The following is a 72089-nucleotide window of genomic DNA, read 5'->3' on the forward strand; positions in this document are numbered from 1 at the left end:
ATTTGTTGGTGACCTGTTTACCAGTTCTTGCACTGCTACAATTTCTTCAACATCCATTCTGTAACCCTCAGCAGAAATATGTTTCCTAAATAACGGACCTCATTCATGAATAAGTCACATGTATCATCCCTGAGATTAATACCCCATTTATTTTGCTGCCTGAGTACCTGACGGACATCTTCCACATGTTGTTCAAATGACTGACTAAAAATAAGCACATCATCCAAATATTGTATACAGAATCTATATCTTATGCCCTCTAAACTTTCCTCCATGCTTTGTTGGAAGGCAGAGCGACTGTTAGATAAGCCAAAGGGAATTCTGTTCCATTCACATAAGGCCCAAGGAGTGCTGAAGGCAGTGTACTTTCTGGACTCCTCTCCCACAAAGCCTTGGTGGTCTGTCTTTCCTTGATCTAAAACTGTAAACCAGAAGTTTCCTCCCAAACCATCAAGTGTTTCCTGTATACGGGGTACGGGAGGCCTGTCCAGAACAGTCTTCTTGTGCAATCCCCTGTAATCAACACAAAGTCTTAAACTGCTATCCTTTTTCCGTATGCAGACCAGAGGTGATGCGTATGATGACTTTTACTGAACCTCTTTGGGACATGTGGGATGCTATCGTCCCACCCTCGGGACACACTTTTCAACAGCCAGTGAAATAGCAGGGCGGCAAATTCAAAACAACAAAAATATCATTATTCAAATTTCTCAAACATACAACTATTATATCCCATTTTAAAGATACACTTCTCGTTAATCCAACCACATTGTCCGATTTCAGAAAGGCTTTACGGCGAAAGCATAACATTAGATTATGTTAGGACAGCGCCAAGACAAGAAAAACCACACAGCCATTTTCCAAGCAAGGAGAGGCATCACAAAAACCAGAAATACATCTATAATTAATCACTAACCTTTGACGATCTTCATCAGATCACACTCCCAGGACTCAATGTTACACAATACATGTATGTTTTGTTCGATAAAGTTCATATTTATATCCAAAAACCCCATTTTACATTGGCGTGTCATGTTCAGAAACGTTTTGCCTCCAAAACTTCCGGTGAATGAGCACATCAATTTACAGAAATACTCATAAAATTTGATAAAAGATACAAGTGTTATGCACAGAATTATAGATACACTTCTCCTTAATGCAACCACTGTGTCAGATTTCAAAATAGCTTTATGGCGAAAGCACATTGTTCAACATTCTGAGTACAGAGCTCAGCCATCAAAGCAAGCCATACAGTTACCCGCCAAGTTCTGGAGTCAACAAAACTCAGAAATAGTATTATAAATCTTCACTTACCTTTGCTGATCTTCGTCGGAATGCACTCCCAGGACTCCCACTTCCACAAGAAATGTTTGTTTTGTTCGATAAACTCCATATTTATGTCCAAATACCTCCGTTTTGTTCGCGTGTTCAGATCACTATTCCAAAGGCATAATGCGCGAGCGCAAAACCCGAGACAAAAAGTAAAAAAGTTCCATTACCGTTCGTAGAAACATGTCAAACGATGTTTATAATCATTTTTTTTCATAAATCTTCGATAATATTCCAACCGGACAATAGTGTATTCATTACAGAGGAAAAAGAAGAAACGGCGCACCTGCGTGACTGCGCAGTAAACAACTCATTGGCCTCAGGCAGACCACTTGTTGAGTCAGCTCTTATTCTCTCCCCAGGAACAGTAGAAGCATGAAACATGTTCTAAAGACTGTTGACATCTAGGGGAAGCCTTAGGAAGTGCAAAATGACCACACAGACACTGTAGTTTGGACAGGCAATCACTTGAAAAACTACAAACCACTTCCTGGTTGGAATTCTTCTCAGGTTTTTGCCTGCCATATGAGTTCTGTTATACTGCCAGACATCATTCAAACAGTTTTAGAAACTTCAGAGTGTGTTCTATCCAAATCTACTGATAATATGCATATCCTACCTTCTGGGCCCGAGTAGCAGGCAGTTTAATGTGGGCACATTATTCATCTGAATTTCCGAATACTGCCCCCTGTCACCAAGAAGTTACGTTTTTGTTCAGGAGCCCCTGGAGGTGGCTTTTGACCTCAGCATACAAGGGATGTGTCACACAATTGTATAGCTTTGCCACTGGTATGTTATCAGTACATTTTTCTTCTATTTGGAGATTTTCAATGCACCCTATATGATCTTTGGCAAAAATGGCTGATTCCCCTTGAGCATGTGTTTGACTAATTATTGTTGTTCTTGATTCAAGTGCTGTACATCTACAGGTAGGTCTGACCACTCTATGTGACCGGTGTCCGGGTCAGGCTCCGGTGGGGATCTGTCCTGAACCTGTGCTACAGTAACCCTTTCTCCACTTGGCACAGGAACCGGGTAACACGCTACCACTCTCTGTAAAGTCCCTATCACTGTTTGTCTTGGTAAGGTAATGTCATGTTATGTAGTATTCACTATTGCAATGTCAACTTTTCGAGATGGGCGTTTAAATGTTTTCATGACTTAACTTTGTAGATCCAGGCCCCAGATCACGCTCACGCGCCGGTTCAAATAACAAAATGTCATAATTGAAGGGGGCCTGGATCTTCATTTTGTTTGTCCACTTGGAATGACAATGTTACATATGCCTGCTGTAAGCAAGCATTCCTCCGTGTACTCCGAGTGCTGAAGCAGAAGCAGATTGAGTGGAGTCTTTGCCTTACCCTGTCCTAGCTTAAGTGCATTTCTTAGCATCTTTACATCAGCTCTGAGTGCTCATTGTTACTTTTTGTTTTTACTATTTCTTCAATAACATCAAACCCAATGATTGATTTCTCCAGTCTTTCATTTGTGACTAATATAGGAACCCTCAATTTTTTCCTGCAATGATATCAGCTTTGGGATCAAGTAAACCAAAACAAAATGTCCATCCAACCCAGAAAGGGAATTTCGGTACCATTGGCCGTCTTCTCCATTCCTAAGTTATGATGGATCCTTGATTCCCTGTGTCCCATAGTGCTTGTCTTCTCCATTCCTCAGTTATGATGGATACCTGAGCCCCTGTGTCCCATAGTGCGTGTCTTCTCCATTACTAAGTTATGATGGATACCTGAGCCCCTATGTCCCATAGTGCTTGTCTTCTCCATTCCTCAGTTATGATGGATACCTGAGCCCCTGTGTCCCATAGTGCTTGCCTTTTCCTTTCCTCAGTTATGATGGATACCTGAGCCCCTGTAACCCATAGTGCTTGTCTTCTCCTCTCCTCAGTTATGATGGAAACCTGAGCCCCTGTAACCCATAGTGCTTGCGTCTTTACGCCCTCCATATAACACCACACTTTACCTTTTTTGTGCTACGTTACAATGTCCTGGGGTAGCTGGAGTAGTTGCCCCCACTCTCTCTATGTCATGGGACAAGGTGAGTTGTGTTCTTTCATTTTGCGGGCAAGGTGAGTCTTACATGTATGTTGGGGCTGTTTCCAATGATCCTGTTGGCACACTTTGGAACAATAGGCATCGTTATGACACAATGAACACAACTTCAAACCTGAGGTTCTCTCTCCCTTTGCACTGCAGCCGCTGCAACACTGGATGGAACTAGATGTATCTGAGATCACTCCCCGTTCCATGGTTGTGACCCCCAGGCGTTTCCCGATGGCTGTGCGTTGCCCCTGATTCTACATCCTACTACCCAATTTTATTTAACCTTTATTTATTTAGGCTATGGCTATCACTGCCACATTTGTAGCAATGCTGGCAAGTCTGATGACCAGTCTGATGACCAGTCTGATGACCAGTCTGATGGCCAGTCTCAAAACAACTTTTTCTTTTCTCTCTATTGGCTGTACTTGGTTTTCTCTTGGTTGATTCCTAACTGAACTGTCACTCTGGCCCTGCACTGACTGTAAACAAGCTCCCTCACGACGCCAGGACAGCGGAGTCAATCACCACCTTCCGGAGACACCTGAAACCCCACCTCTTCAAGGAATACCTAGGATAGCATAAAGTAATCCTTCTAACCCCCCCCCCCTAAAAGATTTAGATGCACTATTGTAAAGTGGTTGTTCCACTGGATATCATAAGGTGAATGCACCAATTTGTAAGTCGCTCTGGATAAGAGCGTCTGCTAAATGACTTAAATGTAAAATGTAAATGTCTGTACAAATGATGCTACAGTACCTGACAGGTCACTTCTTTGATTGCTTCATTGCTCGCATCAGTTTTACTCAGGAAGGGATTGTATTTATTTAGTTTTTAGACTGTGGTCTGTGGGGGCTCTGCCTGTGCACATTCCTCTCCTCCATCCCAGTTTTCCTCACTGTACTGCATTCACTCGTGTGGGTGTGAATTTACATGAAACCCTGGCCTTTTGCATTTTCTCAATCAACAGTTCATCACTGGTGTCAATATTCTGGAGATGCACTCTCATCTCCGCCCTGACTTTATCATTTGTTAAGACTTCTTATGGAACAGTGGGACGCTAGCGTCCCACCTCGACAACAGCCGGTGAAATTGTAGAGCGCCAAATTCAAATTCAATTATTATAAATATTTAACTTTCATAAAATCACAAGTGCAATACATAAAAAAAGCTTATCTTGTTGTTAATCCAGCAGTCGTGTCAGATTTCAAAAAGACTTTACTGCGAAAGCATACCATGTGATTATCTGAGGACAGCGCTCAGCACACAAAACATTACAAACAGTAACCAGCCAAGTAGAGGAGCAACAAAAGTCAGAAATAGCACAAAAATTAATCACTTACCTTTGATGATCTTCATATGGTTGCACTCACAAGACTCCCAGTTACCCAATAAATGTTTGTTTTGTTCGATAAAGTCCCTCTTTATTTCCAAAAACCTCCGTTTTGTTAGCGCGTTTTGTTCTGTAATCCACTGTCTCAAACAACATCCGGTGAAATTGCAGAGCGTGAAACTCAACAAAACAGAAGTTCTCATAATAAACATACATAAAAGATACAAGTGTTATACATCAGTTTAAAGATAAACTTCTTGTTAATCCAACCGCTGTGTCAGATTTCAAAAAGGCTTTACGGCGAAAGCAAACCATGCAATTATCTGAGAACAGCGCACAGCAGACAAATCATTGCAAACAGTAACCAGCCAAGTAGAGAAGTAACAAAAGTCAGAAATAGCGATAAAATGTATCACTTACCTGTAACGGCCGTCGCGTTAATGAGACCAAGGTGCAGCGGCGGATGTGTGTTCATCTTAGAAATTTAATAGAAAAAGAGGACACTTTACAAAAATAAACCAAAGACGACAGCAAAACAGTCCTGTCAGGAAAAACTCTCAACAGAAAACAATCACCCACAAACCCCAAAGGAAAAACAGGCTGCCTATGTATGACTCCCAATCAGCAACAACGAACTACAGCTGATCCTGATTGGGAGCCACACACAGCCAACCAAAGAAACAAACGAACATAGAAAAATAAACAGAACGCCCACCCATGTCACACCCTGGCCTAACCAAAATAGAGAACAAAAACCCCTCTCTATGGCCAGGGTGTTACAGTACCCCCCCCCCCCAAAGGTGCGGACTCCGGCCGCAAAACCTGACTCTGAAGGGGAGGGTCTGGGTGGGCCCTCCTACGGCGGCGGCTCTGGTTCAGGACGTGGACCCCGCTCCACCTTTGGCTTAGCCCACTTAGGTGGCGCCCCTAGCTGCGCCGGAGGACTGGCAGGCGACCCTGGCTGCAACCGGCTGGCGGGCGACCCTGGCTGCGCCCGGCTGGTGGGCGACCCTGGCTGCACCTGGCTGGCGGGCGACGCTGGCTGCGCCTGGCTGGTGGGCGTCTCTGGCTGCGCCCGGCTGGCGGGCGACTCTGGCTGCGCCCTGCTGGCGGGCGACTCTGGCTGCGCCCTGCTGGCGGGCGACGCTGGCGGCTCCGGACAGGCGGGCGGCTCTGGCGGCTCCGGACAGGCGGGCTGCTCTGGCGGCTCCGGACTGGCGGGCGGCTCTGGCGGCTCCGGACTGGCGGCGGCTCTGGCGGCTCCGGACTGGCGGGCGGCTCTGGCGGCTCCGGATTGGCTGGCGGCTCTGGCGGCTCCGGATTGGCTGGCGGCTCTCGCGGCTCCGGACCTACGGGCGGCTCTGGCGGCTCTGGCCCAGGATTCACCAGGCTGGGGAGACATGCAGGAGGCCTGGCTCTGGGCGCAGGCACAGGACTCACCAGGCTGGGGAGACCCACAGGACAGGGCGTTACATTACCTTTGATGATCTTCATATGGTTGCACTCCCAAGACTCCATGTTTCACAATAAATGTTTGTTTTGTTCGATAAAGTCCCTCTTTATGTCCAAAAACCTCAGTTTTGTTGGTGCGTTTTGTTCAGTAATCCATTGGAACAAAACGCGGTCACAGCAGAGAAGACAAAAAATAAAAAAAGTACCATAAAAGTTTGTAGAAACATGTCAAACGATGTTTATAATCAATCCTCAGGTTGTTTTTGTCATAAATAATCGCTCATATTTCAACCGGACAATAGCTTTGTCAATAGAAAAGGGAAAAACAAGAAAGGCGCGTTCCCGGTGACGCGTAGGACTCATGCCTGGAAATTTCCACTGTCCTCTCATTGAAAGTGGTGTTTCTCCCTCATTTCTCAGAGTAAAAGCCTGAAACAATGCCTAAAGACTGGCCACATGTAGTGGAAGCCATAAGGATCGTGAACTGGGTCATAAGTCTTTGTATGGTGGATAGGCTTTCAATGGAATAACAGCCATTTCAAAATAATAGCATTTCCTGGATAGATTTTCCCTAGGTTTTTGCCTGCCATATCAGTTCTGTTATATTCACAGACATTATTTTAACAGTTTTGGAAACCTTAGAGTGTTTTCTATCCAAATCTACGAATTATATGCATATCCTAGCTTCTGGGCCTGAGTAGCAGGCAGTTTACTTTGGGCACGCTTTTCATCCAAAATTCCAAATGCTATCATCCAAAATTTCAAATCCTATCCCAAAAAAGTGAATCCAGTAACAATGGCCTGCAGGCATTGGCTCTTAACTAACTCTGTGCCATATTTCAGTCCTGATTGGGCATGAGCAGAGGTTGATAACACTTTCTGTCTCAGGTCGAAGACTCGGACTAGGAAGTCCAAGGCAGACTCTCCCGGGTCTTGTGTTGCCTTAGTCAACTTGTGTTACAGTTCAGTGGCGTCCTTCTCTGCATAATGTGTCCTCAAGATTTGCCTTAGTGTGTGAGACTGCATTCACAGTAAACACTGCATATGCCAGCGAGTGTGTGTGTGTGTGTGAGAGAGAGAGCGAGAGCGGGAGAGAGAGAGAGAAAATGGGTGAGGAAGAGGGGAGAAAGAAAAGACAGAGAGAGAGAGAGAGCAAAATAACATGCAGAGAGAGAGAGAGAGAGAGCAAAATAACACGCAGAGAGAGAGAGAGAGCAAAATAACACGCAGAGAGAGAGAGAGAGCAATATAACACGCAGAGAGAGAGAGAAAATGGGTGAGGAAGAGGGGAGAAAGATAAGACAGAGAGAGAGAGAGAGAGAGAGAGAGAGAGAGCAAAATAACCCGCAGAGAGATAGAGAGAGAAAGCATAATAACACACACAGAGAGAGAGAGAGCAAAATAACCCGCAGAGAGAGAGAGAGAAAGCATAATAACACGCAGAGAGAGAGAGAGAGAGAGAGAGAGAGAGAGAGAGAGAGAGAGCAAAATAACACGCAGAGAGAGAGAGAGAAAGCAAAATAACACACAGAGAGAGAGAGAGAGAGAGCGCAAAATAACACGCAGAGAGAGAGAGAGCGAGAGAGAGAGAAAGCAAAATAACACGCAGAGAGAGAGAGAGAGAGAGAGAGAGAGCAAAATAACCCGCAGAGAGATAGAGAGAGAAAGCATAATAACACACACAGAGAGAGAGAGAGCAAAATAACCCGCAGAGAGAGAGAGAGAAAGCATAATAACACGCAGAGAGAGAGAGAGAGAGAGAGAGAGAGAGAGAGCAAAATAACACGCAGAGAGAGAGAGAGAAAGCAAAATAACACACAGAGAGAGAGAGAGAGAGAGCGCAAAATAACACGCAGAGAGAGAGAGAGAGCGAGAGAGAGAGAAAGCAAAATAACACGCAGAGAGAGAGAGAGAGAGAGAGAGAGAGAGAGAGAGAGAAAGCAAAATAACACGCAGAGAGAGAGAGAGAGAGAGAGAGAGAGAGAGAGAAAGCAAAATAACACGCAGAGAGAGAGAGAGAGAGAGAGAGAAAGCAAAATAACACGCAGAGAGAGAGAGAGAGAGAGAGAGAGAGAGCGAGAGAGAGAGAGAGAGAGAGAAAGCAAAATAACATGCAGAGAGAGAGAGAGAGAGAGAGAGAAAGCAAAATAACACGCAGAGAGAGAGAAAGAGAGAGAGAAAGCAAAATAAAACGCAGAGAGAGAGAAAGAGAGCAAGAGAGAGAAAGCAAAATAACACGCAGAGAGAGAGAAAGAGAGCGAGAGATGAAAGATGGCAGTCGCTGGTTTCCTCGGCCCAGCCCTGCCTGAGTAATGTGTAATGCTCAGCCGTGTGCAGCAACAGCTATCACGTTATTTGCAGCCAAGGACTTATTGTGTACGTCCCAAATAGCACCCTATTCCCTTTGTAGTGCACTACTTTTGACCAGGGCTCATAGGGCTCTTGTCAAAGGTAGTGCACTATATAGGGAATATATTGCCTTTTGGAACACACAGAATGTATCAGCCAGTAATGAGCAGGGAGCCAATGGCCTGTACTCTGAAGCCCACTCATTCACTCACTGCATTAAACAACAGGCAGCACAGCAAGGCCAGTCTGTCGTTTCAGAAACAAAGCAATCACTTTCTACTTTCTCTGTATTTTCAACGCTCTGACCGGTTCTGATAATCATGTGTGTGTGGGGGAGGGGTGTGTGTGTGTGTGTGTGTGTGTGTGTGTGTGTGTGTGTGTGTGTGTGTCTCAGAGCGAGAAGTAAAGCCCTTATTAATGTGAATGTAGTTTCTGACTCCAAACACAAACACGTAGATATATAACTGTCATGACTCACCGCGCTCCTCTCCTCCATTCAGCAATACATTTGCCTGTCTCTATAAGAAGCATGTAGCACAAACACCAGACATTAACAGCGCAGGAAACACTGCCCCCTTGTGGTTAAAAACTATAAGGGCAGAGCAGGTAATAAAAGAGTGTGCAGTACTTGCTGTAATAGAGAAAATGAGATGGAGAAAGGGGCAACCATAAGGAACCTTACAGTAAGAGAAAGTATACATTGTGAACACATGAAATGCCATCATATGGATTTATTGACACATGGCCCTTTATTCAACCTGATCTTCAGCCAACTCCGGTCCAGGTCTTTAGTAGGCCACCGTAGTCTAAAAGAAAAGTTAGAGGGAGTTCTTTACAACAAAACTTTGGGGAAAAAAAGTACAACTAACTGGTCCTGCAGGAGTGGCACATGTTGTGTATGTACAAGCATGTGTGTATGTTTTCTCTACCAGACTGTGCCTGCTGACCTCCTCTGACACTATAGAGAAGGTCCTGGCACGTCTCAGATTGCTCCAACTGCACTTCCTGGACCAGTTCTCCCAGCATGCTTAGGGACCGAGAGCCACAGTCTGCCATAGACATCTCCAGGACAGGGAACTGGACAGAACAGAATGCTCTGAACACATACTACTGGACATCTACCAAAGAGAGAGACGAAGGCCATATAAATGATTAATTATAGTGAACCTCTGAGTAAACAAAAACAGTAAATGTTTATGAATGAAATGCCTTGATATTTATATTGTTAAAGATTTACATGCACATACATGAGATGTGTTTGGAAAATGGACATACAGCAATACAGTACCAAAACATTGGCATGTTTGTTTTACTTCTCATGTTCAATTCATGAATGGAATCGATTGATTGATGAGTCAGGGTATTGATACTGAAGATGTAGGATCTTAATTTGATCACTATTTTATAGATGAGAATTGGAAGGAAATGCAAACGTGTAGTGTATTCAAGGTTTTAAAGGCTTTTAAAGTTTGTAATTACCACTTTAAAATGTCAAACTTGATTTGCCCTAACGAAAAATGTATCAACCCCTACAAAAAATGTCCTGATGCTGCAGTATTATTTTCCTACATATATATATATATATATATATATATATATATATGTGTATATATATATATATATATATATATATATATATATATATCTATGCGTTAATACTAGTAGTGTTGAATATTGAATTATCTAAACCACCTGTGTGACAGTGTGGTGATCTGTCTTTGGGCTACAGACACTAAGCTTTATAAGGTTGTGGCTGCTGTTGACAGGTGGGGCACTGTGCGTGGATTCCCAGGTTAGAGGGGCTGTCGCAAAGGGAGTGGACATGTGTGGACATATCATAGGGGTATAGGGCAGACTTGGGTTCAAATACTTTAGCTGTACTTGATTGAGCTTGCCTGTCCCCAAAAGTGCAAAGCCTGCCCACTTGACACTACTGGGAGGCCAAAGCAAACACTCAGAGTATTTGAAATATTTCTTATAGTATTTGAGCACAGGTCTGGTGTGTGGACAAGGTTAGTTGAGGGTATAAAACCCCAGGGCCAGACCCGACTCCCCACTCTGGAAGGAAGATGATGAAACTGAGTCTAGTCCTTCTGCTGGCTGCCTACGGTGAGTAAACTACCTACTACCTTCAACCCCTCACATATCCATACTACGGTCCTATGTAGCTACATTTGAAATGTTGTTTTTTACATTGGATAAAATGAGAGACTTAGAGCTAGAAAACGGTATATCATATACTGCAGATGAGAAGCAATGGGAAAGTAATTCTGCTTTGAAAGTTGATCAACTTGTATCCCCACTTTTGCAAAAATGCCCCGAAAATGTTTTGGTACAGCAACTGGAGTGCTCTTCTTTGCCTACACCCATTCAATATTGTTCACACCCTCTTAAGCCTCAACCATCCCTTTAAGGATTCACATGTGAGGCCATGTGCTAAACAGAGTAAATAAGGTAGTGTAATTACAACCAAATGTTTCAAGACTAAAAGTGGTGAAAGTAGTAGCAAAAAGTAGCAGTAAAAATCCACTTTATTTAGTCCTAGGCCTATATCCTAATCTGACTTTGGTGGAGATCATGTTGTTCTTCATATTACCGTCTCTAGTAAACACACGCTATATCAAATAAAATCGATGTTTATTTGTCACATGCACAGGATACAGAAGGTGTAAACGATACAGTGAAATGGTTACTTGGATAGTTGAGTCTTTTCTTCAGACATGTAGCTAGCTAGCTACCTAGCTAGCTATCTAAATAATGAACCATAAACCCAACTCTAATGCTGCGTTCAAAACAACGGGGAACTCGTATATCTCCGACTTCCGACTTCATTGTGTTCAAAACAACTGGGAACTTGAGCTCCTACTGGGAAAAATCGTTTTGAGTTGTCATCCAACTCAGAATTCCAACTCAGTAACTCTGTCCTCATATTAAAGCTCTGACTTTCTGACCGGATGCACACTGATTTCATGATATGACCTAGTATTTTTCAGAGTTTCCAGTTGTTTTGAACTTGGCAATACTACCATGCATGAATCTTCTGGTAGCTAAAGCTAACCAACTAGGTTCATTGTTATTAACTACCTTCAGCCCCTCACATATCCACACTACGGTGAGTAACCTACTTACTACCTTCAGCCCCTCAAATACATCCATCCTTACATCTGATAGCATAAGCCCAACAGCTTGATAGGAATGATTGAGCCCCTTATCATTCAAAGGGCATATTGTGACATTTCTCATAAACCTGATCAGTTCAGTTTTGAACATATGGAGAAAGAAGAATATTAGTGATCTGATTGTATAGGGTAACTCAGGTCAAACTTGATTGCTTTTCAGGAAGCGCCCTCTGAGCTGTGTGTTGTTAACCCTGTGTTGTCTGTGTGGCCCATACAGCCTACGGATGTGGCATGCCCACATACGAGCCCGTTGTCGGCCGTGTGGTGAAGGGAGAGGACTACAGCTGGCCATGGTAGCTCAGATTCCCATAGTAGTCTATCCTAGTGGTTTTATATATCCTAGTGGTTGTATATATTGTTATTTTTTACTGCTGCTCTTTAATTACTTGTTACTTTTATCTCTTAAATTCTTATCCGTATTTTTTTAATCTGCACTGTCGGTTAGGGGCTCGTAAGTAAGCATTTCACTGTAAGGTCTACACCTGTTGTATTCGGCGCATGTGACTAATAAAATGTGATTTGATTTGATTTGCTACACTGACCATCCACATATTGCTCAGATCTAACCATAGCTGAGGAACCTGGGAGATATACAAACATAAACATATACATTTACAAACAAACTATTCAGTTCTAAAACTTTACCCTTCACAGTGCATTTTGAATTTTAATGAAGAAAGAACAACTGAATCGAACTGTAGATACATGTGAAATGTGGTGTGTGTGTGTGTGTGTGTTTACAGATCTCTCTGCAGTACCGTAGTGGCTCTAACTACTACCACACCTGAAGAGGCACCCTGATTGCTAACAACTGGGTCCGGACTGCTGGACACGGCATCTCATGAGTCAACCAACCTATCAGACTATCATCATTATCATCTCCCTAACAGTGTTACGTTGGGCTGACTGGATCTTTGATGTATGTGTGTATGTGTGTCAGGGATCATCGTACCTACTGTGTGGTGCTGGGAAAGTATGACCTGACCCAGACGGAGAACAACGAACAGATCAGAGGTAGAGACAATCGTTGTGCATCCCGGCTGGAACGACAACTGTGTGTCCTGCAGGTGAGGGTTACACACACACACAAACACCGTCCTGATGGCTTCCACTACTGTCTCCCTGCTCAGTGATGACGTTGCCCTGATCAAGCTGACCTCCCCTGCAACTCTGAATGATAAGGTCCACACCTGCTGTCTGCCTCCCAGTTGAGAGATCTTGACCCACAACTACCCCTGCTACATCAGCAGCTGGGGCAGAATCTACAGTAACGCTGTGTGTGTGTGTGTGTGTGTGTGTGTGTGTGTGTGTGTGTGTGTGTGTGTGTGTGTGTGTGTGTGTGTGTGTGTGTGTGTGCGTGCTCCTGTAAGTCGCTCTGGATAACAGTGTCTGCTAAATGACTCAAATCAAATCACATTTTATTTGTCACATACACATGGTTAGCAGATGTTTATGCGAGTGTAGCGAAATGCTTGTGCTTTTAGTTCCGACCGTGCAGTAATATCTAACAAGTAATCTAACAATTTCAGAACAACTACTTTATACACACAAGTGTAAAGGAATGAATAAGAATATGTACATATAAATATATGGTTGAGCGATGGCTGTGCGGCATAGGCAGTAGATGGTATTGAGTACAGTATATACATATGAGATGAGTAATGTAGCGTATGTAAACATTATATAAAGTGGCATTGTTTAAAGTGACTTGTGATACATTTATTACATCCAAATTTGTTTTATTAAAGTGGCTAGAGATTTGTGTCAGTATGTTGGCAGCAGCCACTCAATGTTAGTGATGGCTGTTCAACAGTCTTATGGCCTTGAGATAGAAGCTGTTTTTCAGTCTCTCAGTCCCAGCTTTGATGTACCTGTACTGACCTGGATGATAGAGGGGTGAACAGGCAGTGGCTCGGGTGGTTGTTGTCCTTGATGATCTTTTTGGCCTTCCTGTGACATCGGGTGGTATAGGTGTCCTGGAGGGCAGGTAGTTTGCCCCTGGTGATGCGTTGTGCAGACCTCACTACCCTCTGGAGAGCCATACAGTTGTGGGCGGAGCAGTTGCCGTATCAGGCGGTGATACAGCCCGACAGAATGCTCTCGATTGTGCATCTGTAAAAGTTTGTGAGTGTTTTTAATGACAAGCCGAATTTCTTCAGCTTCCTGAGGTTGAAGAGGAGCTGTTTCGCCTTCTTCACCACGCTGTCTGTGTGGGAGGACCATTTCAGTTTGTCATTGATGTGTTAGTCAAGGAACTTAAAACTTTCCACCTTCTCCACTACTGTCCCATCGATGTGGATAGGGTGGTGCTCCCTCTGCTGTTTCCTGAAGTCCTCGATCATCTCCTTTGTTTTGCTGACGTTGAGTGTGAGGTTATTTTCCTTCCCTGGATGGTTTGTCCTCAGGGTTTTGCCTGCCATATCAGTTCCGTTATACTCACAGACATTTTAACAGTTTTAGAAACTTTAGAGTGTTTTCTATCCGAATCTACCAATTATATGCATATCCTAGCTTCTGGGCCTGAGTAACAGGCAGTTTACTTTGGGCATGCTTTTCATCTGGAGGTGAAAATACTGCCCCCTACCCAAGAGAGGATAAGAAATGGCTGAGAATTAAATGACGTGCCACAGAATGCTGCAGCAGCACGCAGGGTGTGCCACAGTAGGACGCAACTTTTAATGGAAGAACCACCATACATGCTCCAGGTGTATGTACTGTATATGGGTCAGTCAACTTATTTGTTTCATATGATTTAATATATGATTTTACCAGTGACACGTACACCATGTGAAGAATAAATGGAAAAATAGCCTACACTTTGTTAACTTGTTATGGATAGGGGGCAGTATTTTCACGGCCGGATAAAAAACGTACCCGATTTAATCTGATTATTACTCCTGCCCAGAAACTAGAATATGCATATAATTATTAGCTTTGGATAGAAAACACTCCAAAGTTTCTAAAACTGTTTGAATGGTGTCTGTGAGTATAACAGAACTCAACTATTTTACACCATTTTAAAGACAAGACTCTCGTTAATCTAACCACACTGTCCGATTTCAAATAGGCTTTACAACGAAAGCAAAACATTAGATTATGTCAGCAGAGTACCCAGCCAGAAATAATCAGACACCCATTTTTCAAGCTAGCATATAATGTCACAAAAACCAAAACCACAGCTAAATGCAGCACTAACCTTTGATGATCTTCATCAGATGACAGTCCTAGGACATTATGTTATACAATACATGCATGTTTTGTTCAATCAAGTTCATATTTATATCAAAAACCAGCTTTTTACATTAGCATGTGACTAGCATGTGACTAGCATTCCCACCGAACACTTCCGGTGAATTTACTAAATTACTCACGATAAACATTCACAAAAAACATAACAATTATTTTAAGAATTATAGATACAGAACTCCTTTATGCAATCGCTATGTCCGATTTTAAAATAGCTTTTCGGTGAAAGCACATTTTGCAATATTCTGAGTAGATAGCTCGCCATCACGGGCTAGCCTATTTAGACACCCACCAAGTTTAGCCCTCACCAAAGTCAGATTTACTATAAGAAAAATTGGATTACCTTTGCTGTTCTTCGTCAGAATGCACTCCCAGGACTTCTACTTCAATAACAAATGTTGGTTTGGTTCCAAATAATCCATAGTTATATCCAAACAGCGGCGTTTTGTTCGTGCGTTCAAGACACTATCCGAAGGGTAAAGAAGGGTGACGCGCCCGACGCGTTTCGTGACAAAACATTTCAAAATATTTCATTACCGTACTTCGAAGCATGTCAAACGCTGTTTAAAATCAATTTTTATGCGATTTTTCTCGTAAAAAAGCGATAATATTCCGACCGGGAGTCGTTCTTTTCGTTCAAAGAGAGAGAAAGTAAACATGGTGTCGGCTCGTGCACGCGCCTCCAGTCTCATTGTCCTCAGATCGACCACTATCCAAATGCGCTACTGTTTCTCAGCCGTGGCCGGCAAAGTCACCATTCATCGTTCTGGCGCCTTCTGAGAGCCTATGGGAGCGTTAGAAAATGTCACGTTATGCCAGAGATCCCCTGTTTTGGTTAGAGATGATCAAGAAGGCCAAGAAATGGTCAGAGAGAGCGCTTCCTGTTTGGAATCTTCTCAGGTTTTGGCCTGCCAAATGAGTTCTGTTATACTCACAGACACCATTCAAACAGTTTTAGAAACTTTAGGGTGTTTTCTATCCAAATCAAACACAATTATATGCATATTCTAGTTACTTGGCAGGAGTAATAACCAGATTAAATCGGGTACGTTTTTTATCCGGCCGTGCAAATACTGCCCCCTATCCCCAACAGGTTAATGACTAGGCCTACAGGAAATATTTTGACTGCTATGTTAAAAACCGTGGAACCACAGGAATCTATAAGTGTTAGACCGAAGCTTATGAGCTATTTCAGAGCTTCTCAGTGCACTGCCATTTTGCAAATGCAGGTCGTGGGGGCACCTGAGACACTTTTTTCGGCTTTCAGAGGCTGTGCATCTGACAATTTGTGTCAGTCATTACTGTTTCTTGCTGGTACAACTTCTTTGTCAGCCTGTGAAAGATGTTAAACTTTATATCCACCAACCAATGGCATTTCTTAAAATAAGTCAACCCTGGCCACTAGAGGGATACTTTAAACCTACAAATCCAAGGTGTTCTTCACATGTCAAACTCCATGGAGGGTCGAGTGTCTGTGGGTTTTCGCTCCTCCCTTGTACTTGATCGATGAATTAAGGTCACTAATTTGTTAAGAACTCCGCTCACTCCCCTCACCTGGTTGTCTATGACTTAATTGAAAAGAAAAATCAAAAACCCACAGACACTAGGCCATGGAATGAGTTTGACACCCCTGTTTTACTTGATCCTTTCGTCTGCAACAATATGTTTTGTGCCAATATTGCACTGATGCATCCTTGACCCTGCCACGTCTATTTGGGGGTATTTGTTTTATGCGGTTCGGGGTTTAATGGGATATGTATTTATGTAAAAGGGGTGTTTGATTTATGTGTTCCGGGGTTTTTGGGAAATGTTCTTGTTTTGTATTTCTATGATTTTCTATGTTGTGTATTTCTTTGTGTTGGCTTGGTATGGCTCTCAATCAGGAACAGCTGTACATCGTTGTTGCTGATTGAGAGTCATACTTAGGTAGCCCTGTTTCACCTGTCCCTTTGTGGGAAGTTGTTGTTGTACTGCTGTGTGTTAGCCTGCAACACTGTTCGTTCGATCGTTTTGTTGTTTGTTACGTGTTCAAATAAAGTTAAGATGAGCACTCAACCCGCTGCGCCTTGGTCCATTACGTACGACAACCATTACAGAACTTCCCACCCCCAATGGACCAAGCAGCGGGCCCAGGAAGAGGGAGGATCCTGGGCCAGGGAGAGAGGGGAGTGGAGGACATTTTGGACATGGGAGGAGGTAATGGCAGGGGACAAGACCCTGCCATGGAAACAGGTGGAGACAGCGAGGGAGGAACGGCGAAAGTGGAGCGAAGAGCGGGCCCAACGTAGGATGCATGAGAGGCAGCCCCAATATTTTTTGGGGGGGGGCACACGGGTAGTTTGGCTGGGCCAACAAGCCAACTCCCCGTGCTTATTGGAGGCAGCTTGTTACTGGTCAGGCCCCGTGCTATGAGGTGATGCGCACGGCGTCGAGGCCGAGCATTCACAGGCCGGTGTGTGCGGTGCCAGCGCCCCGCATTTGCCAGGGGGAAGCGGGCATCCAGCCAGTAAGGGTGGTGCCAGTACTGCGCTCAAGACCGCCAGTGCGCCTTCACGGGCCAGTGTATCCTGTTCCCACTCCTCGCACTAGCCCTGAGGTGCGTGTGTCCAGTCTCGCACATCCAAAGCCAGCACCACGCACCAGGCCTCCAGTGCGTCAGCTCAGTCCAACTCGTCCTGTTCCTGCTCCTCGCACTAGCCCTGAGGTGCGTGTATCCAGTCTCGCACATCCTAAGCCAGCACCACGCACTAGGCCTCCAGTGCGTCAGCCCAGTCCAACTCGTCCTGTTCCTGCTCCTCGCACTAGCCCTGAGGTGCGTGTTTCCAGTCTGGCACATCCAAAGCCAGCACCACGCACCAGGCCTCCAGTGCGTCCACCCAGTCCAACTCGTCCTGTTCCTGCTCCCCGCACTAGCCTTGGGGTGCGTGTATCCAGTCTGGCATCTCCAGTACCAGCCCCACGCACCAGGACTCCAGTGCGTCCGCCCAGTCCAACTCATCCTGTTCCTGCTCCTCGCACTAGCCTTGGGGTGCGTGTCTCCAGTCTGGTACCTCCACTACCAGCCCCACGCATCAGGCTTTCAGTGTGCAGTCCCCGTCCAGAGCTTCCGACGACAGTACCCCGTCCAGAGCTTCCGACGACAGTACCCCGTCCAGAGCTTCTGATGACAGTACCCCGTCCAGAGCTTCCGGAAACAGTGCCCCGTCCAGAGCTTCCGGAAACAGTGCCCCGTCCAGAGTGTCCAGCGACAGTGCCCCGTCTAGAGATGGCCCACAGTCCAGAACCAAGAGAGGCGGCCCACAGTCCGGAACCGAGTAAGACGGCCTACAGTCCGGAACCGAGTGAGACGGCCTACAGTCCGGAACCGAGTGAGACGGCCTACAGTCCGGAACCGAGTGAGACGGCCTACAGTCCAGAACCAAGTGAGACGGCCTACAGTCCGGAACCGAGGTAGTCGGCCTACAGTCCGGAACCGAGTGAGTCAGCCTACAGTCCGGAACCAAGTGAGTCGGCCTACAGTCCGAAACCAAGTGAGTCGGCCTACAGTCCGGAACCGAGTGAGTCGGCCTACAGTCCGGAGCTCCCAGAGTCGTCCTACAGTCCGGAGCTCCCAGAGTCGCCCTACAGTCCGGAGCACCCAGAATCGTCCTTCTGCCTGAGGTCTACAGCGACGTGCCTCAGCCAGAGGTATTCAGCGGGGGTGGACAGGTTAGGTGGTGGACTAAGGCCAGAGCCTGAGGGGGGGGGGTACTGTCCTGACCAGTATAAGGGGTTATTGGTTATTGTAGTTTGGTCAGGACGTGGCAGGGGGTATTTGTTTTATGTGGTTCGGGGTTTAATGGGATATGTATTTATGTAAGAGGGGTGTTTGATTTATGTGTTCCGGGGTTTTTGGGAAATGTTCTTGTTTTGTATTTCTATGGTTTTCTATGTTGTGTATTTCTTTGTGTTGGCCTGGTATGGCTCTCAATCAGGAACAGCTGTACATCGTTGTTGCTGATTGAGAGTCATACTTAGGTAGCCCTGTTTTATCTGTCCCTTTGTGGGAAACAGGAAAACGATCGAACGAACAGTGTTGCAGGACCGAGTTTGGGAAATCCTGGACAAGGCTACTAGCTACTACTAATGTCAGACAACATTTTCACATTTTGTCATAAATTTTTGTTCATCAGTTTCACACACATCCATGTGCTTTTATGGGAAAAATATAAATTAAGTCCTTTCAACATGTAAGTTTATCGTACATCCTAAATTTAAAAAAAATGTATGGGTTTGTCAAATAGCAGTTATGTAGGCTGTCACTGTCTTCATTGCTTCTCGGTGGCACACACTGCCAAAGTGATTGACTTGCAATTTTTAGTGCACTTTTACTGTAGGTTCGAGCCCCCCTCGCAGCAAATTGTTTTTGTTGAGGAAAGAACAGGTAATTGCCGGTCCTTGATGCTCAATTCAAAACATGTGAAGAAGTGGATGATTATAATAATGCATAGCTTATAAAAAGTTGTAGCCCTACATTTAGGTGTACACGTCCATGTAATATAGCCTATGCAATATGATTATTAGGCAATAGCAGTGTGTTTGTGTGCAAGGCTGAAGAGGTAGTTCCTTATTAAATTAAATACATTTTCACGGTGTTGGCTGTAGGCCTTTTAAACACAATTACAGTGCTTTACTTGAGCAGGAGCTCACCAGAACTGAGTACCGGCACATCAAATGTTCTACTGCTTGAATTCCTGCACCTTTAAAAAAATATTTTATATCAAAAGTATTGTACAGTTCCTGTACCCAAACATAAACAATACCGGCACCAAAAATGAGTGCCAGCATCTATTTTCGTCCCAAGTCAAGACTGCATACTAACACAATACATGTACACTGAACAAATATAAACACAATGTGTAAAGTGATGGTCCCTTGTTTCATGAGCTGAAATAAAAGATCCAAGAAATGTTCTATATATACAAAAAACATGTTTCTCTCAAATTGCATGCACACATTTGTTTACATCACTCTTAGTAAGCATTTCTCCTTTGCCAAATTAATGCATCCACCTAACATGTGTGGCATATCAAGAATCTGATTAAACAGCATGATCATTACACAGGTGCACCTTGTGTTGGGGACAACAAAAAGGCCACTCTAAAATGTGCAGTTTTGTCACACAACACAATGCCACAGATGTCTCAAGTTTTGAGGGAGCGTGCAATAGGCATGCTGATTGCAGGAATGTCCACCAGACTGTTGCCAGAGAATTGAGTGTCATTTGCCTACCCTTATTTTAAAGAATTTGGCAGTACGTCCAACCGGCCTCACAACCGCAGCCCACATGTATGGCATTGTGCGGGTGAGTGGTTTGCTGATGTCAATGTTATTAAACAGAGTGCCCCTTGGTGGTGGTGGGGTTATGCTATGGGCAGGCATAAGCTACGGACAATCAAAACAATAGCATTTTATCAATGACAATTTGAATGCACAGAGATACCGTGACGAGATTCTGAGGCCCATTGTCGTGCCATTCATCCGCCGCCATCCCCTCATATTTCAGTATGATCATGCATGGCCCCATGTCACAAGGATCTGTACACAATTCCCAGAAGCTGAAAATGTCCCAGTTCTTCCATGGCCTGCATAATCACCAGACATGTCAGCCATTGAGCATGTTTGGGATGCTCTGGATGAACGTGTACGACAGCATGTTCCAGTTCCCGCCAATATCCAGCAACTTCAAACAGCCATTGAAGAGGAGTGGGACAACATTCCACAGGCCCCAATCAACAGCCAGATCAACTCTATACGAAGGAGATGTGTCACGCTGCATGAGACAAATGGTGGTTACACCAGATACTATCTGGTTTTCTGATCCACATCTATCATTTTTTTAAGGTGTCTGTGACCAACAGTTGCATATCTGTATTCCCAGTCATATGAAATCCATAGATTAGGGCCTTATGAATTTATTTCAAATGACTGATTTCCTTACATGAACTGTAACTCAGTAAAATCTTGAAATTGTTGCAAGTTGCATTTATATTGTTGTTCCGTATAAATCAACATTTCAAAGCGGGGGGAAAATTCATGCGATTTTCAAACCCTAGCAAAAAGTCTACGTCAAATAATTTCACCAGTCACTCAAATACACGTGATAGTTGCTTTGATCGTCAGAACAAGTTGTTGGACTTATGTATGTTAAGGACACTTCCATGCATAAAAAAGTGTTGGAACACGTCCAACTACCTCAATGATTTTAATTGGCTAATGCACTTATGCCAGGATTTAATCAGTGCCACTTCTACCATGTTATCTGATGGCACCAGCAATAATTTAGTGTTCTGTCACATGCAAGTAAATCAACTAACTCTTTCAAATCAAATCTAATTGTATTGCTCACATGCGCCGAATACAACCTTACAGTGAAAGGCTTACTTACAAGTCCTAACCAACAATGCAGTTCAAAATAATAAGGATAAAAAAATAAGAATAAGAAATAAAAGTAACAATTAATTAAAGAGCAGCAGCAAAATAACAATAGCGAGGCTATATACAGTGGGGTACCGGTACAGAGTCAATGTGCGGGGGCACCGGTTAGTCAAGGTAATTTAGGTAATATGTACATGTCGGTAGAGTTATTAAAGTGACTATGCATAGACAATAACAGAGAGTAGCAGCAGTGTAAAATAGGGAGGAAGGGGGGGGGCAATGCAAATAGTCTGGGTAAAAATGTAATAAGATGTTCAGGAGTCTTATGGCTTGGGGGTAGAAGCTGTTTAGAAGACTCTTGGACCTAGACTTGGCACTCCAGTACCGCTTGCCATGCGGTAGCAGAGAGAACAGTCTATGACCAGGGTGGCTGAGTCTTTGACAATTTTTAGGGTCTTCTACTGACACCACCTGGCCCTGGATGGCAGGAAGCTTGGCCCCAGTGATGTACTGGGCAGTACGCACTACCCTCTGTAGTGCCTTGCGGTCAGAAGCTGAGCAGTTGCCATACCAGGCAGTGATGCAACCAGTCAGGATGCTCTCGATGGTGTAGCTGTAAAACCTTTTGAGGATCTGAGGACCCATGTCAAATCTTTTCAGTATCCTGGGGGGGAATAGGTTTTGTCTTGCTCTCTTCACGACTGAGAGAGAGAGAGCTACAGAGAGAAACAGAGGGAGAGCGAGAGAGCTACAGAGAGAAACAGAGGGAGAGAGCAAAATACAGAGAGAAAAAGAGGAAGAGCGAGAGACAGAGATAAACAGAGGGAGAGAGAGAGAGAGAGAGAGAGAGGTGTAGACCTTTCAGTGAAATGCTTACTTACAGGCTCTAACCAATAGTGCAAAAAAGGTATTAGGTGAACAATAGGTAAGTAAAGAAATAAAACAACAGTAAATAGACAGGCTATATACAGTAGCAAAGTTATAAAAGTAACGAGGCTAAATACAGAGATCGGTTAGTCAGGCTGATTGAGGTAGTATGTACATGTAGATATGGTTAAAGTGACTATGCATATATGATGAACAGAGAGTAGCGTAAAAGAGGGGTTGGCGGGTGGTGGGTGGTGGGACACAATGCAGATTGCCCGGTTTGCCAATGTGCGGGAGCACTGGTTGGTCGGGCCAATTGAGGTACATGAATGTATAGTTAAAGTGACTGTGCATATATGATAAACAGAGAATAGCAGCAGCGTAAAAGAGGGGTTGGGGGGGGCACACAATGCAAATAGTCCGGGTAGCCATTTGATTACCTGTTCAGGAGTCTTATGGCTTGGTGGTAAAAACTGCTGAGAAGCCTTTTTGTCCTAGACTTGGCACTCCGGTACCGCTTGCCATGCGGTAGTAGAGAGAACAGTCTATGACTTGGGTGGCTGGGGTCTTTAACAATTTTTATGGCCTTCCTCTGACATCGCCTGGTGTAGAGGTCCTGGATGGCAGACAGCTTAGCCCCAGTGATGTACTGGGCCGTACACACTACCCTCTGTAGTGGCTTGCGGTCAGAGGCTGAGCAATTGCCATACCAGGCAGTGATACAACCAGTCAGGATGCTCTCGATGTTGCAGCTGTAGAACCTTTTGAGGATCTCAGGACCCATGCCAAATCTTTTTCGTTTCTTCAGGGGGAATAGGCTTTGTCGTGCCCTCTTCACGACTGTCTTGGTGTGCTTGGACCATTCTAGTTTGTTGGTGATGTGGACACCAAGGAACTTGAAGCTCTCCAACTGCTCCACTACAGCCCCGTCGATGAGAATGGGGGCGTACTCTGTCCTCCTTTTCCTGTAGTCCACAATCATCTCCTTAGTCTTGGTTACGTTGAGTGATAGGTTGTTATTCTGGCACCACCCAGCCAAGTCTCTGACCTCCTCCCTATAGGCTGTCTCGTTGTTGTCGATGATCAGGCCTACCACTGTTGGTCGTCTGCAAACGTAATGATGGTGTTGGAGTCGTGCCTGGTCATGCAGTTGTGGGTGAACAGGGAGTACAGGAGGGGACTGAGCACGCACCCCTGGGGAGCTCCAGTATTGAGGATCAGCGTGGCAGATCTGTTGCTACCTACCCTCACCACCTGGGGGCAGCCCGTCAGGAAGTCCAGGATCCAGTTGCAGAGGGAGGTGTTTAGTCCCAGGATCCTTAGCTTATTTATGAGCTTTGAGGGTACTATGGTGTTAAATGCTGAGCTGTAGTCAATGAACAGCATTCTCACATAAGTGCTCCGTTTGTCCAGGTGGGAAAGGGTGGTGTGGAGTGCAATAGAGATTGCATCATCTGTGGATCTGTTTGAGCGGTATGCAAATTGGAGTTGGTCTAGGGTTTCTGGGATAATGGTGATGTGAGCCATTACCAACCCTTCAAAGCACTTCATGGCTACAGACGTGAGTGCTACGGGTCTGTAGTCATTTAGGCAGGTTGCATTTGTGTTGTTGGGCACAGGGACTATGGTGGTCTGCTTGAAACATGTTGGTATTACAGACTCATTCAGTGACATGTTGAAAATGTCAGTGAAGACACCTGCCAGTTGTTCAGCACATGCCCGGAGCACACGTCCTGGTAATCCGTCTGGCCCCGCAGCCTTGTGTATGTTGACCTGTTTAAAGGTCTTTCTCACGTCGGCTACGGAGAGCATGCCTCAGTGTTGCTTGCCTCGAAGCGAGCATAGAAGTGATTTAGCTTGTCTGGTAGGCTCGTGGCTCGCGTCTGTGCTTCCCTTTGTAGTCTGTAATAGTTTGCAAGCCCTGCCACATAAGACGTATTGCCGCTTTGCCTGTATGATGTTCGTCGCAAGGGCATAGCAGGATTTCTTGTAAGCTTCCGGGTTAGAGTCCCGCACCTTGAAAGCGGCAGCTCTGCCCTTTAGCTCAGTGCGAATGTTGCCTGTAATCCACGGCTTCTGGTTGGGGTATGTACATACAGTCACTGTGGGGACGACATCCTCGATGCACTTATTGATAAAGCCAGTGACTGATGTGGTGTACTCCTCAATGCCATCGGAAGAATGCCGGAACATGTTCCAGCCTGTGATAGCAAAACAGTCCTGTAGTTTAGCATCTGCTTCATCTGACCACTTTTTTATAGACTGAGTCACTGGTGCTTCCTGCTTTAATTTTTGCTTGTAAGCAGGAATCAGCAGGATAGAGTTGTGGTCGGATTTACCAAATGGAGGGCGAGGGAAAACTTTTGTACGTGTCTCTGTGTGTGGAGTATAGGTGGACTAGAATTTTTTTCCCTCTGGTTGCACATTTAACATGTTGATAGAAATTTGGTAGAACTGATTTAAGTTTCCCTGCATTAAAGTCCCCGGCAACTAGGAGCGCCGCCTCTGGGTAAGTGGTTTCCTGTTTGCTTATTTCCTAATACAGCTGACTGAGTGCTGTATTAGTGCTAGCATCTGTCTGTGGTGGTAAATAACCTCTTACATCTAGATGTTCCGCTAGCGGAACGCCTCGCCAATATCCAATGATAGAGCGTGGCGCGAATTACAAACTCCTCAAAAATCCCAAAACTTCAATTTTTCAAACATATGACTATTTTATACCATTTTAAAGACAAGACTCTCCTTTATCTAACCACATTGTTGTAACGGCTGTCGAAGAGATGAGACCAAGGCGCAGCGGGTACCTGAATACTCATACTTTAATATTATTATTTAAAGTGAGTAACGGGAAAAAACAAGAAACAGAACGACAGCTAACAGATTTGCAGGCTAAACAAGCAGCAGTGCAAATACAACTACCCACAAAAACCCAAACCAAACACATACCTATATATAGGACTCTCAATCAGAGGCAACTAGAAACACCTGCCTCCAATTGAGAGTCCAACACCCAAACCTAAACATAGAAAAACTAAACTAGACAGAACGTAGAAATACATACAAAACACAAATCCTCTGCCACGTCCTGACCAAAACTAATACAATTACTCCCTCTGCTGATCAGGATGTGACAGTACCCCCCCCCCGAAAGGTGCAGACCCCGAATGCACCTAAAAGAAAAGACAAAAACCCCCAAACAACAAAAATATCCCCCTAAACTAAAGGGAGGGAAGGGAGGGTGGCTGCCGTCAACGACGGCACTGTGTTACACCCCCCCTCCCAACCCACCTATATCGGAGGCGGCTCAGGTGCGGGACGTGGACCCCGCTCCACCCTCGGCGTCGCCCACTTAGGTGGCGCCCCTGGCCGCGTCGGAGACTGGTGGGCGACCCTGACTGCGCCCGGCTGGCGGGCGATTCCTGCTGCGCCCGGCTGGCGGGCGACCCTGGCTGCGCCGACTGGCGGGCGACTCTGGCTGCGCTCGCCTGGCTGATGACCCTGGTGGCTCCGGCCTGGCTGGCGGCTCTGGCGGCTCCAGACTGGCTGGCGGCTCTGACGGCTCCAGACTGGCTGGCGGCTCTGGCGGCTCCAGACTGGCGGTCGGCTCTTTCTCTCACTCTCTGTTTCTCTCTGTATCTCCCTCTCTCCCTCTGTTTCTCTCTGTATCTCCCTCTGAATCTGTCTCTCTATCTCTCTCTCTCTCTCTCCCTCTGTATCTGTCTGTCGCCCGCCAGCCCTCCCTTCCCTCCCTTTACAGAGAGAGCGAGAGATACAGAGAGAGTCAGAGATGCAGAGAGAGCAAGAGATGCAGAGAGAGCGAGAGATCCAGAGAGAGCGAGAGATGCAGAGAGAGAGAGAGAGAGAACTAGAGAGAAAAAGAGGGAGATAGCTACAGAGAGAAACAGAGGGGGAGAGAGAGAGAGCTACAGAGAGAAACAGAGGGGGAGAGAGAGAGCTACAGAGAGAAACAGAAGGACAGATAGAGAGCTACAGAAAGAAACAGAGGGAGGGAGAGAGATACACGGAGAAACATTGGGAGAGAGAGAGAGAGCTACAGAGAAACAGAGGGAGAGAGAGACACAGAGAGAAACAGAGGGAGAGGGAGATACAGAGAGAGACAGAGGGAGAGAGAGACAGCTACAGAGAGAAACAAAGGGAGAGAGAGAGCTACAGAGAGAAACAGAGAGAGAGAGAGATACACGGAGAAACAGAGCGAGAGAGAGAGAGCTACAGAGAAACAGAGGAAGAGAGATAGAGCTACAGAGATACAGAAAGAGAGAGATACAGAGAGCGAGAGATACGGAGAGAAACAGAGGAAGAGAGAGATACAGAGGGAGAGAGAGAGACACAGAGAGAAACAAAGGGAGAGGGAGATATAGAGATACACAGAGAAACAGAGAGGGAGAGAGCTACAGAGAGAAACAGAGGGAGAGAGAGAGCTACAGAGAGAAACAGAGGGAGAGAGCGAGAGCTATAGAGAGAAACCGAGTGAGGGAGAGAGATCTACAGAGAGAAACAGATGAAGACAGATACAGATAGAAACAGAGGGAGAGAGAGATACAGAAAGAGAGAGAAACAGAGAGAGAGAGGTACAGAGAGAAACAGAGGGAGAGAGAGAGATACAGAGAGAGACAGATACAGAGGAAGAGAGAGAGAGATACAGACAGATACAGAGGGAGAGAGAGAGAGATACAGAGAGAGATACAGAGAGAGATACAGAGCGAGAGTGATACAGAGGGAGAGATTGAGAGATACAGAGAGAAATAGAGGAAGAGAGAGAGAGGGAGAAACAGAGAGAGAGAGAGATATAGAGAGAAACAGAGGAAGACAGAGATAAAGATAGAAACAGAGGGAGAGAGAGATACAGAAAGAGAGAGATATAGAGAGAGCGAGAGATACAGAGAGAAAAAGAGGGAGAGAGAGATACAGAGAGAGACAGATACAGAGGAAGAGAGAGAGAGAGATACAGACAGATACAGAGGGAGAGAGAGATACAGACAGACACAGAGGAAGAGAGAGAGAGAGATACAGACAGATACAGAGGGAAATACAGAGAGAAACAGAGAGTGAGAGAAAGACAGAGAGAAACAGAGAGAGCGAGATACAGAGGAAGATCAAGAGATAGAGAGAAACAGATGGAGAGAGAGAAACGGAGGGAGAGAGAGATCGAGATAGAGACATAGGGAGAGTGATACAGAGGGAGAGAGAGATACAGAGTGAAACAGAGGGATAGAGAGAAAGCTATGTAGAGAAACAGAGGGAGAGAGAGCTACAGAGAGAAGCAGAGGGAGAGAGAGAGAGAGAGAGAGAGAGAGAGAGAGAGAGAGAGAGAGAGAGAGAGAGATACAGAGAGAGAGATACAGAGAGAGAGATACAGAGAGAGAGATACAGAGAGAAACAGAGGGAGAGAGAGATACAGAGAGAGACAGACACAGAGGAAGAGAGAGAGAGAGATACAGAGAGAGACAGACACAGAGGAAGAGAGAGAGAGAGATACAGACAGACACAGAGGAAGAGAGAGAGAGAGATACAGACAGATACAGAGGGAGAGAGAGAGATAGAGAGACATATTCAGAGGGAGAGAGAGAGATAGAGAGACAGATTCAGAGGGAAATACAGAGAGAAACAGAGAGTGAGAGAAAGACAGAGAGAAACAGAGAGAGCGAGATACAGAGGAAGATCAAGAGATAGAGAGAAACAGATGGAGAGAGAGAAACGGAGGGAGAGAGAGATCGAGATAGAGACATAGGGAGAGTGATACAGAGGGAGAGAGAGATACAGAGTGAAACAGAGGGATTGAGAGAAAGCTATGTAGAGAAACAGAGGGAGAGAGAGCTACAGAGAGAGAGAGAGAGAGAGAGAGAGAGAGAGAGAGAGAGAGAGAGAGAGAGAGAGAGAGAGAGAGAAACACGGAGAAATAGAGGGAGAGAGAGAGAGAAACACGGAGAAATAGAGGGAGAGAGAGAGAGAAACACGGAGAAATAGAGGGAGGGAGAGAGAGAGAGAGAAACACGGAGAAATAGAGGGAGGGAGAGAGAGAGAGAGAAACACGGAGAAATAGAGGGAGGGAGAGAGAGAGAGAGAAACACGGAGAAATAGAGGGAGGGAGAGAGAGAGAGAGAAACACGGAGAAATAGAGGGAGAGAGAGAGCTAGAGAGAAACACGGAGAAATAGAGGGAGAGAGAGAGCTAGAGAGAAACACGGAGAAATAGAGGGAGAGAGAGAGCTAGAGAGAAACACGGAGAAATAGAGGGAGAGAGAGAGCTAGAGAGAAACACGGAGAAATAGAGGGAGAGAGAGAGCTAGAGAGAAACAGATGGAAAGAGAGAGAGAGAGCTACAGAGAGAAACAGAGGGAGAGAGAGAGAGAGCTACAGAGAGAAACAGAGGGAGAGGGAGGGTGAGACAGAGCTACAGAGAGAAACAGAGGGAGAGAGAGAGAGCTACAGAGAGAAACAGGGAGAAAGAGAGAGAGCTACCAAGAGATACAGAGGGAGAGAGAGAGAGCTACAGAGAGAGAGAGAGATAGAGAGAGAGCTACAGAGAGAAACAGAGCGAGGGAGAGAGCTACGGAGAGAAACAGAGGGAGAGAGAGCTACAGAGAGAACAGATGGAGAGAGAGCGCTACAGAGAGATACAGAGGGAGAGAGAGAGAGCTACAGAGAGATACAAAGGGAGAGAGAAACAGAGCGAGGGAGAGAGCTACGGAGAGAAACAGAGGGAGAGAGAGCTACAGAGAGAACAGATGGAGAGAGAGAAACAGAGGGAGAGAGAGAGAGATAAACATAGGGAGAGTGATACAGAGGGAGAGAGAGAGATACAGAGAGAAACAGAGGGATAGAGAAAAGCTATGTAGAGAAACAGAGGGAGAGAAAGAGAGCTACAGAGAGAAACAGAGGTAGAGAGAGAGCTACAGAGAGAAACAGAGAGAGAGAGAGATACACAGAGAAACAGAGAGAGAGAGAGAGCTAGAGAGAAACTTATGGAAAGAGAGAGAGCTACAGAGAGAAACGGGGAGAGAGAGAGAGCTACAGAGAGAAACAGAGGGAGAGAGAGACAGAGAGAAACAGAGGGAGAGAGAGATACAGAGAGAGAGATACAGAGAGAAACAGAGGGAGAGAGGGAGATACAGAGCGAAAATTAGAGAGCGAGAGAAAGACAGAGAGAAACAGAGGAAGAGTGAGATACAGAGAGAAACAGAGGGAGACAGAGGGAGAGAAAGAAACAGAGGGAGAGAGGGATAGAGAGAGAAACAAAGGGAGAGTGATACAGAGGGAGAGAGAGAGAGATACAGAGAGAAACAGAGGGATAGAGAGAAAGCTATGCAGAGAAACAGAGGGATAGAGAGAGAGATACATGGAGAAACAGAGGGAGAGAGAGAGCTACATAGAGAAACAGAGGGAGAGAGAGAGCGCGCTACAGAGAGAAACAGAGGGATAGAGAGAGAGCTACGGGGAGATACAGAGGGAGCGAGAGAGAGAGAGAGAGAGCTACAGAGAGAAACAGGGAGAGAGAGAGCTACAGAGAGAAACAGAGGGAGAGAAAGAGCACTACAGAGAGAAACAGAGGGATAGAGAGAGAGCTACAGAGAGAGAGAGGGAGAGAGGGAGAAAGGAAGAAACAGAGGGATAGAGAGAGAGAGCTACAGAGAGAAACAGAGGGAGAGAGAGAGAGCTACAGAGAGAAACAGAGGGATAGAGAGAGAGCTACAGAGAGAAACAGAGGGAGAGAGAGAGAGCTACAGAGAGAACAGAGGGAGAGAGAGAGAGCTACAGAGAGAAACAGAGGAAGAGAAAGATAGGGAGAAACAGAGGGAGCGAGAGATACAGAGGGAGAGAGAGAGATAGAAAGAGAGAGAGATACAGAGAGAGAGAGATACAGAGAGAAACAGAGGGAGAGAGATACAGAGAGAGAGAGATACAGAGAGAGACAGATACAGAGGAAGAGCGAGAAATACAGAGAGAAACAGAGAGAGTGATACAGAGGGATACAGGGGAGAGAGAGAAAGCTAGAGAGAGAAACAGAGGGAGAGAGAGAGATACAGATAGAGACAGATACAGAGGAAGAGCGAGAGATACAGAGAGACAGATGCAGAGGAAGAGCGAGAAATACAGAGAGAAACAGAGAGAGTGATACAGAGAGATACAGGGGAGAGAGAGAAAGCTAGAGAGAGAAACAGAGGGAGAGAGAGAGATACAGATAGAGACAGATACAGAGAGAGAGATACAGATAGAGACAGATACAGAGGAAGAGCGAGAGATACAGAGAGACAGATGCAGAGGAAGAGCGAGAAATACAGAGAGAAACAGAGAGAGTGATAGAGAGCTACAGGGGGCAGAGAGAGAGATACAGAGAGAGAGTTACAGAGAGAGAGATACAGAGAGAAACATAGAGAGCGAGAGATACAGAGAGAAACAGAGGAAGAGCGAGAGATACAGAGAGAAACATAGGGAGAGAGATACAGAGGGAGATAGAGAGATACAGAGAGAAACAGAGGGTGAGAGGGAGATACAGAGAGAAACAGAGAGTGAGAGAGATACAGAGAGAGCGAGAGATACAAAAAGATACAGAGAGAGCGAGAGATACAAATAGAAACAGAGAGCGAGAGAGATACAGAGAGAGCGAGAGATACAGAGAGATACAGATAGAGTGAGAGATTCAGAGATATACAGAGAGAGCGAGAGATACAGAGAGAAACAGAGAAAGTGAGAGATACAGAAAAAGTGAGCGAGGGAGATACAGAGAGAGAGAGATACAGAGAGAAACAGAGGGAGAGGGAGAGAGAGTAAAAGAGGGAGAGAGAGAGAAAAGACAATAACAGAGTTCTTTAACCAGGGGCGGGGCCTTCGCCAGGGTTGCAATCTGAGCCCTGCACTCTTCAATATTTATATCAACAATTTGGCCACTGTTCTAGAAAAATCCTCAGCCCATGGTGTTAGTCTCCACAATTCAGAGGTTAACCTGTTGGGGCTAGGGGGCAGTATTTGCACGGCCGGATAAAAAACGTACCCGATTTAATCTGGTTACTACTCCTGCCCAGTAACTAGAATATGCATATTATTGTTTGATTCGGATAGAAAACACCCTAAAGTTTCTAAAACTGTTTGAATGGTGTCTGTGAGTATAACAGAACTCATTTGGCAGGCCAAAACCTGAGAAGATTCCAAACAGGAAGTGCTCTCTCTGACCATTTCATGGCCTTCTTGATCATCTCTAACCAAAACAGGGGATCTCTGGCATGACGTGACATTTTCTAACGCTCCCATAGGCTCTCAGAAGGCGCCAGAACGTTGAATGGTGACTTTGCAGGCCATGGCTGAAAAACATTAGCGCATTTTGATAGTGGTCGATCTGAGGACAATGAGACTGGAGCGCGCGTGCTCGAGCTGACACCATGTTTACTTTCTCTCTCTTTGAATGAAAACAACCACTCCCGGTCGGAATATTATCGCTTTTTTACGAGAAAAATCGCATAAAAATTGATTTTAAACAGCGTTTGACATGCTTCGAAGTACGGTAATGGAATATTTAGAATTTTCTTTTGTCACGAAACGCGTCGGGCGCGTCACCCTTATTTACCCTTCGGATAGTGTCTTGAACGCACGAACAAAACGCCGCTATTTGGATATAACTATGGATTATAACTATGGGACCAAACCAACATTTGTTATTGAAGTAGAAGTCCTGGGAGTGCATTCTGACGAAGAACAGCAAAGGTGATTAACATTTTTCTTATAGTAAATCTGACTTTGGTGAGGGCTAAACTTGGTGGGTGTCTAAATAGCTAGCCCTGTGATGCCGGGCTATCTACTTAGAATATTGCAAAATATGCTTTCACCGAAAAGCTATTTTAAAATCGGACATAGCGAGTGCATATAGGAGTTCTGTATCTATAATTCTTAAAATAATTGTTGTGTTTTTTGTGAACGTTTATCGTGAGTAATTTAGTAAATTCACCGGAAGTGTTCGGTGGGAATGCTAGTCACATGCTAGTCACATGCTAATGTAAAAAGCTGGTTTTTGATATAAATATGAACTTGATTGAACAAAACATGCATGTATTGTATAACATAATGTCCTAGGTGTGTCATCTGATGAAGATCATCAAAGGTTAGTGCTGCATTTAGCTGTGGTTTGGGTTTATGTGACATTATATGCTAGCTTGAAAAATGGGTGTCTGATTATTTCTGGCTGGGTACTTTGCTGACATAATCTAATGTTTTGCTTTCGTTGTAAAGCATTTTTAAAATCGGACAGTGTGGTTAGATTAACGAGAGTCTTGTCTTTAAAATGGTGTAAAATAGTCATATGTTTGAGAAATTGAAGTAATAGCATTTCTAAGGTATTTGAATATCGCGCCACAGGATTACACTGGCTGTTGAGTAGAGAGATACCGAGAGAAACAGAGAGAGATACTGAGAGAGAGAGCGAGAGAGAGATACTGAGAAACAGAGAGAGAGAAACAGAGAGAAACAGAGAGAGAGATACAGAGGGATATAGGGAGATAGAGAGAAAAACAGAGGGAGCGAGAGATACAGAGGGAGAGATGGAGAAATGGTGAGATGGTGGGAAAAAAAGAGGAAGTACTGGTTATTACCAAGCTCCTTACTATATGACAACATATTACCTTATAATGTTGCGATATGTAGTAGAAATCTACAGTAAGGGAGGAAACTCACATTGCAGACAGCCTTTCTGTCTCCACCACCACAGATCATGAAGGGCTTGACGGAGCCTCTCCACCAATCACTCTGGCTGCAGGTCTCATGGGCCACCACGGGCAGCAGGGCCTGCTGCAGCTATTTGGCAATGGGACCGCCAGCTACAGGGGAGAAGACATGGTCAAAACACACAGTCATAAGACGGGCATAGTATAACACAGTCGTAACACGGTGACGTTATAAACACACACACACATGTGGTAAGATGGCAGACAGGGAAAAAAAGAAGAAAGTGGAACCAATTCTGAATAGATTTCTATTGGGCATTGCACCAGCCTTCTGGGAGATCTGGTGAAGGACAAGATGGAGGACAAGGAAAAAAGGAGAAAAGTGGAATATGTTTTGAGTGAATATGGAATGGAGGATCTCACAGAACTTTTGGAAGAGCTTGAGGAGGAAATTGAATGTGATGAGTGAGGATGAATTAACTGTGGTGGCAGGTTCAGTGATGACTGCTGAGAAGAAGTTGAGTGTAGAGCGAGATAGTGAGGTGAAGAATGTGGGCGTCAAGTGCAAAAAGAGGGATACGTGCTCCAATAGTTCAGAGACGGAACCTGGTGAGAGTGAGGATGAAGTACCTGCACTGAGGACCGCTGAGATCAGGCCTTGTACAGAGGATGATAAGGGTGATTCTGGCCCAGTGGGATTTGTAGAGAGAATGGATCCTTGAATTTTGGGTGATCCATATATGATGTCAGGCTGACTGGAGGAGAGGCTGGGATGGGTGGAGGATAGGATGACTGGAGGAGAGGCTGGGATGGGTGGAGGATAGGATGACTGGAGGAGAGGCTGGGATGGGTGGAGGATAGGATGACTGGAGGAGAGGCTGGGATGGGTGGAGGATAGGATGACTGGAGGAGAGGCTGGGGACTGTTGAATTGGTGAAGATAACTCGGAGTGGACTCGTGATGATTTATTGTGTTTCCTCCACCCAGAGGGAACGGGAGCTCCGGATTACACGATTAGGGATAAGATTTGTGACTTGCTCTGCTCTCCGGAGCAGGGCCCCGATGAAAGGAATGATAAGTGATTAAGTGTTGAGGAGGAGCAGTTGAAATGGAAGACTCCTGGTGTATGTGATGCTCGCCGTTTGGTGAGACGTAGATCTGGTGGAGGGCATAGGGAAACAGAGAAGACTGTCTGTCATGCTGAGTTTTGATGCAGTCTTTGCCAGATAAGGTCAAGGTAGGAAGTGTCAGTTATCCCGTGAGAGCTTTTGTTCTGAAAATACTATGGCGTTTTAGATGACAAGTTTATGGGTATGTTGCAGCAGAGTTTAGGAGGGAGATGCCTAGATGTGAGAAGTGTGCAGGAGGGCATGAGATGAGGGAATGTGTGGTATCAGTGGAGAAAGTTGTGTGTGCTAGTTATGGGGGTGCCCAGCGGGCTGGAGATTGGAGGGGTCCATTGAGAGAAAGGCAGATTGAGGTTGCCAGGGTTAGATTAGAAGAGAGAGTGTCATATGCCAAAGCAGTAAAGAGAGTGGTAGAGGAAGATGGGTACAGGGTGAGGGATCCTGAGAGGATTCCTGTGAGTAGGCAGAGACCAACAGAGAGTGATGGGAAGAATGTGTTTCAGTAAAGTGGGCTTTTTAGCATTTATAGCCATGGTTGTTCATTGTACTGCAGAAATGGATGGAAAGTCACAGAAAATAAAAGGCTGTGGTGGCAGCGGCAGACAAGTACTTGGGATTGTGAGGATTTACTGCAGAACAGCTGAGGGGGTGTTGAGTGGTAGTGTTATGTTGGTCTGGAGTAGGGTTAGATAGGGTTAAATAGTGGAATTGGGTGGTGTTTTTAAAAAATATATATTTTAGAGAGGGCTAATAGTTGACAGTACAATTTTCCTTTGTCCCAATTTTGTATTACCGTAATACAATTTTGTATTCCCATATTTTATGTAGGTAGGCCGTGAATGGCCTCACACACCAGTACACCAGTACAGTAGATGGCGGTGTATGCACCAAAAGTTTCATGCGCTCTGCCAACCAAATCCCCAAGAAGAAGAAGAAGAATTCTCATCAGCAGCCTATACTTTAGCCTAATGCACCAAATGAACATAGGCATTAATATTTAACAGACAATGAATAAGTTAAACTATATATGAGAATAGAAATTTCATTTAAGAAAATGTAGCCTATTTCAGAACAATGTAGCTGTCACGTTCTGACCTGTAAAGGTGTGATTTGTTAGTGTTTAGTTTGGTCAGGACGTGGCAGGGGGTATTTGTTTTATGTGGTTCAGGGTGGTTGTGTGTATGTGTCCATGTAGAGAGGGGTATTTGATTTATTAGTCCAGGGTTTTGGTTAGTGTTCTGTTAGTTTATTTCTATGTTCTGTCTAGTCATTTGTATTTCTATGTTTAGTTAATTGGTGTTGGGGCCTTCAGTTGGAGGCAGCTGTCTATCGTTGCCTCTGATTGAAGGTCCTATAATTAGGGGTGTGTTTGTATTGTGGTTTGTGGGTAGTTGTATTCTGTTTTGTGCTTGTCACATGACAAAACTGTTAGTGTCGTTTCTGTTAATTGTATACGTGTTAATTTTGTTTCTCCTTCTTATATTTTAAAAAGAGAAGATGAGTATAAACTTCCCTGTTGTGTCATGGTCCTCGACACTCGTTACAGTAGCCATTTTAATTCGCTCTAGAAATACATGGGAAAATGTAAACACCGAGGATATGGCTTTTGCAGCGCCAACATCCTTCTCGAAAAAGTTGACATTCCCAAAATGTGCACATTCATTAATAACACATGTAAAAACGAAGGTGCAGTCTGATCAAAAAAACGAAAGCGTCGGAAGAATGCACTGACACATAAGACCAATATATTCTTCATGTTTTGTAGAAGAGCTGGCTGAAGACATTAAAGTTGTTCTGGCTGATACACTGTAGTTACAGGCAGTGAACTATTCAAGTGTCAGAATATCATTCAGAGTACCTGCACTTTTACGCTTGCTTTGTGGAGTCAGAGAAGTGTATCCCTCCAGTATCTCTCCAAATACTGCGCCTTAACCAAGTTGGAGAAGTTGTTGGGTTGTAATTTCTACAGTGAATAAAAATATGCTAGCCATTTATGTTCTGAAAATAGTCAATATTTCCCCCTCTACATTTTCTGATATAAAATGGCAATCATACTCATATGTTCACAACTATGTGTTGGTTGATGTGGTCTTGTTATTATACCTACACACTGAAGATGGCTGTGAAGTAAGCTTTAAGCAACACATTTTTGAGTGAGGACCCATTCCACATTTTTGTTTGTCTGAATTTGCAGATTTTACGCACCAGCAAGCTTCTGGGAGAGCGCACTGGTTCTCTTCTGATTAGCATTCTTCTGAGACAGAATTTTTTTTTTTTTATTTCCAATGGCTGTCTATCCTGTCCTTGTGTTCATAATCTAATGTTTAATTTAAGGTTTTGATGAATTCTTGTCTGAAAAGAGCATCCCAGTGCCGTGTTCGGGGCTCTTTTTTCAAGCGATATTTTGATTTGAATTTTTTTCAGGGTTGGATTCATAGCCTCTCCCCTTTAACTGTCCTAATTGCCCCATTGTTATAACCTTTGATGGCCAGGGATTGAGTCTGTTGGAGAGGATCAGCTTGAGCAAAGTGAGGTGTAGAATCACTGACCTACAAATACAGTAGTATTCCCTTCCAAATATTAGGTTTTGTGCAATTAAGATTTGTATGCTACGCCTCCTCAGTATTAGGCAACCGCCCCCCACACACACACAACTCTTTAAATAAGTTCCTCATTGCTTTAAGCCACACCCAAACAAGAAAATACGTACGGTACAGTACCTCAAAGTCCGTACAAGAACGTACAACAACATTTTTGGTAAATGTGTTGTTCAGTACAAACCGTTCCACAACGTAGCAAACCAAGCGAACTGAACACACCACAGACATTGAATGATTGATTGGAGACAGCTTGTTAATTAAAGAACATTTCTGCCTGCAGTAAACCCAGTGGATAATGCTGGAAATACCGGTCAAAGAAAATACCCCCCAAAAACGACCAAAACTCCTGGCACTAGTCATGTAGTAGCCTCAACCTATCGATGTTACATTGAGCTGGGTGAATGGAATATGTATGACAGTCATCCAATATGATCATAATTTTTTTTAAATGTCGTCGCTAATCTTGAACTGCACTGACCACCACCGTATCATATGCATGTACTGTATGTGAGGGGCTGAAGGTAGTAGGTAGGCTACTTACCATAGTGTGGATATGTGAGGGGCTGAAGGTAGTAGGTAGGCTACTCACCATAGTGTGGATATGTTAGGGGCTGAAGGTAGTAGGTAGGCTACTCACTGTAGCAGTGGTGTAAAGTACTTAAGTAAAAATACTTTAAAGAACTACTTAAGTCATTTTTTGGGGAGTATCTGTACTTTACTATTTGTATTTTTAGACAGCTTTTACACCATTACAATTCTAGAAAATCTGTACTTTACTCCCATACATTTTCCCTGACACCAAAAAGTACTAGTTCCATTTGTAATGCTCAGGCAGGACAGCATGGTCCAATTCACACACCTAGGAACCTTACGCCTCGTCATCCCTACTTCCTCTGATCTGGTGGACTCACTAAACGCAAATACTGCATTTGTAAATGATTTGACTGTTGGAATGTGACCCCGTCTGGCCGTATATAAAATAAATACAAAAATGGTGCCGTCTGGTTTGCCCTTATATAATGAATTTGATGTATAGCATTTAAATTGTACTTTTACTCAAGTATGACAATTGTTTTGCTTTTTCCACCACTGTACTTAAGTACATTTAAAACCAGATACTTTTGCTCAAGTGGGCTCCCGAGTGGTGCAGTGGTCTAAGATACTGCATCTCTATACAAGAGGTGTCACTGCAGTACCTGGTTCAAATCCAGGATGCATCACATCTGGCTGCGATTGGGAGTCCCATAGGGCTGTGCACAACTGCCCCAGTATCATCTGGGTAGGCTGTCATCGTAAATAAGAATTTGTCCTTAACTGACTTAGTATTGACTAGTAAAAAAGTTGTATTTTAACGCTCCCGTCAACTCATACGCCCTGCCTCCACACACAGCCCTTTGGGGCAGCCCTTCTAACCTGGGAATTGACGCCCACTGCCCCACCTGCTTCTACACCAGCGACTGACCTTATGAGCTAATTGTCTGTAGCTCAGTGTCAGACTAACGCTGTCAAACCAGGAGAGTCGGAATTTAATATTCAACACTGTTAATTTGAACACTATCATCACTTTTGTTTTGGAAGTTAATTGTTGTGTTTCCATTTTCCAAACATGCATATCATGCATGTGAACCTCAAACACAAAATGTCAAGGAATTTAGTTCTTACACAGTTACTGTTTTGTTAGCAGGTTAATATTTATTGTCATGAATTTTGCTCTGTAGTCAGCTCTGCGGAGTGGTCACTAGCTGGCACAGCAGTCACTAGCTGGCACAGCAGTCACTAGCTGGCACAGCAGTCACTAGCTGGCACAGCAGTCACTAGCTGGCACAGCAGTCACTAGCTGGCACAGCAGTCACTAGCTGGCACAGCAGTCACTAGCTGGCACAGCCACAAAGTCCTAAAATCAGATGTTAAATCTAACCTTAACCACACTGCTAACTAATGCCTAACCCTATCCTTAAATTAAGATTAAAAATATCATTTTGTGATAGACAATTTTGACTTTGCAGCTGGCCCATCTAGCGGAAACCGCTCAGTTCTACCTTCAGGGGAAGACTCATGACAATAATCGCCAACCTGCATTTTGCTACTCAGAGGCACCTACCAACAAACTGAAGGCTGTAAAGCAGAAACGTCTGTATATGATATCCCTGATGCAGTGAAAATAATATAACAAATCAAAAAATGAACTAAGCTGTGTGACATTTTTTTTACTTTATGCGAAATAGAGTCCAGACATTTGTTTACTCAGAGGTTCACTATAATTAATCATTTATATGGCCTTCGTCTCTCTCTTTGGTAGATGTCCAGTAGTATGTGTTCAGAACATTCTGTTCAGTCCAGTTCCCTGTCCTGGAGATGTCTGTTGCAGACTGTGACTTTCGGTCCCTAAGCATGCTGGGAGAACTGGTCCAGGAAGTGCAGGTGGAACGAGCCGAGGCGTGCCAGGACCTTCTCTAGAGTGGCAGAGGGGATCAGCACGCACAGTCTGGAAGGGATGGCGCACAAACAAACATTTTAATTTACACACACTCAGGGGTGTCATGCACCACAAAAATCTGAGAGGGCAAATCGTAGGCCCCCATGTCCATAACTTTTTTTTGCATTTTTCAAACAAACACCTGAATCTTTTTTTTTTTTCAATCTAGAGCCATAATCATTATGCTTAATTATATGTAAAAAATAATATATTTATTTTTCTGTATGTCTAAGCATAGCTCTTGAGCTCTCTATATCGTCCTGACTGGTGGTTATTTTGTTAAAGAAACTAAAAATCTGGGTAAAGAATGAAAGGACTGAGTCTTATTCAGTACATTTAGAAATTGCTTGCTTTTCTAAAGTCTACCAACCTTGCCAGCAGGAATGCCAATTAAAATAGATATACAAGCTGTCTAACTTTATTGATAGCCTCAAGTGTCTTCTTTGTAGCTAGTTATGAGGTTGGGAACCTATCTGGGCTAGCTAAAGACAACTTCATACAATTACTAGGTGGCAAGTAGTATTACAGAGAGAAATATACAGTACCAGTCAAAAGTTTGGACAAACCTACTCATTCAAGGGTTTCTTTATTTTTGCTATTTTCTACACTGATTGTGTAACATCTCCTAACTGATTCCCCAACACTGAACGCAGCTCACTCTCCAGATTCCAATCAATTGAATTCTAATCACCTGTTCACACACCTGTATGTCATTATCACACACTATTTAGTTAAGTTTTTTTGCACTGCATCCCTGTGAGGTATTGTTTGTTTTGTGACACTTTTTGGAGTGCTGTTTCTCCTGTGTTTACTCCTCCCGTGTATGATAGTGAGGCAGGCAGGCAAAAACTAACGGTGCCTTTTGCCTATACTTTATTGGATTTCCCGTTATCTACCTATTGCCTGATCTCTCGGACTACGTTACTAGCCTTTTCTCTGCCTGTACTGTTGCCCTTTTGGATCCCCTGTGTATAACCTTCTGCCTGCCCCTGGACCCAGCTACCTGCCTCCTCCTGTGGTCCTTTGCAATAAACACCTGCTGCGCCCTGAGCTTGACACCAGCTCCGTCTCCCCTCGTGTTCATTACAGATTGAGCCAATCAGTTGTGTTGTGACAAGGTAGGGGTGGTATACAGAAGCTAGCCCTATTTGGTGAAAATACCAAGTCCATATTATGGCAAGAACTGCTCAAATAAGCAAAGAGAAACGACAGTCAATCATTACTTTAAGACATGAAGGTCAGTCAATCCGGACATTTAAGAACTTTGAAAGTTTCTTCAAGTGCAGTCGCAAAAACAACCAAGCGTTATTATGAAACTGGCTCTCATGAGGACCGCCACAGGAAAGGAAGACCCAGAGTTACCTCTGCTGCAGAGGATAAGTTCATTAGTGTTAACTGCACCTCAAAATTGCAGCCCAAATAAATGCTACAGAGTTCAGAGGACACTGCTTGAATCAGGCCTTCATGGTTGAATTGCTGCAAAGAAACCACTACTAAAGGACACCAATAAGACGCCTGGAGGTATGTTGGGTCATTGTCCTGTTGAAAACAAATGATACTCCCACTAAGTTCAAACCAGATGGGATGGCGTATCACTACAGAATGCTATGGTAGGCATGCTGCTTATGCTGAGCACTATTGTTTAACAAAACAAATCTGAGGGGCACACACTCACAATTACCTGATGTGGTATTTGTCCTCTCTCTGCCCATGCTCACACCCTGCTCCCACACACACACCCTCCTCATCGAGTAGGGTCTGACTGTATAGCACATCTGCCTCCAGTCCGTCAGACTACAAAGAGAGGGAGCGGAGAAAAAATGTCATTAAAAAAAGAGGTAGATGAAGACTACTACCTGTAACCAATAACTGTAAGACGAATGTGACACTTGATAAAAGGCAGCTAATGTCACGTCCTGACCAGTAATAGGGGTTATTTGTTATTATAGTTGGGTCAGGACGTGGCAGGGGGTGTTTGTTTCATGTGGTTTGGGCTATGTATTTAGGTAGAGGGGTATTTGTTTTATATGGTTCGGGGTGTGTGTGTATGTAGAGGGGTGTTGGATTTATGTGTTCTGGGGTTTTTGGTTTATTTTCTTGTTTTGTATTCTAGGGTTTCTATGTTGTGTATTTCTTTGTTGGCCTGGTGTGGCTCTCAATCAGGAACAGCTGTACATCGTTGCTTTTGATTGAGAGTCATACTTAAGGAGCCTGTTTTCCACCTGTCCCTTTGTGGGAGATTGTTTTTGCACTGCTGTTAGCATAGCCTGCGAAACTGTCGTACTGTCGTTCTTTGTTTATTGTTTTTTCGTGTTCTCATATAAATAAAATAATGATGAGCATGCAACCCGCTGCGCCTTGGTCTAATCCCTTCGACTATCGTGACAGCTAACCTTACATAATTTGACAACCTGCAGGTTAATACTGCAATATTAGTTTTACTGTTGTCATGTGTAGGTTGGCAGTGTATTGGTGCTACAGAGGGGTATAGTGGAAGTCTATGTGCCCACCTTGGCCTGTTCCACTGCCTCAGGGGGAAGGCTCAGACAGGGGTAGATAAAAATACCTCCCGTCACTGGCTGACAGCTCACCCCCGGAAGACCAATCAGAAACTCCCAAGCCCGCTGAGCATTCTGGGCCAGGGTGATCCGATTGGTCAGAATCTCCTTTAGTGGAGACAGAGAGAGCAGTAACTAACACATCACACCTTAACACAGCTAATATATAATACTGAACCTGTGTAATGATTACCTCCTAACATTCGAGTGAATATGAGACTAAGAATTATAGGAGACTAATGTGACTAATGCAGGAATTCCTTACTCATAAGTACCTGTGTATACTTGTTATGGGAGGGGTCTCCAGGTCTGGGAGGGTTAACCATTATTTCTAGGGCGATCTGTCCTGTGACGGGGGTACTGATGTCAGTACACAGGAGGGTCTCAGCAAACACCATCACTGCTGGGTCCACATTCACCAGCTCCATGTACCCTGCACGCAGCCCACACCTATACACAGCCAGGGGGAACAGGAGGCAAAGGGCATGGGGCACATAGGGGACACAGAAGTTTAACAGGGCAAAACAGCTACAATGATTATAAATCATCAGAAGGGTTAGGGCTAAGCATTTGCCTTTTACTTTAATTTGTAAACATTTTGGTTTTTCATTTAATAAATCATCTCCAGACATTGATCACTTTTTGACATGGCCAACTATAGTATGTGGATGAAGTGGATCTACTGCAAGACTCACTCTCCCATGATGCCATTGGATATGGAGTGAAAGGAGGCCAGCTCTACCATCTCAGAGTACTGCTGACCCATTTCAAACAGGACCCTCTTATAGGACACAAACTCCCTGCCCTCCCCATACACACAGTCCTGATACACCTAGACAGAGCAGGAAGGACAAGTAAAGAGATGAAGGCTGGAAAAGTGAGAAACAGTGAAATAGTGAAAAAAGCCATCAAGCCAATTCTCTCCCTCTGCTCTTCCTAATGTGTTACAGGTGTTCAGGCAACTGTAAAGTAGACCTACCAGTTGTTAATTTCATGCACTACCAAACCAAAAGTGTAGTTCTGATATTTGGACATCCTGTGTAACCTGCACCCACAGCCTAACCCCCAGGACCTAATTTATAAACTATGTAAATACAAAAAAGACCCCAAAACATGTTTGTGCCAGTTCACACAAAAGCTGGCATTTATAAAACTTGATGTGACAATGTGCTCACCTTCCCGCAAACTTAGACCATGCATACGCACAGTTTCTAGTGGTTGAGGTAACGCATTGAAAGCAGGCAAGTAGGTATTTTGTGAAAATGGGGGATAGCCTATGATGGATACACTTACTCATAACAATATACAGGTTAATAACAAGATGCAATCATTTGCCGTTAGTGAGAAGAGAGAAAATCCATTTTGTTTATATTTGCATTTTTAAAATAATTAGAAAGGCATCTAGTGTATTTCCCAGGCTATTATTTATTTCCATGATCATTGCATAATAAATTCATCACCTTTTCTGTGATGGTTTCAAATTCACGAGGTAGCACAGGCCTGCAACAAAGATAATATTCGTCCCATCTCTCGTTTAATTGGACCCCCTTCACAGTAGCAAATAGATAAGCCATTTCAAGTACTTTTCTCTATGCCATCTGATCCGAGTGCAGCTTATTAAAGGTAGATCGTCTGAATACTGTAATTTCAAATTTCACCAGGAAACAATATTGCATTTAAACACATAATACATATTTTCATAACCATTGCAGAATAAATTATTCACCTTTTCTGGCAATGATGGTTTCATATTCCCGAAGTAGCCTTAGCCTACAACAAATTACCATGTCATCTCTGATTTAATTGGGCCTATTAGATACGCTATTATTTCAAGTATGTTGCTCTACGCATCAGAAAGGAAGCGTGGTTTATAACATACAGTAGAATTTAACAGGTGAACAGACAGTGGATTTGTGTGTAGGCTGCCACTATAAGTAGACAATATTTTAGGATTCGCCCACTGCAGCATAAGTTGGATAAAAAGTAAACTCATAACATTAGGCCCTATTAAATTCAAATGGTCTGTTTACAGTTCCACAGCAATTTGCAAATGTGGTTGTCTTTCATAAACTTTTTGTCTGTTAGATAACCTAGGCCTACAGCAAACGTCACTGCAAAAGTTGAACATTCTTCCATCACCTCCAAATAAATGTAGGCTATTTGATCAAGTTTGCTATTGCCTTTAGAAAACTACATCGGCCTAATTCGAATACTTCCAAAGTATACAAAAGATAATGGCATTATTGTTACCATGAAAGGTGAATGATCAGCATTTTAGTGCTCGTTAACGAGCCACAGTTTCAGGACAGGTCTGATTTATAACAGGGAAAAAATGTATGGCCTGCACCAAGATAATAATTCTCAATATTTTTGTACTTGTGCAGTGCATTCAGAAATGGCGCATGCAGATACTTAGTGTGCAATTTACGCAACGGTTATAAATGACCCCCTGATCTCCAATAATTATCAATATCACCTCATTGACCAATAGGATGAGCCTCTCTTCTGCAGCAAACTGAATCACCCATTCTATAGATTTCCTGCTCTGTACATGACCTGTTAGGAGGGAAAATGACAGTATGGTGAGATAGTGATAATATCATCTTAAAGATAAAATGTCACAGGAAACTTTCAAGGGTATGTTGCCAAAGAAAACACCTAGCTCTCACACAATACCAGGGCTGGCTCGAGGAATAAGTGGCATAAGTGGTTGCTTAGGGACCCTGGCCGCTTACTGTTGAGAGTTAGAATAGTTGGGGCCCTGACCTCCTGGGGGCCCCCCCATTTATTTTGTTAGGCACTCACTCAGATATCATGGTTTAAGTCATGTCAAAACGTGTAGAATTGCAGGAAATTTGCTTTAGAACGACAAAATATGTATTTCTGCCCCATTGCAAAATGAGTAGAATTGCATGAAATTAGTTATAAAATTGCAAAAACCTATCCCCGCCTCATGGCAAAATTTGTAGAACTGCATAAAACATGCTTTAAACCTGCAAAAATGTCTAAGCCGCATGGCAAAATGTGTGAACTACAGGAAATGAACTTACATTTTTCCCTCCAATGTCAACCGAATCTCGCTTAAGGCCCCCAAAAGGCTAGAGCCCTGCATGCTACGATTAAAATGTGATCTATAGAAAGACCTATGGGCTCAAGACTTTGTTAAACTTCAAACTATTTGGCTAAGTCAATTTAATAAAATCTATTTCAAAGCATTACACACAATGACATCCAAACTTGACTACAGACCAGTGGGGTTACCAGGGTTGCTGATGTAGAGCGCTCTGGGCCTGCAGTGTCCTCTAGAGGCGGTGAGGGCTCGGTGCAGCTCCTCCAGCTCCAGGGCCCAGCCCTGCTCCTCTCTCAGCTGGTAGGGCACCAGGATAGCCCCTACCTCCTCCAACAGCATGGGCAGGGTGTGGGGGCAGGGCTGGGGGGTCAACACACCCGTTTGGGACACACCCTCCCCTCTCACCAACAGCTTTACCATCACCTGTAGAAGGGTCGTGGGGAGGAGGGGGAATTATAAGGGCATCATAAATGCTCATCACAAACCTTACTATGCATTATAACTGCATCATAGTGCATTATACCTGCAGGCTGTACAATCTTACCAATATATCTATTGAAAATAGAAGTCTACAGTAGACATCTGGTTGGTATGGTCGTACAGTTTAGAGTGAAGATCTGGGGTTGTTATATTCTTACTTTCAGAGCTGTCTGTGAGCCAGCAGAGATGAAGATGTTGCGGGGATAGGAAGGCACTCCTCCGTCTCGACCAGTGATGAACTCTGCAACGCTGCGCTGAACATGAGGCAGCCCACAGGAGTCTGTGTATGAACCTTTTACAAAACAGCCAATTAATGAATCAACCAACCAGATCGATCACTAAAACAAATAAAACCTTTAACAGAATTTAAACCAAATATACCATAAGTAGGCCTACTGCTGTATTCACTGCCTAAGTGATGAGATGAGAGTATGACGCATAAACAACCAACTTACCCACACTGCCCCCATCACACTCTCCCAGCAGCCTCTGGGCTCTCTGCCTGACGTCCCCAGGAAGTGTGTCATCATGCAGGAGCTCAGGGTACAGACAGACCGACAGGACCTGACAGACAGCACACAGACACAGAGCTGAAGACAGAGACTGCAAGATACTTGGTCATAGACAGATATCCACAGCGAGAGCAGAAAAGAGTGAGCGTGAGTGAGCAAAAGAAAGGGCAGAAGAGCAAGTGTGCGTGAGAGGGAGTGAGACAGAGAGAAAGATAGAGACCACACCTGTCGCACAAAGGAGATTGGTTTTATCCCGGTCTTGTGTGAATCACCTGAGCTAATGTCAATAACTTCCTTGAATGGTTTCTGCTCTCCCTGTAGAGAAGACAGAAAGGGGACTACATGGAACAAAAATATAAATGCAACATGTAATGGGTTGGTCCCATGTTTCATGGGTTGAAATGTCCATACACACAAAAAGCTTCTCTCAAATTGGGCACAAATTTCTTTACATCCCTGTTTGTGAGCATTTTTCCTTTGCCAAGATAATCCATCCATTTGACACGTGTGGCATGTCAAGAAGTGGACTAAACAGCATGATCATTACATTGGTGTATCAGTATACAACAGTATGCCATGACTAAATCTATCCTTCAACACGTTATATGCAGTTTAATCATTTTGGAGAAAGCTAATATTTAACAGAAATTGAAACCCACATCCTGGTTTGGTAACCTGAATATAAAAAAAATATTTATGGTGTGTGTGCAGGCCCGGCCCCAGGCATAAGCAACATAGGCAATCGCCTAGGGCCCCTAACTCCAACAAAACTCAGTTGGGGTCTCAACTTACTGTTGAGAGTTTGACTTACTATTCTCTCTCAAACAGATGTCATTAATATGACATAAGTCATTTCAAAATGGTTAGAAAACTGCAAGTTGGTTCTCTTCCCTATGGCAAAATTAATAGAATTGCATGATGTGTTATACAGTAAAATAGCAACATTCTCTCCTCACCATTGCAAAATGTGAAGAATTGCAGAAAACATGCCTAAACAAATATTTCTCAAAAAAATCAATAAGTATGTGCGTGATGACAGTGCACAAAAATTACTTGTGGTTAAATTACCATGTAATGATTTTTTTTTAAAATGGGTTTCAATCACATTTTCAACTCTGATGGTTGTCACAAAAACTGTTGCATTAAAACCTTTTAGGGCTAGTTGTCCCGCTAGCGGAACTGGAGCGCGCCCTCCAGTGGATCCCACGTGGGTGACTGAAAGCTGAACGAGGTCAGTGGCGGCAATGCACCTAATTTATGAAAGTTGCCAATTGCATTATAATGTCAAGAGAAGAAAAAGCCTGAAAGGAGGAGAGATGACCAGAAACGATTTGTTTGACCGTTTTATGTGTGGATTAATTGTCGGAGTAGAGGACTTTGTGCATTTCACGTAAAATAACAACAATGTTTATATCCCAGGACAAATTAGCTAGCAACAGCAAGCTAGCTAGCTAAATTGCTATAAATGTTTAATGCTTTTCGACCTGTCCCCAAATTAATGTAATTGGTTCAGAGTTTGTTTTGATATTTTAACCTGCGTGTCGTGATCGCGTTTGGTGTGGGGGGACAAAATATATTTATGCACGATGGCGCGCGATGGCTTTAAAATTGTTTAACTTGGGTCAAACATTTCAGGTAGCCTTCCACAAGCTTCCCAGAATAAGTTGGGTGAATTGTGGTCCATTCCTCCTAACAAAGTCCGGATTGTAGGCCTCCTTGCTCGCCCTCGCTTTTTCAGTTGTGCCCACAAATTATCTATAGAATTCAGGTCTGGCTTTGTGATGGCCACTCCAATACCTTGACTTTGTTGTCCTTAAGCCATTTTGCCACAACTTTGGAAGTATGCTTGGGGTCAATGTCCATTTGGAAGACTCATTTGCGACCAAGCTTTAACTTCCTGACTGATGTCTTGAGATGTTGCTTCAATATCCACATAATTGTCCCTCATGATGCCAGCTATTTGGTGAAGTTTGTGGAGTGGTTGAAAAACAAGTTAATGACTCCAACCTAAGTGTCTGTAAACTTCCAACTTCAACTGTATATAGCTGTCTTATATCAGTTGAAAGCTTAAATTCTTGTTAATCTAACTGCACTGTCCGATTTACAGTAGCTATTACAGCGATAGCATGCCATGCGATTGTTTGACGACAGTGCCCCACATCAAAATATTTTTCCACCGGCACAGGTCTCATAAATTCACAAATTGTGATCTGATCTGTGTCCCTGTTGTCACGTCCTGACCAGCAGAGGGTGTTGTTGTGTAGTTTTGGTCAGGACGTGGCAGGGTATGTCTGTGCATGTGTGTTCTGGGTGTTGTATTTCTATGTGGGTCTGTGTGGCTCCCGATCAGGGACAGCTGGTTATCGTTGTTCCTGATTGGGAGTCATATAATTAGGAGTATGTTTGTCACTTGGGGTTGTGGGTGGTTGTGCTAACACTGCTAGTCTTTTGGTATGTACATAGCATGTTAGCCTGTTGTTAGTCATTTTTGTTTATTGTTTTTTTCCCCGGTGGATACTTTGCTCTTATATATTAATAAAAAGATGAGTATCTACATTTCACCTGCTGCAGTTTGGTCTCTTCAACACGGCTGTAATTATGACAGAACCACCCACCACAACAAGACCAAGCAGCGGAAAAGGGAGCAGGACACTGAATATATGGACTATTCTGAGGAAATAGACTTCGACATGGACACTCGTGAGAAATGGACTTGGGAACAGATTCTGGCCGGAGAGGGCCCGTGGAGAAAGGCTGGTGAGGACCGGGAACGCTACCGGGGTACACGACTGACGAGGAAGCCGGAGAGGCACCTCCAATAATTTTTTTGGGGGGGCACACGGGTAGTTTGGCTAGGCCTAGGAAGAGCCATAGGCCAGCTACCCGTGAGTACATGGAGGAGCGTATGGAGTGGAGGGCGCCGTGTTTCGCACTATCTCGCGCATACGCACGCACAGTCCGGTGCGCGCCATTCCAGCCCCTCGCAGATGCCGTGCTAGAGTGGGCATCCAGCCTGGTAGGAGGATGCCTGTGCAGCGCGTCTGGTCGCCGGTACGCCTCCTAGGACCAGGCTACCCTACTCCCGCTCTACGCACGGCAACCATCAGGCCCCTGCACAGCCCAGTTCGCCCTGTACCAGCACCCCGCTCGTACAGGGCAGTTAGTTCCATCCAGCCAGGACGGGTTGTGCAGGCGGTGCGGTCACGGCCACCTGTGCGCCTCCATGGCCCAGTCTTTCCGGTACCCGCCTCTCGTGCTATCCCGGAAGTGAGTTCCTCCAGTCTGGCACGACCAGTACCAGCAACCCGGACCAAGCTTCCCATGAGTCGGCCTAGTCCTATTCAGCCTGTTCTCGCACTAGCCCTAGGGTGCGTGTCTTCAGCCTGGTACCACCTCTACCAGCCCCACGCACCAGGCTTCCAGTGCGTCAGCCCAGCCTCAAGAGCCCGGCACCAGTGTGCAGTCCAGAGTATCCGGCACCAGTGTGCAGTCCAGAGTATCCGGCAACAGTGTCTAGTCCGGAACCGAGGGAGACTGCCTGCAACCCGGAACCAAAGGGGTCTGCCTGCGACCCGGAACCGAGGGAGCCTGCGACCCGGAACCGAGGGGGTCTGCTTGTAACCCGGAACCGAGGGGGTCTGCTTGTGACCTGGAACCGAAGGAGTCTGCCTGCGACCCGGAACCGAGGGGGTCTGCTTGTAACCCGGAACCGAGGGGGTCTGCTTGTGACCTGGAACCGAAGGAGTCTGCCTGCGACCCGGAACCGAGGGGGTCTGCTTGTAACCCGGAACCGAGGGGGTCTGCTTGTGACCTGGAACCGAAGGAGTCTGCCTGCGACCCGGAACCGAGGGGGTCTGCCTGCGACCCGGAACCGGGTGAGTCTGCCTGTGACCCAGAACCAAGGGAGTCTGCCTGTGACCCGGAACCAAGGGAGTCTGCCTGCGACCTGGAACCAAGGGAGTCTGCCTGCGACCCGGAACCGAGGGAGTCTGCCTGCGACCCGGAACCGAGGGAGTCTGCCTGTGACCCGGAACCGAGGGAGTCTGTCTGCGACTCAGAACTGAATGTGACTAACTGTGTATTGAATGAGTCTGCCTACAGCGTGGAAATGACGGAACCTGCCCACGATCCACAACGGATTGAGTCTGTCTACGACCCGGACCCCAATGAGTTTGCCTACAACCTGGAGGGCAGGAGGCCGGAACCAGAGCCACCTCCAGGATAGGTGGGTTGGGGAGGGAGGGTGTAGCACAGTGCCGTCATTGACGGCAGCCACCCTCCCTTCCCTCCCTTATTGTTTAGGGGGTATTTGTATTTGTTTTTGTTGTGGTTTTCTTTTTTTAGGTGCATTCGGGGTGTGCACCTTTAGGGGGGGGGGTACTGTCACGTCCTGACCAGCAGAGGGTGTTGTTGTGTAGTTTTGGTCAGGACATGGCAGACTATGTCTGTGTATGTGTGTTCTAGGTGTTGTATTTCTATGTGGGTCTGTGTGGCTCCCGATCAGGGACAGCTGGTTATCGTTGTTCCTGATTGGGAGTCATATAATTTAGGAGTATGTTTGTCACTTGGGGTTGTGGGTGGTTGTGCTAACACTGCTAGTCTTTTGGTATGTACGTAGCCTGTTACCTTGTTGTTAGTCCTTTTTTTTTGTTTTTTTTCCCGTGGATACTTTGCTCTTATATATTAAAAAGATGAGTATCTACATTTCACCTGCTGCAGTTTGGTCTCTTCAACACGACTGTAATTATGACACCTGTACTAAAACTGGTATTTCTTAGTTTTGGAAGTTACAAGCCTGAAACCTTGGAAGGAATTGCACCCTGTGGAAGGAATTGCATCCAGGGAGCTATTTTTCAAAATTACCTCATATTTGCCATTCTAAGAGGATGGTCTCTCTCAAAAGAAATTCCGGTTGGTTTTTCTTTGGATTTTCTCCTACCATATCTATTGTTATATTCTCCTACATTATTTTCAAATTAATACAAACTTCTAAGTGTTTTCTTTCCAATGGTACCAATTAAATGCATATCCTGGCTTCGGGGCCTGAGCAACAGGCAGTTTACTTTGGGCACGTGATTCAGGCGGAAATTGGGGAAAAATGGGCCTAGCCCTAAGAAGTTTTTAAATAGCCAATGTGCCCACTCTGGTCTTGGCATGTGTGCTCTAGCCAACAGCTCGCAGATACAGTGCGGGTTGGCTAGTCTACATGAGATTTTCATTTGTCAAACTACAACGAAGCATCACCAGAATAAGACCCTTGATATTTATTGGAAAGGAACATCAAGCACTTTGCACTTTCACCACCCTGTGAAGTTCATCATAACTTATTTAATCTCTAGCCTAATAAACTGCATGGTTTCCTGAGTTGTAGTGGGAGTACCACACAACATATCATCGCGTGACTCCAAGATTATTTCGATATGATGGTTATTATATCAATATTTGCTCATAAAGGCGTTTCCACCGACCATTTATCGCATAATACATTTTACAGATAAAAGATTCCACCAAAATGTATAGAATTTTACCGACATTTCCTGTTTCAGCCTGGTCGTGACTTTCTTCATGCGTCAAGTAATTCTTCCTCATTAAATGGTTGGATGGAAACATGGTTAGTGACTCACCTGTTGGAGTAGTGCAGTGATCTGTTCTGAACGTCTCTGTAGCGCGCTCTGTGGTGAGACTCTGATCCTTCTCACCATGGGGTTCACATTTCTCAGGGAATACATCCCTCACCACACAGGACCTCCAAAGCCTCAACTAGCACTGTCTATAGACCAGAAACCCCCAACTAGCAGTCTATAGATCACCAAAGCCTCAACTAGCACTTTCTACAGACCTACAAGCACTTTCTACATTGACAGAAAAAAAGTAGTCTCTTTCTGTCTATGTACACCCAAAACCCTCAAGTAGTCTACAACTGTCGGTGTTGACCTCCAAGGACTCAAGTAGCACTGTCTATATTCCAAACTCTCAACTTGTCTAGAATGGTCTATACAAGCTGAAACTTGGGAGCACAGTGTTTAGTTTTTGGATAATGGTTAATTTTCAAGTCTAATTTTTCACTTTAGGATTGAGACAGCTCTATATAGTACAACAACCATATAAAGACATGGCACTTAGTCCTGGAAATAATACATTAACCAAGCTCCTTCAGTTAGTTTCAGCTGCAACATAACCATTTCATTACACCTTGTTTGAAATGATTAATAATGTTCAGAGTATTTTGGTCATTCTCAGCTACATTTTTACATATCTCAGACACAGCACAGGGGATAGGTTAGAGCTATCCCAATTCTGGACTTTGGGTGTGCGTCTCGGGTCTGTGAGCTTGGACAGGGTAGTATGACAGACTGAGGCTAACCAACCAGCCAGACAAAGGTTGAATTTCCTGAAAATAATTACCTAGAAGTACAATAACATCTTTAGCAAGAAATAAATTGAATGTGGTTTTGGAGGAAGTTCATATGAAACAGAACCTATGTAAAATAATCAATTTCTCCAACTGAATAGTGATTACACCCGTATGCTCTTATATACACACCAACATATGCACCATATTGCCCCACAGAGTATAGTGTTGTGGGCACACAGAAGGATGGCATAGACAATAATTATCTGACAACATTTTCCAGGAAGACCAATGCCCCCTACATTTGAGATCATTGTGAGGGGAGGTAAAATCCCCTCACAATGATCTCAAATGTGTTTTTAATACACAATGAAATTTAACAGACTACCACTTGGTAATCAGTAAACTCTCAGGTATGTTTTGATGGACTGCCATTACAATAATTTCACGGGAACCTGGTAAAATTATGGATGTAGTGTGGATAGCCACTGAATGGCTCTAAATTCACTGTCTCAAATCATATCCTGATATTGACAGCAGATGGGAGTTGGTTAGTTTAGGTCACTTCTTCAGGCGAAAGGGCAGTATTTTCACGTCTGGATGAAAAGCGTGCCAAAAGTAAAATGCCTGTTACTCAAGCCCAGAAGCTAGGATATGCATATGCATGGAAGTATTGGATAGAAAACTCGAGAGTTTCTAAAACTGTTAAAATAATGTCTGTGAGTATAACAGAACTGATTTGGCAGGCGAAACCCCGAGCACAATCCATCCAGGGAAAAGATTTGAGGTCATTGTGTTTTCCAATGTTTTTTCTATGGGAAACCTGGTTTATTAGGGCCCAGATTGCGGTTCCTATGGTTTCCACTAGATGTCAAGAGTCTTTAGAAATTGTTCGATGTTTATCTTTTGAGAAATGAAGAAGTAGTCCTATTCTTTCCATGTGTCACTCAGATGGACTCAAGTCTTTTGGTGCGCGTGAACAGGAGCGCACTCCTCGTTATTTTTCTCCAGTATTGGAAATTTTATCGATTATTTACATTTTAGGGTACCTGAGGTTGGATTAGAAACGTTGTTTGAAATGTTTGGACCAAGTGTACAGGTAACTTATTAGATACTTTGTAGTCATGTTGGGTGAGTTGGAACGGGTGTATTTCTGAATCAAATGCGCCAAATAAATTGACATTTTGGGATATAAAGAAGGAATTTATCGAACAAAACGACCATTCATTGTGTCACCGAGACATTTGGGATTGCAAAAAGATGAAGATCTTCAAAGGTAAGGCATTTATTATATCGCTATTTCTGACTTTCGTGTCGCACCTGCCTGGTTGAAAAATTACTCATGTTTTTGTATGCGGGGCGCTGTCCTCAGATAATCGCATGGTGTGCTTTTGCCGTAAAGCCTTTTTGAAATCTGACACAGCGTCTGGATTAGCAAGAAGTTAAGCTTTATTTTGATGTATTAAACTTGTATTTATATGAATGTTAAATATTTATATTTCTGTAGTTTGCATTTGGCGCTCTGCAATTTCACCGGATGTTGTCAAATCTATCCGCTAACGGGATTTGAGTGTTAAGAGATCCCTAAGAGGCTCTAGCTAACAAACATTTAGAGAAAACAAGTTGTATTAAAAGGTCTGCAGCCATTTTTATCTCAATATGAAATCATTTCTGGGTAAAAATGAAGTACCTTACTAGGATTGTTTCAATTAAAATAGTAAAAAAGAAACAAATCGCTTCTTAGCAAAGTGCAATTTCTCAAGCAAGAATTCCAAGCTTTGAAACTATTATTGGTATATTACACAATTAACCGCCTGGTGATGGACAGGTTTGTCACCAAATGCTGGATGTAACTAGGCAGGCCAAAACTTTCTAACCAAAACAGGCCAAAATTTGTTTTCAAGCAGCTCTTACACTAAAAGGGCACAATTTCACAGTATTATTCCAACCTGTGTGGAAATCTATATAAAACATAGGAAAATCAAGTTGACTGCACTGGGCCTTAAATGTCTAGCTAGATAGCTAGAATTAGCAATATTTGGTGATCAATGAGACTGTTCTCTAGCTCAGCTTGTTAGCTAGTGCTCAATGTAACAAAAGTCTATTTTCAGATTCTAAAAATACTCATCAGCAGGCTCTGCATTTCAGGATTTATACCATCACACCCTTTGTGCACTGTTCATTTAATTAGCCATTACATTTTTTAAAGAAAATTACATTTTGTAACTGGCTTTCATCTGTTTCAAATGTGAGCTTGTCCAAGGTGGAATCGACAGTTGCTATCCATTGGCGCACTGCGATTGGTTGTCCAACATTCTGGGGCTGGGCTTAGCGAAGGGTCAATCCTAAGCAACTAGATGATGGCAATGGGGAGACTCAGCAGCAGCAGAGCTCAATCCCATAGTTCTGCTACACAGGCTCTTCTCACAGCAGCCGGGTAAACATTACAGTAGTTACTGGTCAGACAAAGGACACGCACGAATTAGCTACAGTTAAATAGGAAGTTTACATACACTTAGGTTGGAGTCATTAAAACTCGTTTTCAACCACTCCACAAATTTCTTGTTAACAAACTATAGTTTTAGCAAGTTGGTTAGGACATCTACTTTGTGCATGACACAAGTAATTTTTCAAAAAATTGTTAACAGAAAGATTTCACTGTATCACAATTCTAGCGGGTCAAAAGTTGACATACAATAAGTTGACTGCCTTTAAACAGGTTCGAAAATTACAGAAAATTATGTCATGGCTTTAGAAGCTTCTGATAGGATAATTTACATAATTTGAGTCAATTGGAGGTGTACCTGTGGATGTATTTCAAGGCCTACCTTCAAACTCAGTGCCTCTTTGCTTGACATCATGGGAAAATCAAAAGAAATCAGCCAAGACATCCTTGGGAGCAATTTCCAAATGCCTGAAGGTACCACGTTCATCTGTACAAACAATAATATGGAAGTATAAACATCATGGGACCACACAGCAGTCATACCGCTCAGGAAGGAGACGTTCTGTCTCCTGGAGATGAATGTGCTTTGGTGCGAAAAGTGCAAATCAATCCCAGAACAACAGCAAAGGACCTTATGAAGATGCTGGAGGAAACAGGTACAAAAGTGTCTATATCTGTCACGACTCCTACCGAAGGTGCCCCCCCCCCTCCTGCTCGGGTGGTGCTCGGCGGTCGTCGTCACCGGCCTACTAGCTGCCACTGATTCCCTTTTTGTTTCCCCCTTTTCGTTGTTAGGTGCACCTGTTCCTAGTTGGGCTGATTAGCGGGCTTTATTAGCCAGCAGGCCCGCTTGCTCTTTGTGCGGGATTGTTTCTGTTGTATGCTGTGCGTGGTGACACACTGTTGTTGTATTTCTCAGTGGTGCGTGTGTTTTGCGCAAGCTGTGTTTTGTCCCTTGTGTTTGGGACACTTTGTTTTGCAGTGCGCTCTGAGCACCGTTTGGGTTGGCTTGTTGTTTTAGCTATTGTGCCTATTAAAGCCAATACCCTGCATCGCTGCTTCCTGCACTTGATTCCTCGTCAGCTACACCCACGCCTTACAGAATCCCGCACTATTATGGAGTCAGCAGGAGCAGCTGACAACCCCCTTCCTTCGATGGAGGAACGTGTGCTCCATCACACCTCAGTCCTCCATCGGATTGGTTCCGCGATGGACCAAATGATGGAGAGGATGGACCAATGGGAGAGGAGTAGTCTTCTCTCTCACCCTCTGGCTCCTCTGACTCCGCCACCTTCTCATCCCACTGCGTCCGGCTCCAGCGCGCTTCGTCTTGCGCCCCCGAGGGAGTATGATGGAACGGCAGCTGGGTGCCAGGGATTTCTGCTCCAGCTGTACCTGGCTACCGTGAGACCTGCTCCCTTGGGGGAGGAGAGTGTGAGTGTCCTCGTTTCCTGCCTGACGGGCCGAGCTCTGGAGTGGGCCAACGCCATCTGGAATGGTCCGGACTCGGCAAGGGACCACTATCCGGAGTTCACCCGCCGCTTTCGGGCCGTGTTCGACCACCCTCCGCAGGGAAAAGTGGCGGGTGAGCGGCTGTTCCACCTCAGGCAGGAGACGAGGAGCGCGCAGGACTTCGCGCTGGAGTTCAGGACCTTGGCCGCTCGGGCGGGGTGGAACAACAGGGCCCTGATAGACCATTACAGGTGTAGTCTCCGGGCGGACGTTCGCAGGGAACTAGCGTGTTGGGACACCGCTATCTCTCTTGATGAGTTGTCCGACATGTCGATTCGACTGGACAATCTGCTGGCTGCCCGCGGGTGTCCGGAAAGGGCCCTGTCCATCTCACCTCCGTGCACTCCCGCCCCTACCCCTATGGAGTTAGGGGGAGCCGTACCGAGGGGTACCGGAGGAGGTGGCTCCTCCTGCACCAGCTGTGGTCGGAGAGGACACACGGCCGACCGGTGCTGGGGGAGTCAATCTGGGAGTCGAGAGGGCAGGCAGAACACTTCTCGGTCACCCCAGGTGAGTCAGCACCAAACTCACCCAGAACCCCCTGTTGGTCACATGTTCTTATTCATTTTGTTTTCTGATTTTTCTCCCTCTTCCCAACATAAGGTGCTAGTCGATTCAGGCACAGCTGGGAACTTTATGGATCGCGGACTCGCCATCAAGCTGGGCATTCCGCTAGTGCCGATAGATTCCCCCTTCCCCGTGCACTCCCTAGATAGCCGGCCATTAGGGTCAGGGTTGGTCAGGGAGGCCACGGTTCCACTGGACATGGTAACGCAGTGGAATCATAAGGAACGGATTAGTCTCTTTCTTATCGATTCACCTGCATTTCCAGTGGTGCTGGGGGTTCCCTGGCTGGCTGATCACAATCCCCGGATTTTGTGGAAACAGGGGGTTCTCCAGGGGTGGTCAGAGGAGTGTTCAGGGAGGTGTATAGGAGTTTCCATAGGTGCCACGTCGGTGGAGAGTCCAGACCAGGTTTCCACCGTGCGCAATCCCCCTGAATATGCCAATTTGGCGATCGCTTTCTGTAAAAAGAGGGCGACTAAATTACCACCTCATCGACAGGGGGATTGTGCGATAGATCTCCAGGTAAATGCTGCGCTTCCAAAGAGTCATGTGTACCCATTGTCACAGGAGGAGACGTTGGCTATGGAGACATATGTCACGGAATCTCTGGGACAGGGGTATATTCGGCCCTCCATTTCACCTGCCTCCTCAAGTTTCTTTTTTGTGAAGAAAAAGGAGGGAGGTCTGCGTCCGTGCATTGATTACAGAGGTCTAAATTCTATCACGGTGGGGTTTAGTTACCCGCTACCTCTCATCGCTACGGCAGTGGAATCATTTCACGGAGCCAGATTCTTCACAAAACTGGACCTCAGGAGTGCGTATATCCGGCAGTATTTTCACGGCCGGATAAAAAACGTACCCGATTTAATTATTATTATTACTTATTATTACTCCTGCCCAGAAACTAGAATATGCATATAATTATTAGCTTTGGATAGAAAACACTCCAAAGTTTCTAAAACTGTTTGAATGGTGTCTGTGAGTAGAACAGAACTCATTTGGCAGGCAAAACCTGAGAAGATTCTGTACAGGAAGTACCCTGTCTGACCATTTCTTGCCCTCCTTGATCATCTCTATCCAAAACAGGGGATCTCTGCTGTTACGTGACACTTCCTACGGCTCCCATGGGCTCTCAGAAGGCGGCAAAACGCTGAATGGTGGCTTTGCAGGCCCTGGCTGAAAAACATTAGCGCGTTTGGATAGTGGCCGGTCAGAGTACTATGAGACTGAGGCTCGTGCACGAGGGGACACCATGTTTTTATTTTCTCTCTCTTTGTACTAAAACACAATTTCCCGGTCGGAATATTATTGCTTTGTTACGAGAAAAATGGCATAAAAATTTATTTTAAACAGCGGTTGACATGCTTCGAAGTACGGTAATGGAATATTTAGAATTTTTTTGTCACGAAATGCATCGGGCGCGTAACCCTTCGTCACCCTTGGATAGTGACTTGAACGCACGAACAAAACGCCGCTATTTGGATATAACTATGGATTATTTTGAACCAAACCAACATTTGTTATTGAAGTAGAAGTCCTGGGAGTGCATTCTGACGAAGAACAGCAAAGGTAATAACATTGTTCTTATAGTAAATCTGACTTTGGTGAGGGCTAAACTTGGTGGGTGTCTAAATGGCTAGCCCTGTGATGCCGGGCTATCTACTTAGAATATTGCAAAATGTGCTTTCACCGAAAAGCTATTTTAAAATCGGACATAGCGAGTGCATAGAGGAGTTCTGTATCTATAATTCTTAAAATAATTTGTGTTTTTTGTGAACGTTTATCGTGAGTAATTTAGTAAATTCACCGGAAGTGTTCGGTGGGAATGCTAGTTCTGAACGTCACATGCTAATGGCAAAAGCTGTTTTTTGATATAAATATGAACTTGATTGAACAAAACATGCATGTATTGTATAACATAATGTCCTAGGCGTGTCATCTGATGAAGATCATCAAAGGTTAGTGCTGCATTTAGCTGTGTTTTTTTTTTGTGACATTATATGCTAGCTTGAAAAATGGGTGTCTGATTATTTCTGGCTGGGTACTCTGCTGACATAATCTAATGTTTTGCTTTCGCTGTAAAGCCTTTTTGAAATCGGACAGTGTGGTTAGATAAAGGAGAGTCTTGTCTTTAAAATGCTGTAAAATAGTCATATGTTTGAAAAATTGAAGTTTTTGTATTTTTGAGGAATTTGTAATTCGTGCCACGCCTATCATTGGATATTGGAGCAGGTATTCCGCTAGCGGAACGTCTAGATGTAAGAGTTAAGGATGGAGACGAGTGGAAGACAGCATTTAGTACCACATCGGGCCATTATGAGTACCTCGTCATGCCGTATGGGTTAAAGAATGCTCCAGCCGTCTTTCAATCCTTTGTAGACGAGATTCTCAGGGACCTGCACGGGCAGGGCGTGGTTGTCTATATTCTGATATATTCCGCTACCCGCGCCACGCATGTGTCTCTGGTGCGCAAGGTGCTTGGGAGATTTCTGGAGCATGACCTATACGTCAAGGCTGAGAAGTGTGTGTTCTCCAAACGAGCCGTCTCCTTCCTGGGTTATCGCATTTCCACCACGGGGGTGTGGATGGAGTGTGACCGAGTTAAGGCCGTGCGTAATTGGCCAACGCCAACCACGGTGAAGGAGGTGCAGTGGTTCTTAGGGTTTGCCAATTACTACCGGAGGTTTATCCGGGGTTTTGGCCAGGTAGCGGCTCTCATTACCTCACTGCTGAATGGGGGGCGGTGCGTTTGCGGTGGTCGCCTGAGGCAGACAGTGCCTTCAACAGGTTGAAGGTGCTGTTCACCGAGGCACCCGTGTAGGCACACCCGGACCCCTCTCTAGCATTCATAGTGGAGGTGGATGCATCCGAGGCTGGGGTGGGTGCCGTGCTATCACAGCGCTCGGGTGTGCCGTTGAAACTCCGTCCCTGCGCTTTCTTTTTGAAGAAGCTCAGTTCGGCGGAGCGCAACTATGATGTGGGGGACAGGGAGTTGTTAGCGGTGGTAAAAGCCTTGAGGGTGTGGAGACACTGGCTTGAGGGGGCTAAGCACCCCTTTCTCATCTGGACCGACCACCGGAATCTGGAGTATATCCGGGCAGCTAGGAGACTGAATCCGCGTCAGGCAAGGTGGGCCATGTTCTTCACCCGGTTTAGGTTCACCATTTCCTATAGACCAGGCTCCCTTAACACGAGGGCCGACGCGCTGTCACGCCTTCATGAGACGGAGGATCGGCCCATCGATCCTACTCCCATCATTTCGGCTTCTAGGTAGGTGGCACCAGTGGTATGGGAGTTGGACTCGGACATCGAGCGGGTGTTAAGGGCGGAGCCCGTGCCATCACAGTGGCCCACGGGCCGCATGTACGTGTCGCTTGGTGTCCGTGATCAATTGATTCGGTGGGCCCACACACTACCCTCTTTGGGTCATCCTGGTGTAGCGAGGACAGTGCGAGGTCTCAAGGGGAAGTACTGGTGGCCCACCTTGGCTAAGGACGTGAGGATCTACGTCTCTTCCTGTTCGGTGTGCGCTCAGAGTAAGGCTCCTAGGCATCTCCCGAGAGGGAAGTTACAGACCCTCCCCGTTTCACAACGGCCATGGTCTCACCTGTCAGTGGACTTCCTGACCGATCTCCCTCCGTCTCAGGGGAACACTACGGTTCTGGTCATTGTGGATTGGTTTTCAAAGTCCTGCCGTCTCCTCCCGTTGCCCGGTCTCCCTACGGCCCTGCAGACTGCGGAGGCCCTATTTACCCACGTCTTCCGGCACTACGGGGTGCCGGAGGACATTGTTTCTGATCGAGGTCCCCAGTTCACGTCCAGGGTATGGAAGGTGTTTATGGAGCGTCTGGGGGTCTCGGTTAGCTTGACCTCCGGTTATCATCCCGAGAGTAATGGGCAGGCAGAGAGGGTGAACCAGGAGATGGGCAGGTTTCTGCGGTCGTATTGCCAGGACCGGCCAGGGGAGTGGGCGAGGTACATTCCATTGGCTGAGTTGGCCCAGAACTCACTTTGTCAATCCTCCACTAACCTGTCACCTTTTCAGTGTGTGTTGGGTTACCAGCCGGTCCTGGCACCATGGCACCAGAGCCAGACCGAGGCTCCTGTGGTGGAGGACTGGGTGCAGCGCTCCAAGGAGACCTGGAGAGCCGTCCAGGAATCTCTGAAGCAAGCCAGTGGACGGCAGAAGAGGAGTGCTGACCGCCACCGCAGTGAGGCCCCCATGTTCGTACCAGGGGACAGGGTCTGGCTCTCGACCCGGAACCTGCCCCTCCGCTTGCACTGCTGGAAGCTGGGGCCGCAGTGTGGGGGGCCCTTCAAAGTCCTGAGGAGGATAAACGAGGTGTGTTATAGGTTACAACTCCCTTCCTATTACTGTATTAACCCCTCATTTCATGTGTCTCTCCTCAGGCCGGTGGTAGCTGGTCCCCTGCAGGAAAGTGAAGTGCCGGAGGTCCCTCCACCCCCTCTGGACATCGGGGGCTCCCCGGCGTACAGCATAAGGGCCATTCTGGACTCGAGACGCCGGGTGAGGGGCCTGCAGTACCTCGTGGACTGGGAGAGGTACGGCCCGGAGGAGATGTGCTGGGTACCGGTGGAGGACGTCTTGGACCCGTCCCTGTTGAGGGATTTCCATCGACTCCACCCGGAGCACCCTGCGCCTCACCCTCCGGGTCGCCCTCGAGGCCGGTGTCGGCGCGCAGCGGGTGGCTAGCCCTGTGGTGCGTGTCACCAGTCTGGCTCCTCCAAAGCCAGCCCCACGCACCAGGCCTTTAGTGCGCCTGCCCAGTCCAGTATGTCCTGTTCCTGCTCCTCGCACTAGCCCTGTGGTGCGTGTCACTAGTCTGGCGCCCCCAAAGCCAGTCCCACGCATCAGGCCTTCAGTGTGCAGTCCCCATCTAGAGCTTCCGGCGACAGTGCCCAGTCTAGAGCTTCCGGCGACAGTGCCCCGTCTAGAGCTTCCGGCGACAGTGCCCCGTCTAGAGCTTCCGGCGACAGTGCCCCGTCTAGAGCTTCCGGCGACAGTGCCCCGTCTAGAGCTTCCGGCGACAGTGCCCCGTCAAGAGCTTCCGGCGACAGTGCCCCGTCCAGTGCTTCCGGCGACAGTGCCCACAGTCCGGAACCGACGGCGACGGCCCACAGTCCGGAACCGACGGCGACGGCCCACAGTCCGGGACCGACGGAGACGGCCCACAGTCAGGGACCGACGGCGACGGCCCACAGTCCGGGACCGACGGCGACGGCCCACAGTCCGGGACCGACGGCGACGGCCCACAGTCCGGAACCGACGGCAACGGCCCACAGTCCGGAACCGACAGAGACGGCCCACAGTCCGGAACCACTTTCCAGAGCCTTCAGCGGTAGACTACAGCCCTGAGCCTTCAGCAGGGGTGGACAGGTTAGAGTGGGGACTACGGCCGGAACCAGAGCCACCTCTGTAGGGGGGAGTATTGGGGTTTTTGTTGTGGGTTGTTGTTGGTGTCTAATGGTTAAGGTGCATTCGGTGTCTGTACCTTTGGGGGGGTACTGTCACGTCCTGACCTGAAAAGGGGGGTACTGTCACATCCTGACCTGGTCATTTTGTTATTGTAGTTGGTCAGGACGTGGCAGGGGTGTGTTTGTATTGTGTTGTTGGGTTTTTGGGTTATGGACACTTACCACGCTGCATATTGGTTCGATATTTCTTCCTCCTCAGAAGACGAAACTTATAACAGTCAAGGTATTGAAGTGGCCATCACAAAGCCCTGACCTCAATCCTATAGAAAATTTGTGGGCAGACCTGAAAAAGCGTGCGCGAGCAAGGAGGCCTACAAACCTGACTCAGTTACACCAGATCTGTCAGGAGAAATGGGCCAAAATTTGTTTGTGGAAGGCTACCCAAAATGCTTGTGGAAGGCTACCCAAAATGTTTGACTCAAGTTAAACAATTTAAAGGGCAATGCTACCAAATACTAATTGAGTGTATGTAAACTTCTGACCCACTAGGAATGTGATGAAAGAAATAAAAGCTGAAATAATTCACTACTATTACTCTGACATTTCACATTCTTAAAATAAAGTGGTGATCCTAACTGACCTAAGACAGGGAATTTTTACTAGGATGAAATGTCAGGAATTGTGAAAAACTGAGTTTAAATGTATTTGCTAAGGTGTATGTAAACTTCCAACTTCAACTGTATTTACTTTATGACGGAGTACAAGAAAAACAAAATGTTAAATATACATACTTCGATAATTTAATGATTTTGTATTTTATGTCAGTGTCATACACCATAACGTGCCCAGCCCATATGGGGTCACAAGACACTATTCATCAAATACTATGGGATTTGGTGTGGCTGAAGATTAGCACACCTTTTTCACCTCAGCAGCAGTCTTCAGTTCCAACACATGACAATGTCACAGACACGGTCCTCTCCACGATTGCAGGTGTAACATAGTAGTTCACTGGGTTTGTCACCAAATGCTGGAACATAAGTGACGAAAACAATTGCTAGTTGTTGTAAATGTCATTCCGTGGTGACAACTAAACTTTTTTACACACGAATCAAGTTTTGTTTTTAATGTGCATTATAACGGCATGGTTCCAATAAAATATATACTCTTACTGTATGTATTGCATGCACTAATTTGCTTATACTGGTGCGGTTGAGGTTGCTCTGAATTTGTGCTGCCCTGCAACCATAGTCTTTCCTGATCAGTCACTGATACAGACAGTATGGACATTCCTGATTTTGACTGGGAGAGCCTTTATGATTGATGTTCTTACCATGGGAGGGTGTCTTTGTTGCAGCCTGTAGAGTGCCAGATGAGCGAAAGTATCCCAAGTGTAGTGAGTCATTGAATGTTTCATTCAGTAAAGGGCGGCCGTTTGCGAGGTTGGTAGCATCTTGGTAACTCTTGAGAGAATATCCTAATGGAGAGATGACAAAGAACACCAAATGGAATTAATAATGTATATTAAACATGTATCAGGTTTGACATAGAAAACTCATTTTTTTCAATTAATATATACATTTCTGGGATACTGTACGTTTATGTTAATATACTGAATGTTTGAAGTACTTGACAGCACACAAAATAAATAAATACATTTTCATTCATCTGCTTACCTGGAGGATCTTCAACACTTGTAGTAGCTGAACATACAGTGCTTTCAGAAAGTATTCTGTGCCTCGACAATCCTGTCTCCGAGCTCTTTGGACAATTCCTTCGACCTCATGGCTTGGACATGCACTGTCAACTGTGAGACCTTATATAGACAGGTGTGTGCCTTTCCAAATCATGTCCAATCAATTGAATTTACCACAGGTGGACTTCAATCAAGTTGTAGAAACATCAAGGATGATCAATGGAAACAGGATGCACCGGAGCTCAATTTCGAGTCTCATAGCAAAGGGTCTGAATACTTTTGTAAATAAGGTATTTCTGTGTATTATTTTTAATACATTTACATATATTTCTAAAAATCTGTTTTCACTTTGTCATTATGGGGTATTGTGTGTAGCTTGATGAGGATTTTGCTATTGAATACATTGTGGAATAATGCTGAAAAGTAACAAAATGTGGAAAAAAGAAAAGGGGTCTGAATACTTTCCGAAAGCACAGTATACACTGAGTGTACAAAGTGTCATGACGTTGGCCTCTTTGGGTACAGGAAGGACAGTTGACCCCCTCCCCTTTGTACCATCACCCAACCTACCTTCCCCCCAACCCAGGGTTGTAAAAATTCCAAGAGGAGAATCTACTACAACATGTTTCATAGAGAGACAAAGGAAATTCTTCCAACTCATAGAATTGGAGAACCGAGCGACATGTGTGTTCTGGAGAAGATATGGAAGATTGATGAAGACTCCAGCTACGAACAGATCCGCTTGGTACAATTTTGTGATACTCAGAAGAGACAATATAGCCATATTACCATAAAACTGTTTATAATAGCCTCAGCGATGAGACTGACATCATAATGGTTGTATAAAATGTATTAATAAGGATAAAGCTATTTGTAATACATTGAGATGCTATGTACTGATGTTAATGTGATAGACTTGGTTACAGAAATACAATTCTAACTCAGTCATAGGCACGCCCCCAGGGACACATACAGGACCAGGCATCATTTGACAAGCCTGTTCTATGGGCACTATAAAACACCCCCTGATTTACATTTCTACAGACCAGGCCTCCACTCCATTGTGAGTTTGGCCCATAGGTTTGACCAGCCAAGTACTCTACTGAAAGTGAACCATACCACGTGGTTAACTTTTAGACTATTGATACCGACAGAATAAGAACAAGTCTTTGATATTAATTATTAGTCTGCAGCTAAGTAAATTATATCATTGAACGCGAAGACCAACGAAACAACCATTCGATGACGACATTAATGAATGTCGCTTTGAAAGATCCATTCTAACCGAGAGAGAGACTCTCCATCAGAACTACTCTCCAACAAGAATCAGGACGACACATGAGCGTAAATATATATTGATTGCAATTGTTCCCGAATGAGTGAGCCTTCAATTGTCAATTGTTAATATTAATGAACTCTGTGTAACTTCTCAGCTTAGCGTTTATGACCCATTGTCTAACAGACCAGCCATGCTTGTTAGCCAGTAGGGCACATTACTATGCCAATCCTTTGTGACGATAATTACTGTTTGTATGTTTTCTGTTAATTACTCAGTGTAGTAAATAAATGATTTTAAGACAATTGATGTATGGATGATTTTAGTAAAGGCTGGGTTCGTGCAGATACAACAATTTACGACGTTTGGGAATGAGACTTGACGCGAGGTAAAATACACCATTGAAACTAGAAGATAATCGGCCTATACTATAATAGAATATTATAGTACAGGAAAGTTATATTAGGAAAATTATAGCTTTGTAATCTGAATATTCTCCTTGGTGCCCCGATCTCCTAGGTAATTACAATTAAACGATTAATCATTTTAGTCGCGTGATAATAATTACAGGGAGCTAATTGATAAACCTATCTTCAGTTTAATGGTACCCAAAGACACGACATAATCATTAAGAACACCTGCTCTTTCCATGACATTGTATGGTGGAAAAATTACAAGATTATGTTATAATACTTTTATTGCTTCAAATTGTTGTTTTATGCAACAGAATAGAGTATTCTATATATTGTGTGTTTGTTCTACTGAAGATGGGCCTCTGGGAGATAACACTGACAGGAGATTTATGATGTTTTTTGGGGGGATAAAACCTAAAGAGCATTCCAGAGCATGAGTTAATGTTTCTGTTCTATATGGGGCCAGACACTGGTCTCTACACAATGAAAACTGTTGACACAGCAGATGCTGTCTGCTAGGTATAATAGGTATCTTTCATACAAATCTTAACCTTGTGACCCATTCTATATATCTGTTGTTCGTCATGTCAAATCAAAGTTTGTCACGTGCTCCGAATACAACAGGTGTAGCCCATGATTACTTACAGGCTCTAATCAATAGTGCAAAAAAGGTATTAGGTGAACAATAGGTAAGTAAAGAAATAAAACAGTAAAAAGACGGTAGCGAGGCTACATACAGACACCGGTTAGTCAGGCTGATTGAGGTAGTATGTACATGTAGATATGGTTAAAGTGACTATGCATATATGATGAACAGAGAGAAGCAGTAGTGTAAAAGAGGGGTTGGCGGGACACAATGCAGATAGCCCGGTTAGCCAATATGCGGGAGCACTGGTTGGTCGGCAGAAATTGAGGTAGTATGTACATGAATGTATAGTTAAAGTGACTATGCATATATGATAAACAGAGAGTAGCAGCAGCGTAAAAAAGAGGGGTTGGGGGTTAGAGGGGGGGTCACACAATGCAAATAGTCCGGGTAGCCATTTGATTACCTGTTTAGGAGTCTTATGGCTTGGGGGTAAAAAATGTTGAGAAGCCTTTTTGTCCTAGACTTGGCACTCCGGTACCGCTTGCCATGCGGTAGTAGAGGGAACAGTCCATGACTGGGGTGGCTGGGGTCTTTGACAATTTTTAGGGCCTTTCTCTGACACCGCCTGGTGTAAAGGTCCTGGATGGCAGGCAGCTTAGCCCCAGTGATGTACTGGGCCGTACACACTACCCTCTGTAGTGGCTTGCGGTCAGAGGCTGAGCAATTGCCGTACCAGGCAATGATGCAACCAGTCAGGATGCTCTCGATGTTGCAGCTGTAGAACCTTTTGAGGATCTCAGGACCCATGCCAAATCTTTTTAGTTTCCTGAGGGGGAATAGGCTTTGTCGTGCCCTCTTCACGACTGTCTTGGTGTGTTTGAACCATTCTAGTGTGTTGTTGATGTGGACACCAAGGAACTTGAAGCTCTCAACCTGCTCCACTACAGCCCCATTGATGAGAATGGGCGTGCTCAATCCTCCTTTTCCTGTAGTCCACAAGCATCTCCTTAGTCTTGGTTACGTTGAGGGATAGGTTGTTATTCTGGTACCACCCGGCCAGGTCTCTGACCTCCTCCCTATAGGCTGTCTCGTCGTTGATCAGGCCTACCACTGTTGTGTCATCTGCAAACTTAATGATGGGATAATGGTATTGATGTGAGCCATTACCAACCTTTCAAAGTACTTCATGGCTACGGACGTGAGTGCTATGGGTCTGTAGTCATTTAGGCAGGTTGCCTTTGTGTTCTTGGGCACCAGGACTATGCTGGTCTGCTTGAAACATGTTGGTATTGCAGACTCAATCAGGGACGAGCATCGGAACCGGTGTAGTATGATTCAATCTTAGCCCTGTATTGACGCTTTGCCTGTTTGATGGTTCGTCGCAGGACATAGCAGGATTTCTTGTAAGCTTCCGGGTTAGAGTCCCGCACCTTGAAAGCGGCAGCTCTGCCCTTTAGCTCAGTGCGAATGTTGCATGTAATCCATGGCTTCTGGTTGGGGTATGTACTTACAGTCACTGTGGGGGCGACGTCCACGATGCACTTATTGATATAGCCAGTGACTGATGTGGTGTACTCGTCAATGCCATCGGAAGTATCCTGGAACATGTTCCACTATTCCATGTAGGTTGAAAGGGGTGTATCTTGTCTATAAAAGACCTTTGTACTTTTGTCTCGGGGCTCTCAACGAGTCATCTGACTGTGAATCGTCGACCAGCCATCATTATCGTAGAGCACTCAATCGATTCACTTTATATGTGTGCGTTGTATTGACCTGCTCCCTTATTAATAAGTAATGAAAGATTTAGTTTAAGTATAACTCTGACTTGTGTGATAAGTTTGTCTCTCCTCATTTGATAGTAAAGAAATTAACCACCACAATGGACTGACCAGGTGAATGCTATGATCCCTTATTGATGTCACTTGATAAATTCACTTCACTCAGTGTAGATGAAGGGGAAGAAACAGGTTAAAGTAGGATTTTTAAACCTTGAGAAAATTTAAACATAGGTTGTGTATGTGTGCCATAATAGGGCAAGACAAAATATTTAAATGCCTTTGAACAGGGTATGGTAGTAGGTACCAGGCACGCCATTTTTTGTCAAGAACTGCAACGTTGCTTGGTTTCATGCTCAACAGTTTCCCATGTGTATCAAGAATGGTTCACCAGCCTAAAGACATCCAGCCATTGGAGTCAACATGGGCCAGCATCCCTATGGAATGCTTTCAACACCTTGTAGTCCATGCCCTGACGTTGTTCGTAATGTTTGTATATCCTGCACTACAATTCTGCAAGGTTGGGTTTGTACATTTTGAGTCTGATTCTGTGTCATCCTCACAGTAGTAGCATATCAGCATGTCCGCTGTAAAACATATCAAATAATTAAAGCACACAAATAAAAGTTGAAACAAAGAAAAGTGAAAAACATGTGATAGATGTGCCCAAATGATTAATGTCAAACAAACATTCTACTTTTATTTGAAACATCCCTGTAACATTTTGCCCCAAAGGCCTTTGATAGAATGAAAGTAATTAGAATGTGTTACCTGTGTGGAGCAGTGCATGGGTGAGTCAGGATAAGCCTCATGTTGGTGAGAGAGTCAGGATGAGCCTCATGTTGGTGAGAGAGTCAGGATGAGCCTCATGTTGGTGAGAGAGTCAGGATGAGCCTCATGTTGGTGAGAGAGTCAGGATGAGCCTCATGTTGGTGAGAGAGTCAGGATGAGCCTCATGTTGGTGAGAGAGTCAGGATGAGCCTCATGTTGGTGAGAGAGTCAGGATGAGCCTCATGTTGGTGAGAGAGTCAGGATGAGCCTCATGTTGGTGAGAGAGTCAGGATGAGCCTCATGTTGGTGAGAGAGTCAGGATGAGCCTCATGTTGGTGAGAGAGTCAGGATAAGCCTCATGTTGATGAGAGAGTCAGGATGAGCCTCATGTTGGTGAGAGAGTCAGGATGAGCCTCATGTTGGTGACCGGCCAGGTGAGCAGTAAAATTCCTTCGACCTCTTGGCTTGGTTTTTGCTCTGACGTGCACTGTCAACTGTGGGACCTTATAGTATGTGCCTTTCCAAATCATGTCCAATCAATTGAATTTACCACAGGTGGACTCCAAAAGAGTTGGAGAAACATCTTAAGGACGATCAATGGAAACAGGATGCACCTGAGCTCAATTTCGAGTCTCATAGCAAAGGGTCTGAATACTTAAGTAAATAAGGTACACTACCAGTCAAAAGTTGTAGAACACCTGCTTATTCAAGGGTTTTTCTTTATTTTTACTATTTTCAACAATGTAGAATAATAGTGAAGACATCAAAAATATGAAATAACACATATGGAATCCTGTAGTAACCAAAAAAGTGTTCAACAAATCAAAATATATTTTACATTTGAGATTCTTTAAATAGCCAGCCTTTTCCTTGATGAAAGCTTTGCACACGCTTGGCATTCTCTCAACCAGCTTCACCTGGAATGCTTTTCCAACATTCTTGAAGGAGTTCCCACATACGCTGGGCACTTGTTGGCTGCTGTTCCTTCACTCTGTGGTCCGACTCATCCCAAACCATCTCAATTTGGTTGAGGTCGGGGGATTTTGGAGGACAGGTCATCTGATGCAGCACTCCATCACTCTCCTTCTTGGTCAAATAGCCCTTACACAGCCTGGAGGTGTGTTGAGTCATTGTCCTGTTGAAAAACAAATGATAGTCCCACTAGGCCACAAACAGCGTCACCAGCAAAGCACCCCCACACCATAACATCTCCTGCTCCATGCTTTACAGTGGGAAATGCAGATGTGGAGATAATCCGTTCACCCTCACCGCGTCTCACAAAGACACAGCGGTTGGAACCAAAAATCTCCAATTTGGACTCCAGACCAAAGGACAAATTTCCAACAGTATAATGTCCATTGCTCGTGTTTCTTGGCCCAAGCAAGTCTCTTCTGCTTATTGGTGTCATTTAGTAGTGATTTCTTTACAGCAATTTGACCATGAGGGTGTGATTTACGCAGTGTCGTCTGAAGATTTCATGTTGAGATGTGTCTGTAACTTGAACTCTGTGAAGCATTTACTTGGGCTGCAATTTCTGAGGCTGGTAATTCTAATGAACCTATCCTCTGCAGCAGAAGTAACTCTGGGTCTTCCTTTCCTGTGGCGGTCCTCATGAGAGCCAGTTTCATCATAGCGCTTGATGGTTTTTGTGACTGCAAAGTTCTTGAAATGTTCCGTATTGACTGATCTTCATGTCTTAAAGTAATGATGGACTGTTGTTTCTCTTTGCTTATTTGAGCTGTTCTTGCCATAATATGGACTTGATCTTTTACCAAATAGGGCTATCTTTTGTGCACCCCCCCCCCCCCACCTTGTCACAACATAAATTATTGGCTCAAACGCATTAAGAAGGAAAGAAATTCCACAAATTGACTTTTAAGAAGGCACATCTGCTAATTGAAATGCATTCCAGGTGACTACCTCATGAAGCTGTTTGAGAGAATGCCAAGAGTGTGCAAAGCTGTCATCAAAGCAAAGGGTGGCTATTTGAGGAATCTCAAATATATTTTGATTTGTTTAACAGGTTTTTAGAAATTATAGCAAATTTATTATAAATAAAAAACAGAAATACACTACCGGTCAAAAGTTTTAGAACACTTACCCATTCAAGAGTTTTTCTTCATTTTTACTATTTTCATTGTAGAATAATAGTGGAGTCATCAAAACTATGAAATAATACATATGGAATCATGTAGTAACAAAAAAGGTTTTGTCATTATGTTATTTTGTGTAGATTGCTGAATTTTGTATTTATTTAATCCATTTCAGAAGAAGGCTGTAACGTAACAAAATGTGTGAAAAAGTCAAGGGGTCTGAAAACTTTCCGATGCACTGTTAATATACTGAACAAAAATATAAACGCAACATGTGAAGTGCTGGTCCCATGCTTCATGAGCTGAAATAAAAGATCCCAGAAATGTTCCATATGCTCGAAAAGCTTATTTCAACAACAAAAAAATGACATCCCTGTTATTGAGCATTTCTCCTTTGCCAAGATAATCAATCCACCTGACACGTGTAGTATATCAAGAAGCTGATTAAACAGCATGATCATTACACAGCTGCACCTTGTGCTGGGGACAATAAAAGGCCACTCTAAAATATGCTGTTTTTTCACACAACACAATGCCACATATGTCTCAAGTTCTGAGGGAGCGTGCAACTGGCATGCTGACTGCAGGAATGTCCACCAGACTGTTGCCAGTTAATTTAATGGTAATTTCTCTACCATAAGCTGTCTCCAACTGAATTTTTGAGAATTTGGCAGTACGTCCAACCAGCCTCTCAACTGCAGACCACGTGTAACCATGTCAGCCCAGGACCTCCATATCCAGCTTGTTCGTCTGAGACCAGCCACCTGGACAGCTGATAAAACCTAGGAGTATTTATGTCTGTAATGAAGCCTTTTTGTTTGGGAAAAATTCATTCTGATTGTCTTGGCCTGGCTTCCCAGTGTGTGGGCCTATGCCCTGCCAGGCCCACCCATGGCTGCTCCCCTGCCCAGTCATGTGAAATCAATAGAATCGGGCTTAGTGAATTTATTTCAATTGACTGATTTCGTTATATGAACTGTAACTCAGTAAAATCGTTGAAATTGTTGCATGTTGCATTTATATTTTTGTTCATTATAGTTTATACTGTCCACTGTCAAACCAAATGTACAGTTGGCTTGGCAAACTATATCTGCTGGTGCCATTTACCAGCATCATTTTAATGCACAGTATATTTTATTTACGCCAAAAGCATGTGTATGTGTTATTTACACAAAGCTTGCTTCATATAATTTTTAAAAGCCTTATTAAAAGGTATTGGAATGGGATTAGTGTGGTGTGTGAAGAATACAATACTTTAACTTGTATGCAATACAATCACATTGTTGTGGGAGCACCTCCTCTAAGAGTATGAATTAGGCTGTTTGAGAAGGTTTGAATACTAAGCAGCCTGCATACACATTGTTTGAAGTACAATATACCAACATTACTGCTGTAGTAGGTCAAAGCTGTTTGCTGGAAAACCTTGGTAGAGTGGGCATTGT

The 72089-nt window shown here is 44.7% G+C and overlaps 1 protein-coding gene across 2 annotated transcripts; it reads right to left on the bottom strand.

Annotated features, from left to right (window-relative positions):
* Window positions 1-38821: 38821 nt before the first annotated feature.
* On the bottom strand, window positions 38822-51757 carry LOC115158671 (alanine aminotransferase 2). Of its 2 annotated transcripts, none has more exons than XM_029707869.1 (11): window positions 51346-51757; window positions 45947-46036; window positions 45665-45773; window positions 45368-45501; window positions 44921-45152; window positions 44136-44215; window positions 42355-42491; window positions 41935-42109; window positions 41612-41767; window positions 40783-40895; window positions 38822-39110 (listed from the first exon to the last, which is right to left on the bottom strand). In XM_029707869.1, exons 1-11 carry the CDS (start codon window positions 51448-51450, stop codon window positions 39011-39013), a joined length of 1431 nt encoding a protein of 476 aa, XP_029563729.1. In that variant the 5' UTR covers window positions 51451-51757; the 3' UTR covers window positions 38822-39010. The 2 variants fall into 2 exon arrangements, with proteins under 2 accessions (XP_029563729.1, XP_029563728.1); XM_029707868.1 differs by having other exon boundaries at window positions 44909-45152; window positions 51346-51755.
* Window positions 51758-72089: the final 20332 nt, after the last annotated feature.

Source organism: Salmo trutta, chromosome 22 (assembly GCF_901001165.1).
Source record: "Salmo trutta chromosome 22, fSalTru1.1, whole genome shotgun sequence".
NCBI lineage: Eukaryota > Metazoa > Chordata > Actinopteri > Salmoniformes > Salmonidae > Salmo > Salmo trutta.

Excerpts from the sequence above, each read along its gene's own strand:
- LOC115158671 (XM_029707868.1), bottom strand. The coding sequence starts at position 51,450 with ATGTATTCCCTGAGAAATGTGAACCCCATGGTGAGAAGGATCAGAGTC. Across the intron at positions 45,153-45,367 it reads GCTCACAGACAGCTCTGAAA|GTGATGGTAAAGCTGTTGGT; the intron begins GTAAGAATATAA and ends ACCCTTCTACAG. Across the intron at positions 44,216-44,908 it reads CAACCCTGGTAACCCCACTG|GTCATGTACAGAGCAGGAAA; the intron begins GTCTGTAGTCAA and ends CCCTCCTAACAG.